Below are 72,089 nucleotides of genomic sequence, written 5' to 3' on the forward strand. Positions count from 1 at the left end.
CAATCAGTAGCTGAAGTTCCATCTCAGAAGCTCAATTACCATCATCAATCAGTAGCTGGAGTTCCATCTCAGAAGCTCTACTGACCATCATCAATCAGTAGCTGGAGTTCCATCTCAGAAGCTCTACTGACCATCATCAATCAGTAGCTGGAGTTCCATCTCAGAAGCTCTACTGACCATCATCAATCAGTAGCTGGAGTTCCATCTCAGAAGCTCTACTGACCATCATCAATCAGTAGCTGGAGTTCCATCTCAGAAGATCTACTGACCATCATCAATCAGTAGCTGGAGTTCCATCTCAGAAGCTCTACTGACCATCATCGATCAGTAGCTGGAGTTCCATCTCAGAAGCTCTACTGACCATCATCGATCAGTAGCTGGAGTTCCATCTCAGAAGCTCTACTGACCATCATCAATCAGTAGCTGAAGTTTCATGTCAGAAGCTCTACTGACCATCATCAATCAGTAGCTTTAGTTCCATCTCAGAAGCTCTACTGACCATCATCAATCAGTAGCTGGAGTTCCATCTCAGAAGCTCTACTGACCATCATCAATCAGTAGCTGGAGTTCCATCTCAGAAGCTCTACTGACCATCATCAATCAGTAGCTGAAGTTCCATCTCAGAAGCTCAATTACCATCATCAATCAGTAGCTGGAGTTCCATCTCAGAAGCTCTACTGACCATCATCAATCAGTAGCTGGAGTTCCATCTCAGAAGCTCTACTGACCATCATCAATCAGTAGCTGGAGTTCCATCTCAGAAGCTCTACTGACCATCATCAATCAGTAGCTGGAGTTCCATCTCAGAAGCTCTACTGACCATCATCAATCAGTAGCTGGAGTTCCATCTCAGAAGCTCTACTAACCATCATCAATCAGTAGCTGGAGTTCCATCTCAGAAGCTCTACTGACCATCATCAATCAGTAGCTGGAGTTCCATCTCAGAAGCTCTACTGACCATCATCAATCAGTAGCTGGAGTTCCATCTCAGAAGCTCTACTGACCATCATCAATCAGTAGCTGGAGTTCCATCTCAGAAGCTCTACTGACCATCATCAATCAGTAGCTGGAGTTCCATCTCAGAAGCTCTACTGACCATCATCAATCAGTAGCTGGAGTTCCATCTCAGAAGCTCTACTGACCATCATCAATCAGTAGCTGGAGTTCCATCTCAGAAGCTCAATTACCATCATCAATCAGTAGCTGGAGTTCCATCTCAGAAGCTCTACTGACCATCATCAATCAGTAGCTGGAGTTCCATCTCAGAAGCTCTACTGACCATCATCAATCAGTAGCTGGAGTTCCATCTCAGAAGCTCTACTGACCATCATCAATCAGTAGCTGGAGTTCCATCTCAGAAGCTCTACTGACCATCATCAATCAGTAGCTGGAGTTCCATCTCAGAAGCTCTACTGACCATCATCAATCAGTAGCTGGAGTTCCATCTCAGAAGCTCTACTGACCATCATCAATCAGTAGCTGGAGTTCCATCTCAGAAGCTCTACTAACCATCATCAATCAGTAGCTGGAGTTCCATCTCAGAAGCTCTACTGACCATCATCAATCAGTAGCTGGAGTTCCATCTCAGAAGCTCTACTGACCATCATCAATCAGTAGCTGGAGTTCCATCTCAGAAGCTCTACTGACCATCATCAATCAGTAGCTGGAGTTCCATCTCAGAAGCTCTACTGACCATCATCAATCAGTAGCTGGAGTTCCATCTCAGAAGCTCTACTGACCATCATCAATCAGTAGCTGGAGTTCCATCTCAGAAGCTCTACTGACCATCATCAATCAGTAGCTGGAGTTCCATCTCAGAAGCTCAATTACCATCATCAATCAGTAGCTGGAGTTCCATCTCAGAAGCTCTACTGACCATCATCAATCAGTAGCTGGAGTTCCATCTCAGAAGCTCTACTGACCATCATCAATCAGTAGCTGGAGTTCCATCTCAGAAGCTCTACTGACCATCATCAATCAGTAGCTGGAGTTCCATCTCAGAAGCTCTACTGACCATCATCAATCAGTAGCTGGAGTTCCATCTCAGAAGCTCTACTGACCATCATCAATCAGTAGCTGGAGTTCCATCTCAGAAGCTCTACTGACCATCATCAATCAGTAGCTGGAGTTCCATCTCAGAAGCTCCTCTCAGTTCAGACACAGTGGAGTTCTAAGAACCTCATTCTGCTGCATTAAACAACCAGTTGATGCAGTATTATGACATCATCTTGTCATTTCACTAAGTGTCTAATGTGAACTGTGTAATCTACTGTAATTTACAGTACTGTAGTATATTACTGTCAGCACTTCTAAGGGTCATTTTGAAACACGTATCTTGCATTGTTTTCTATTGGATCAACTGGTAGTTAAAACGACTACATTGAAAAGATATCTATATGTTGTGTTTTGGTGATTAAACCAATGTTCTCATTACATTTATCAATAAACTTCAGTTCTGAATCAATGGTTGTGTGGTGAGAGATGTTTACAATCCAAATGAATGAATGACAGGTTTAGAATGAAAGACTGTCTGTGTTACAAGGTGACCAGTTAGGAGTTTTGTACTATGAGTTGTGAAAATGTACCACATAAAAGGTAGAATGTTTTAACTCTTCATCGTTGGGGTCTCGTGAGCATTTCACAGTAAAGTCTACACCAGTTGTATTCAACACATGTTATTTCTGTTTCTGTATTTAAGACACTGCATCTCAGTACAAGAGGTGTCACTGAAGTAGCTGGTTTGAATCCAGGCAGCATCACATCCAGCTGTTATTGGGAGTCCCATAGTGTGGTGCACAATGGGCCCAGTGTTGTCCGGGTTTGGCTGGGATAGGCCAGCATTGTAAATAACAATTTGTTCCTAACTGACTGTGTGGGAGGATTGTCCAGTCATCTGGTGATTTTCAGTAACTATACTGTTCTCGTGTAAGTAGAAATATGAATCGATATAAGTTTAAATACTAGACATGTGTAAGCAGAATGAAGGCTGAGCCCATGTGAGTTTACAAAGCTGGATCAACATGGAGTCACTATTAGACGTACAAAACAGAACGTAAGCAGAATCTGCGTAGATGAGGCAAGGTAGACTAACAAGACGTGTCTGGTCTGAGCCATATCTGATCTGGTGAAGGATACTGGACACACATGGGTTAATGATACATAGACAACATCAGTCTGATCTGGTGAAGGTTACTGGACACACATGGGTTAATATACATAGACAACATCAGTCTGATCTTGTATATCTAGCCAATAAGAGAATGGAAACTAGTGACAATGTTATGTAAGGATCAGACTGTATAGACTATATTACATGTATTTAGTGTATTATTGGGGTGGCAGGGTAGTGGTTAGAATGTTATGTAAGGATCAGACTGTATAGACTATATTACATGTATATAGTGTATTATTGGGGCAGCAGGGTAGTGGTTAGAATGTTATGTAAGGATCAGACTGTATAGGCTATATTACATGTATTTAGTGTATTATTGGGGTGGCAGGGTAGTGGTTAGAATGTTATGTAAGGATCAGACTGTATAGACTATATTACATGTATTTAGTGTATTATTGGGGCAGCAGGGTAGTGGTTAGAATGTTATGTAAGGATCAGACTGTATAGGCTATATTACATGTATTTAGTGTATTATTGGGGTGGCAGGGTAGTGGTTAGAATGTTATGTAAGGATCAGACTGTATAGACTATATTACATGTATTTAGTGTATTATTGGGGCAGCAGGGTAGTGGTTAGAATGTTATGTAAGGATCAGACTGTATAGACTATATTACATGTATTTAGTGTATTATTGGGGCGGCAGGGTAGCCTAGTGGTTAGAATGTTATGTAAGGATCAGACTGTATAGACTATATTACATGTATATAGTGTATTATTGGGGCAGCAGGGTAGTGGTTAGAATGTTATGTAAGGATCAGACTGTATAGACTATATTACATGTATATAGTGTATTATTGGGGCAGCAGGGTAGCCTAGTGGTTAGAATGTTATGTAAGGATCAGACTGTATAGACTATATTACATGTATTTAGTGTATTATTGGGGCAGCAGGGTAGTGGTTAGAATGTTATGTAAGGATCAGACTGTATAGACTATATTACATGTATATAGTGTATTATTGGGGCAGCAGGGTAGCCTAGTGGTTAGAATGTTATGTAAGGATCAGACTGTATAGACTATATTACATGTATATAGTGTATTATTGGGGCAGCAGGGTAGCCTAGTGGTTAGAATGTTATGTAAGGATCAGACTGTATAGACTATATTACATGTATATAGTGTGTTATTGGGGCGGCAGGGTAGCCTAGTGGTTAGAATGTTATGTAAGGATCAGACTGTATAAAAGCCAAGTACTAAGAATGAAGAGTCAGTTCTTCCATGGAATTGCTCGGCTTTGTTACTGTTTGTAATAAAGTCTAATTCAATTCACAGGTTCCGGTATTGGTGAAATATTTGATTCAATATTTTCCACAACAGTCAATCTGTATAGACTGCAAGAACTTTGAAATTAAGTTGTTTTCAAGTCATTATTAACAACAACCCAAAAATAAATATTTAAACCTTTCAACTAAAACCAAACGTATATTTGACGTCGGGTATAGTCTTCTTTTCAACGTCTTTTCAATTACATTTAGCTAGGTGGTATAGCCCAATGTCAAAACACAGTTTTAAAGTGTCCAAATCAATAACCAATATGCAGAAACCATTTGTGATATTGAAAAGCTAAATATAAAATATACTATCTGCACAAACATCTGCAACAATAATCATATTACTTGTGTTTTATAAAACAAGCACCTTTTAAAATGCACAAGCACCAGAAACACTGTTGTTTTGACAAGTAGCAATAAATCACTGATATCAATTAGGGGGAAATCAGGTTGTATGTGCTGTTGAAACTAACACAACTAAACAAACACATGGAAATGGGAGATATATTTTACCTCACTGGTTAGAGGACAACCTGCAGAAGACAGTCAGCTACATTTTGGAGTGATGCCTTTCAACTTAGAGGTCGCTAAACAAAGGAACCCAACACTTATTTTCCATCACTCATCTATATCATGTTGAAATCATTTGCGTGAGAGTGGGGAGATGAGGTTGCATGTCATGTTAAAACTAACAGCTCAAAAACCAGATGGAATCTGGGAATAATGTGTACATCACTGGTTAGAGGACAACTTGTAGAAAACAGCTAGCTACATTTTGATTCAAGTGGGTCGCCAATGCTGTAAGTGTAACACAGCTATATTTTTGTTAGTCACTTTTTGTTACATCACATAAATAGTACTGGATTAATAGCCTGGATTTTCCCCCTGAGGTTAATATCCATATCATGCTGAAATCAACTGAACAGGGGGCAAACGTTTAGTGTTCTACATCGTGACATCATTAAAATACTCCTTCTACAATGTGAAAACATTATACATTGTGACATCATTAAAATACTCCTACTACAATGCTAAAACATTCTACATTGTGACATCATTCAAATATTCTACATTGTGACATTTCATTGATATCATGAAACAACTCCTTCATGTATGTATTTTCTGATGTTTGATCAGAGATCTTTTACCAGAGTATCGCTTGTCACATTGATCACAGCTATGAGGTTTCTCTCCTGGGTGTGTTCTCTGGTGTATAGTCAGATAGCTAGATGTAGTAAAGCTCTTCCCACATTGACCACAGCTATAAGGTTTCTCTCCTGGGTGTGTTCTCTGGTGTATAATCCGATGGCTGGATGTAGTAAAACTCTTCCCACATTGTTCACAACTATACGGTTTCTCTCCTGTGTGTGTTCCCTGGTGTGATACCAGGTTGCTTGACTAAGTAAAACTCTTCCCACATTGATCACAGCTGTAAGGTTTCTCTCCTTAGTGTTTTCTCTGGTGCATAAAAGGCTGCTTGACTGAGTAAACCTCTTCCCACATTGATCACAGCTATACGATTTGTCTCCTGTGTGTGTTCTCTGGTGTACAATCCGATGGCTAGATGTAGTAAAACTTTTCCCACATTGATCACAGCTATAAGGTTTCTCTCCAGTGTGAATTCTCATGTGTACTTTTAGTGAATTTGATCTTAAACTTCTTGAGAATACAGGGGGTGCTGTTTTCGCATTAGCATAATTGCCTCTACAGATTAAACTGCCTCTTATTCAATTATTGCTGTTACTATATGCATATAACCATATACCATTGGATAGAAAACAAGCTATGGTTTCTAAATCCGTTTCAATTTTGTCTCTGAGTGAAACACAGGTCATTTGACAGCACTTTCCCTGAGCCAGAAGAAGATTGCAAGATGTGTATGCTCGCTTCAAGGCTCTGCCTATATATGGTCACGCCACCTATGACCCGAAACACACTTCATTCGACTTCCTCTGGGTGTCAGGAAGACGTCAGAGGAGAAATTTTTTGTTTATCTTGTACTGACGTGAAATAAGACCTATTTCTTTAGCGTGACCGACAACTTCCGGTTTTCTGAAACGCGCGTTTTAGAGGTGCAATTGTCTTTTGTTATGCTGACGTTACGGATGAAAACTATCTCCGTCTCGAAGTTTGTTTGATACATGTGACCATATCATCGTAATGTATGTTTTTTCAATATAGTTTAATCAGATTATTTGAATTTTTTCGGGAGTTTTGCTGTGTTCCATTCTGTGAGTTTTTTAACTTTGGACAGGGACCGTGCCAGTCGACCAGTACCCAGGCTAAATGAAGAGGGAAAGTTGCCATTGTGAATGGATTGAACGACTCATCAGGACTAAGGACACCTTGATCAACATTCTGATGAAAGATCAGCAATAGTAAGACCCAATTTACGATGTTATTTCATATATCTGTCGTGCATGTGAACTGGTCGGGCGCGCCCAGCTGGTTCTGGCTGGCCGGGTTATGCTAATTTAGCGCTACATTTTGTTTTCGCTATAAAACATTTAATAAATCTGAAATATTGTTTGGATTCACCAGATGTTGGGCTTTCAATATCTGTACGCTGTGTATTTTTTCTGAAATGTTTTAAGACAAGTAATTAGTTATATAACGTTGGTCTCTGTAATTGTTCTAGCTGCATCAGCACTATATCAGATTGCAGCTGCAATGTAGAACTGTGATTTATACCTGAAAAATGCACATTTAAAAAAAAAAAACTATGCTATACCATAAATATGTTATCAGACTGTCATCTTATGAATTTGTTTGTTGGTTAGTGGCTATCAATATCTTAGTTTAGCCGAATTGGTGATAGCACCTGATGGAGTAAGAAACTGTTGGAGTAAGAAAATGGTGTCTTTTGCTAACGTGTTTAGCTAATAGATTTACATATTGTGTCTTCCCTGTAAAACATTTAAAAAATCTGAAATGGTGGTTTTATTCACAAGATCTGTGTCTTTCATTGGGTGTCTTGGACTTGTGATTTAATGATATTTAGATGCTACTATTTAATTGTGACGCTATGCTAGCGATGCTAATCAGTGTGGGGGGGGTGGGGGGTGCTCCCGGATCCGGGTTAGGTACTCTGTAGAGGTTAAGTAACTCTTCCCACAATCAAAACAGTGATGAGATTTCTCTCCTGTGTGTACTCGCTGGTGTATTTTAAGTTCTGATGAAGATTTGCAACCTTTCCCACAGTCAGAGCAGCAGTGAGATTTCTTCCCTGTTGGTCTCCTCTGGTGTTTCTTGAGGTGTTCTGATCGGGAGGGACTCTTCTCTGCCTCGTCAGCTTCATGATGTTGTTGAGGCTCCCCAAAGGATACACGATAGTCACGTCTCTCTCCTGTGTGAACAACAAGTCAGACAGATGGTTAAAGGCCCACAACAGCAGAAATCCACTGTAAAAGGTGATGCCAACAGCATAGCCATGATATTGTACAACAATTGACGTCTGTAATGAATGTTAAAATTATTTTACAATTGTCTTAAGACAGTCAAGTGAGCAACAATAGTTATATTAAATCAAATGTATTTATATAGCCCTTCTTACATCAGCTGATATCTCAAAGTGCAGTACAGAAACCCAGCCTAAAACCCCAAACAGCAAGCAATGCAGGTGTAGAAGCACGGTGGCTAGGAAAAACTCCCTAGAAAGGCCGAAACCTAGAGAGGAACCAGGCTATGAGGGGTGGCCAGTCCTCTTCTGGCTGTGCCGGGTGGAGATTATAACAGAACATGGCCAAGATGTTCAAATGTTCATAAATGACCAGCATGGTCCAATAATAATAATCACAGTAGTAGTCGAGGGTGCAGCAAATCAGCACCTCAGGAGTAAATGTCAGTTGGCTTTTCGTAGCCGATCATTAAGAGTATCTCTACTGCTCCTGCGGTCTCTAGAGAGTTGAAAACAGCAGGTTTTAGTATTTGATTTTTTCCCGTCCTAGAACATATACAGCAACACCTCCCCCATTGGCATTCCTGTCTTTATGTAGATGTTATATCCCTGTATTGCTCCTGCTGTATCAAAGGAATGATCTAAGTGAGTGTCAGAGGTGGCTAGTATATGAATGTTATCCGATGTTAACAAGTTATTGATTTCATGACCCTTATTTCTAAGGCCACATATATGAATAAGGGCCATTCCTTGCTCTTTCCTGGGCAGCTGACTGAGAAAACAAATACAAATGAAAACATTGTTTGACTACTTGTCGGTCATTTTAAAGAGCTGATTGGGTCTCTACTTGACACCAACAAACACCCCATAATATCTGTCCCTCTGTCCTTCCTCCATGGTGACAAACAGTTCAGCAGACTACTAGTCGGTCATTTTAAAGAGCTGATTGGGTCTCTACTTGACACCAACAAACATCCCATAATACCTGTCCCTCTGTCCTTCCTACATGGTGACAAACAGTTCAGCAGACGTTGAGTCCTCCTGGCTAGGAGACTATTGCAGCTCTGAGGGTGGAACATTTATTGACAGGAGGGAGAGAGATGACTCAAGGACAAAACTATATAAAGTGGCATTATACGCCACCGGAGTTGTTCATCACATTTAACAAACCAAACATTGAAATCCCCTTATAGAAGGTCAAGTAAAAAACCAAACCAGTCCGGGTATCAATACTGGTATATGGTAAAATACGGTATACCGCCCAGCCCCAAGCCTAGGTTAAAACTATCATTTTGACCTTATGGATGGCCAGTCCTCGTATTCATAGTGTAGTGAATTCAGGGGGAAGCCCTGAGCTGAACTCAAACCTGGTCCAGCGACTGTAAATCAAGCAGACAGTAGCATTATAAACGTATTCATAGTGTAGTGAATTCAGGGGGAAGCCCTGAGCTGAACTCAAACCTGGTCCAGCGACTGTCAAGCCAACACTTTAGAACTGTTACGCCAAGATGTCTGAACTTCTTGACGAGGTCGCTAGGTTTTGGGTTAAGGTTGCTACAATAGCTTTCTCTATGAATGTGAGAGTGGTTACATTTCTCCAGCCCCCATCCCTCAGTGGTTTACCAAAACAAGTCTCAGGGCAGCCATTTTGTTGCTGTTTAAATCCTAGGTTGTCCCTTTAAAAAAGCCAAATCAATCAACCAACCAATCTGCAGTTCAAAACAATAACAAAGATGTCATTCCACCACTGTTTTGGTCATAAGATGATGGATGGGGCTGGAGAAATGTAACTACTCTCAAATTCATAGACAGACCTGTGGATGCAAGGACTGACCATCCATGATATCAACATTATAGTTTTAACCATGTTGAAGCTATACAGTGTTGGTTTACTATGTTTCTAAACATTGGCGTAAAAAAAGCTTGTTTGGGGTTCTGATGGGGTACAACAGTTGAACTAAGCTCATGAGGCATGTGTTATATTCTTCAAGAATCAATGGCTATAAATAATATAAATGTAGCAATTGCATATTTCCCCTTTAACACCACACATCAGTTCAACAACTGCAGTTTGTTCCTCTGGTTTTAAGACAGTACTTACTAGTGTTAATCACGGCCCGGTTTCTCAAAACCATCTTACGGATAAGTTCACCGTCAGAACCATAGGAGGCCTTAAGATGCGTTTGGGTAACCGGGCCCAGATGTCCAGTTTCCTCCTCTTCGTCCTCTTCCTCCTTTTTCGATGTGACAGTCATCTCCCCCTCCCCCTTTTTCACTCCAAAAACGGCATCCTCCTCTCTCTCTGCCTCCTCTTATTTTACTGTAACATCCTCCTCCTCTTTCACTCTGAACGAGTCTTCCTTTTCTTCCACAGAAACGTCTTTCTCTTCTTCTTTCACGGTAACAGCCTCACCCTCTACTTCTTTTTGTATTGTAACATCCTTCTCTTCCTCCTCCTCTTTCAGGAGAGCTTCTTTCTCCGTCCAGAAGACCTCTTTTTTAGCAGGAGAAGAGTAGCTTAGTGAACTCATGGTCGGGGATGTTCGCTAGCTAGCATTAGCAACTAGCCTAGTTCTAAGCTAATTTAGCAAACCAGCTAGCTGACAAACAACGTAATTATATAATTAAATGGGCCAACAAGTACATACGACAGAAGTGTGTTTAAAACACAGCGACTAATATACACCATAACAGTGTAAAGACCGTGAATGTTGTAGCTATGTTTGCTAGAAAGCTACTGAGGTGTCTGACTAACTGTTGTTGTTGAAGGAGCGTCCCGTCCACAACATTATACGTCACACTGGCAGCATCGCCTGAACCTAAAAGACGCACATCGCCATCTGCTGCCTGGAGTGGGCAACGCAGCTGAGGAACCAAAAGTTTATTTTTCATGTATTTAATAAAAGTTGATTATTATATTAAGTCGTTCAAAGAGAAGCATGTGTTGATTGATTCGTGTTTAATGAGTGATAATTTAAAACAAACTTTAGACCCACTACATATTTACATTGAACCATAGTTCTGACATGGATCATTTTGACCCCAGAGACATATCTTTTATCAGAGACAAAATGTGGTTTATTCCATTTTTCATGACTTTGTCAATCAACTTGTTCTTAATACATCTAAATCATGGTTTAGTGTTTCTGTATCAATATGGACTTTTAACAAACTCAAATCCTTTGGAGTCATTTTGACACCAGCCAAAAGCTCCTTTGATAAATAGGATGTTTATTTCAAATCAAAATCAAATCACATTTTATTGGTCATATACACGTGTTTAGCAAATGTTATTGCGGGTGTAGCAAAATGCTTGTGGTTCTAGCTCCGACAGTGCAGTAATATCTAACAATTTCACAACATATACTCAATACACACAAATCAAAGTATTTGAATGTAGGTTTCTCTCTAGACATGATCCATCCCACCAGAGGGTGGAGGGGCACCTGTATCAGTGGTTTTGACCAGATAGACACCTGCAGACACACAGTATAGTGCCTCCCATGTACTCTCCTAAGATTGGACTTTTCTATACCACGTATCACGTGACTGTGTACAAAACTGTCAATGGTAGAAAACACTGCCAGTGTAATACAGTGCATTCGTTAAGTATTAAGACCCTTCACTTTTTCCACATTTAGTTACATTACAGCCTCATTCTAAAATTGAAGATTTTTTCCCCCTCATCAATCTACACACAATACCCCATAATGACAAACCAAAAACTGTTTTTTAGACATTTTTGCAAATGTATTTACTTAAGTATTCAGACCCTTTGCTTTGAGACCCGAAATTGAGCTCAGATGCATCCTGATTCCATTGATCATCCTTGAGATGTTTCTACAACTTGATTGGAGTCCACCTGTGGTAAATTCAATTGATTGGACATGATTTGGAAAGGCACACACCTGTCTATATAAGGTCCCACAGTTTACAGTGCATGTCAGAGCAAAAACCAAGCCGAGGCACAGATCTGGGGAAAGGTACCAAAAAATGTCTGCAGCATTGACGGTCCCCAAGAACACAATGGCCGCCATCATTCTTAAATGGAAGAAGTTTGGAACCACCAATACTCTTTCTAGAACTGGCCGCCCAGCCAATTTGATAAATCGGGGGAGAAGGGCCTTGGTCAGGGAGGTGAACAAGAACCCGATGTTCACTCTAACAGAGCTCCAGATTTCCTCTGTGGAGACGGGAGAAACTTCCAGAAGGACAACCATCTCTGCAGCACTCCACCAATCAGGCCTTAATGTAGCAATGATTAAATTGTCAACATTTATTTCAATGGACAATTCTGTGAAGTGTTCTGTGAAAGGTGTCGGCTAGAGATGACTTGCAGGAGCTTGCAGGGATTTGTAGTCTTGCATGTCGTCTACTTTGATGCTAATTAGCATTTTCAAACACGAGAGTAAAGAAGACAAATATATTGATAAAAGTATTTGTATTTAGTATAGATCCCATTTAGTTCCTGCCAAAGCAGCAGCTACTCTTCCTGGGGTTTATTATGGATCCCCGTTAGTTCCTGCCAAGGCAGCAGCTACTCTTCCTGGGGTTTATTATGGATCCTCATTAGTTCCTGCCAAGGCAGCAGCTACTCTTCCTGGGGTTTATTATGGATCCCCATTAGTTCCTGCCAAGGCAGCAGCTACTCTTCCTGGGGTCCAGCAAAAATAAAGGCAGTTATACAATTTTAAAAACATTACAATAAATTCACAAAAAATAGTGCACTAACATTACAAAGTGAACTCAAGTCTGACAGCCCAAACAAAAACACACATTCTCAGTCAAAAACACAAGTCAGAACACAGCCTCTCGATTCTCTCATGTGTTTTCAGGTTCTCTGACTGGGAAAAGGTCTTTCCACAATGAGAGCAGTGGTATGTCTTCTCCTCCTGTGTATTTGTATGTATTCTTTCATGCTCTTTCAGGTACCTTAACCGGGTAAATCTCTCTCCACACTGGGAGCAGCGGTACATCTTCTTACCTGTGTGTGTCCTCTCATGCTTGTTCAGGTTTCCTACCTGGCCAAAACTCTTTCCACAATGGGAACATTGGAAAAGCTTTTCCCCTGTGTGTCCCCTCTCATGCGTTTGCAGGCTCCCTAACTGGGTAAACGTCATTCGACATTGGGAACAGGGGTAAGGCTTCTCTCCAGTGTGTATTCTCTTATGTGTTCTCAGGCTCCCTAACTGAGTAAAACTCTTTCCACACTGGGAGCAGTGATGTCGTCTTGCTGGTTTGGACGTCTCGGGGTCTGGTTTCCCTGAAGGACTCTTCCTGCTGTCAGAAGGAGAGTCTGGTCTCTCTCCTGTCAAAGACAAACAGATGATTTAATTAAACAGAGACCTGAATGAAACCTCCACATGATAAAACTTCCTATGATGTATAATCTAGACTAGATCCCTCAATCACCTGAAGTCAGTTTTCACAAGTATTATTAAAGCGACTCCAAAATGCAGGTCTCTGTGTGGTTCTTAGTCAGAGAGGCCGTCAGTCAGTATGGTCAGGAGGAGTTGAGGGGTCTGGTTGCCTTTTACAAGGAGCTCTTGACTAAGGCATAATTACACCAGAGGAAGTCCTGTCAGAGTACTCCCAGTACAAGAGATTTCCCCAGGGCCCATCAGCTGTCCTGTCAATGTCCTGCAGTCAGGTGTGTACTGGGATAATGTTACCAATGTCATAAACGTGAGCTGTATATTTTGGTAAAATTACACAACACATAATTGAAAGAAACACATTTGCTCAAGGCACATTATACATAATTGAATGAAGCATGAATAAATCATTTGTTAATGTTATGAAAGAACCTCCACTGAGGGAGGTCTCCTTGGTTCTTCCTGTCTCCACTGACAAAGGTCTCCTTGGTGCTTCCTGTCTCCACTGAGGGAGGCCTCCTTGGTGCTTCCTGTCGCCACTGACGGAGGCCTCCTCGGTGCTTCCTGTCTCCACTGACGGAGGTCTCCTTGGTGCTTCCTGTCTCCACTGACGGAGGCCTCCTTGGTGCTTCCTGACTCCACTGACGAAGGCCTCCTTGGTTCTTCCTGTCTCCACTGAGGGAGGTCTCCTTGATGCTTCCTGTCTCTACTGACGAAGGTCTACTTGATCACACACACCCACATGTACAGTTGAAGTCGGAAGTTTACATACACTTAGGTGGGAGTCATTAAAACAAATGTTTCAACCACTCCACAAAATTCTTGTTAACAAACTATAGTTTTGGCAAGTCGGTTAGGACATCTACTTCGTGCATGACACAAGTAATTTTCCTAACAATTGTTTACAGACAGATTATTTCACTTATAATGCACTGTCTCACAATTCCAGTGGGGCAGAAGTTTACATGCACTAAGTTGACTGTGCCTTTAAACAGCTTGGAAAATTCCAGAAAATTATGTCATGGCTTTAGAAGCTTCTGATAGGCTAATTGCCATATTTTAAGTCAATTGGAGGTGTACCTGTGGATGTATTTCAAGGCCTACCTTCAAACTCAGTGCCTCTTCACTTGACATCACAGGAAAATCAAAAGAAATCACTCAAGACCTCAGAAAAAAAATTGTAGACCTCCACAAGTCTGGTTCATCCTTGGGAGCAATTTCCAAACACCTGAAGGTATCACGTTCATCTGTACAAACAATAGTATGCAAGTATAAACATTATGGGACCACGCAGCCGTCATACAACTCAGGAAGGAGACGCGTTCTGTCTCCTAGAGATGAACGTACTTTGGTGCGAAAAGTGCAAATCAATCCCAGAACAACAGCAAAGGACCTTGTGAGGATGCTGGAGGAAACAGGTACAAAAGTATCTATATCCACAGTAAAACGAGTCCTATATCGACATAACCTGAAAGGCCGCTCAGCAAGGAGAAGCCACTGCTCCAAAACCGCCATAAAAAAAGACAGACTACGGTTTGCAACTGCACATGTGGAAAAAGATTGTACTTTTTGGAGAAATGTCCTCTGGTCTGACAAACATAAACAGAACTGTTTGACCATAATGACCATCGTTAACTTTGGAGGAAAAAGGGGGATGCTTGCAAGCCGAAGAACACCATCCCAACCTTGAAGCATGGGGGTGGTAGCATCATGTTGTGGGGGTGCTTTGCTGCAGGAGGGACTGGTGCACATCACAAAATAGATGGCATCATGAGGCAGGAAAATTATGTGGATATATTGAAGCAACATCTCAAGACATCAGTCAGGAAGTTAAAGCTTGGTCGCAAATGGGTCTTCCAAATGGACAAGGACCCCAAGCATACTTCCAAAGTTGTGGTAAAATGGCTTAAGGACAACAAAGTCAAGGTATTGGAGTGGCCATCACAAAGCCCTGACCTCAATCCTCTAGCTCTGTCAGGAGGAATGGGCCAAAATTCACCCAATTTATAAGCTTGTGGAAGCCTACCCGAAACATTTGACCCAAGTTAAACATTTTAAAGGCAATGCTACCAAATACTAATTGAGTGTATGTAAACTTCTGACCCACTGGGAATGTGATGAAAGAAATAAAATATGAAATAAATCATTCTCTCTACTATTATTTTATCATTTCACATTTTTAAAATAAAGTGGTGATCCTAACTGACCTAAGACAGGGCATTTTTACTAGGATTAAATGTCAGGAATTGTGAAAAACTGAGTTTAAACGTATTTGGCTAAGGTGTATGTAAACTTCCGACTTCAACTGTATCTCTGTCCGCCTGCCTGCTAGGATGATATACAGGAAAGTGTCTGTCCGCCTGCCTGCTAGGATGATATACAGGACAGTGTCTGTCCGCCTTCCTGCTAGGATGATATACAGTAAAGTGTCTGTCCGCCTGCCTGCCAGGATGATAAACAGGAAAGTGTCTGTCCGCCTGCCTGCTAGGATGATAAACAGGAAAGTGTCTGTCCGCCTGCCTGCTAGGATGATATACAGGAAAGTGTCTGTCCGCCTGCCTGCTAGGATGATATACAGGAAAGTGTCTGTCCGCCTGCCTGCTAGGATGATATACAGGAAAGTGTCTGTCCGCCTGCCTGCTAGGATGATATACAGGAAAGTGTCTGTCTGCCTGCCTGCCAGGATGATAAACAGGAAAGTGTCTGTCCGCCTGCCTGCTAGGATGATATACAGTAAAGTGTCTGTCCGCCTGCCTGCTAGGATGATATACAGTAAAGTGTCTGTCCGCCTGCCTGCTAGGATGATATACAGTAAAGTGTCTGTCCGCCTGCCTGCTAGGATGATATACAGGAAAGTGTCTGTCTGCCTGCCTGCCGGGATGATAAACAGGACAGTGTCTGTGCCTGCTAGGATGATATACAGGAAAGTGTCTGTGCCTGCTAAGATGATATACAGAACAGTGTCTGTCCGTCTGCCTGCTAGGATTATATACAGGAAAGTGTCTGTCCGCCTGCCTGCTAGGATGATATACAGGACAGTGATCATCATTTACAGCATTAAGTAGGTATACACCATGTCTGACGTCCTTAATAAGTCCTATAGATACTGTTCATAATCTAGTCATACACCATGTCTGACGTCCTTAATAAGTCCTATAGATACTGTTCATAATCTAGTCATACACCATGTCTGACGTCCTTAATAAGTCCTATAGATACTGTTCATAATCTAGTCATACACCATGTCTGACGTCCTTAATAAGTCCTATAGATACTGTTCATAATCTAGTCATACACCATGTCTGACTTCCTTAATAAGTCCTATAGATACTGTTCATTATCTAGTCATACACCATGTCTGACGTCCTTAATAAGTCCTATAGATACTGTTCATAATCTAGTCATACACCATGTCTGACGTCCTTAATAAGTCCTATAGGTACTGTTCATAATCTGGTCATACACCATGTCTGACTTCCTTAATAAGTCCTATAGGTACTGTCCACTGTTTCAGAGTAGGAGTGGCCATGACCCTTCCAAATTCTAAGGATTACGCTAGCTGCTGTAACCACAGCAACATTTATTTGGGTGACAGAATTATAGAGTCATTTTGGAATAGGCTAGAAACACTACATGACCAAAAGTACGTGAACACCTGCTCGTCAAACATCTTACTCCAAAATCATGTGAATTAAAAAGGGGATTGGTCCCCCCTTTGTTGCTATAACAGCCCCCACTCTTCTGGGAAGGCTTTCCACTAGATGTTGGAACATTGCTGTGGGGGACTTGCTTCCATTCAGCCACAACAGCATTAGTGAGGTTGGGCGATTAGGCCTGGCTCGCAGTTGGTGTTCCAATTCATCCCAAAGGTGTTCGATGGGGTTGAGGTCAGGGCTCTGTGCAGGCCAGTCAAGTTCTTCTACACCGATCTCGACAAACCATTTCTGTATGGACCTAGGTCCAGGGGCATTGTCATGCTGAAACAGCAAAGGGCCTTCCCTAAATTGTTGCCACAAAGTTGGAAGCACAGAATCGTCTAGAATGTCATTGTATGCTGTAGCGTTTGCACCACTCCAGCCTACGCTTGGCACTCTAGCAATGATAAAGTACTTTACGATAATGCGAAAATTAAATAATCGATTTGGTATCATTTTTATTATGGAAGATTGAATAAGTGTGCTTCAAACGGTTTGCTTGGAATGATTTGTAGCGTCTCGACTATCTGGACATGAGAGTCCATTCAACTCAGTTTCCCTGCCTGAAAAAAGTGTATTCGCGCACGCAAACTCAGGAAGAAACTGACCGCGTTTTGCGACTGTCGGCTCACTTGACGGCAGTCAACAGTGGGCTAGGAATCGCCTCCAGTTTAGCACAATGGAATTGCAGTATTGAATGAAGGCAAGTCCATTCCGTGAGACATTTAAGTTGTGATTTTGCGTGCAAATCCATTGTTAAAGTTTTGTTGTTGGCCAGCTTGTTGATGGTATTCACATCTTACAGTGTAGCTTTATCAATTCCTACATTAATAAACGGCATTTAAGCTCAGAACTTGAATAGAATGCCGTTTTAAAACCACGCATCAGTTCAAAAAGTATTTTCAAGACAGGACTTACTGGTGTTACTCAGATCTTCTGTCTCCTCTTCTTCCCTCTCCTCCTCCTTCAATATGACAGTTATCTCTCCTTCATTCACTCCAGAAAAAGTATAATCGTTTTCTTCCCCTTCTTTCTCTGTAACAGCCTCACCCTCTACTTCTTCGTTTACTGTGACATCCTCCTCTTCATCCTCCTCTTTCACGACAACGTTCAGCCAAATACCTTCTTTCTCCTTCCAGCAGACCTCTTTTTTAGCAGGAGGGCAGTAGCTTGCTGAGCTCATGGTCGGGGATGTTAGCCAGCTAAACTAGCTAGTTAGCGACTAGCCTAGTGATAGGCTCATTTACCAAGCCAGCTACCGTTCCCTGACTAAACGGAAATATGACATTAAATGGGGAAACTCGTTAAAAGACAGAATTATGTTTCACATACAGAGGCAAATATACACCGAAGCAGTCTGAACAGCTTGAATGTTTCCGCTAGGAAGCTACCGAGGTGGCTGACTAGATGTTGTTGAAGAAGCGTCCGGTCCACTACATTATACGTCACTCTGATAGCGTCGCCTGAAAAACGCATATCGCCATCTGTTGACTGGAGTGGTTAACGCAGATAAATGTAATAGTCAGACAACTACAGATTTGTAATAAGTATGAATTTAAAACCTACTTCTACATTCTACCAACCAACAGATGTTTCTACTAAAGTGAATATTAACCAATGAGGTGGGTCTTTCCACATTCTACCAACCAACAGATGTTTCTACTACAGTGAATATTAACCAATGAGGTGGGTCTTTCCACATTCTACCAACCCAACAGATGTTTCTACTATAGTGAATATTAACCAATGAGGTGGGTCTTTCCACATTCTACCAACCAACAGATGTTATTACTACCCCGCTGTCTGAAACGCTCATCCAGACAGTCCTCTGGGTAACCCCGCTGTCTGAAACGCTCATCCAGACAGTCCTCTGGGTAACCCCACTGTCTGAAACGCTCATCCAGACAGTCCTCTGGGTAACCCCGCTGTCTGAAACGCTCATCCAGACAGTCCTCTGGGTAACCCCGCTGTCTGAAACGCTCATCCAGACAGTCCTCTGTGTAACCCCGCTGTCTGAAACACTCATCCAGACAGTCCTCTGGGTAACCCCGCTGTCTGAAACGCTCATCCAGACAGTCCTCTGGGTAACCCCGCTGTCTGAAACGCTCATCCAGACAGTCCTCTGGGTAACCCCGCTGTCTGAAACGCTCATCCAGACAGTCCTCTGGGTAACCCCGCTGTCTGAAACGCTCATCCAGACAGTCCTCTGGGTAACACTCATCCAGACAGTCCTCTGGGTAACCCCGCTGTCTGAAACGCTCATCCAGACCATCATCCATATCATGCTGCAATCAATTGAACAGGGGGCAAACGTTTAGTGTTCTACATTATGACATCATTAAAATACTCCTTCTACAATGTTAAAACATTCTACATTGTGACATCATTAAAACACTCCTACTACTATGTTAAAACATTCTACATTGTGACATCATTAAAATACTCCTACTACTATGTTAAAACATTCTACATTGTGACATCATTAAAACACTCCTACTACTATGTTAAAACATTCTACATTGTGACATCATTAAAATACTCCTACTACTATGTTAAAACATTCTACATTGTGACATCATTAAAATACTCCTACTACAATGTTAAAACATTCTACATTGTGACATCATTAAAATACTCCTACTACAATGTTAAAACATTCTACATTGTGACATCATTAAAATACTCCTACTACAATGTTAAAACATTCTACATTGTGACATCATTAAAATACTCCTACTACAATGTTAAAACATTCTACATTGTGACATTATTAAAATACTCCTACTACTATGTTAAAACATTCTACATTGTGACATAATTTCATTGATATCATGAAACAACTCCATGTATGTATTTTTTGATGTTTGATCAGAGATCTTTTATCAGAGTATCTCTTCTCACATTGAGCACAGCTGTGAGATTTCTCTCCTGTGTGTGTTCTCTGGTGTTATATCAAGGAGCTTGACCCAGTAAAACTATTTTCACATTGATCACAGCTATACGATTTCTCTCCTGTGTGTGTTCTCTGGTGTGATATTAGGGTGCTTGGGTGATTAAAACTCTTCCCATATTGATCACAGCTATAAGATTTCTCTCCTGTCTGTGTTATCTGGTGTGAAGTCAGCTCTAGATCTGTACAATGTAGACAATAATTAAAATAAAGAAAAAACATTGAATTTGTAGGTGTGTCCAAACAATTGACCGGTACTGTATATGCATTGTGGAGGTGAACTGGTCCTAGATCTGTGCAAAGGCATAACATCTACAGCAGGAACAACTGTCTGTGTTAGAGAACATATAAAACGAACTGATCCTAGATCTGTACAAAGGCATAACATCTACAGCAGGAAAAACTGCCTGTGTTAGAGAGCATATACAACGAACTGGTCCTAGATCTGTACAAAGGAATAACATCTACAGCAGGAACAACTGTCTGTGTTAGAGAACATATAAAATGAACTGATCCTAGATCTGTACAAAGGCATAACATCTACAGCAGGAACAACTGTCTGTGTTAAAAGGCCCAGCTGGATTTAAAATGACATATTTGAATGTCAAATGATTTGTTTGTCAGTACAAGACAGGGTCTGTGGAGGCTTGGCCTATTAGTGATAGATTTTTGGAGGGACCCTTGTCCCTACAGCCAATCAGTGAGCAGCTTCCCTTCCCCTACATCTCAGGCAGTTCTGTTACTCACAACACCCCCCCTGCTTTCCTCAACAATGGAACAGCTTCCCTTCCCCTACATCTCAGGCAGTTCTGTTACTCACAACACTCCCCCTGCTTTCCTCAACAATGGAACAGCTTCCCTTCCCCTACATCTCAGGCAGTTCTGTTACTCACAACACTCCCCCTGCTTTCCTCAACAATGGAACAGCCCACTGAGCTAAAGCCTTGGCATTACAAATATGTTTTAAAGGAGCGGGACATTTTTTACAATGAGGAAATAATATGTCATGTTTTACACGTACCTCAGCCATCATTGTGAATGGTGTCTTATGCAGTGGCAAAATTAGATTTGCTGATGCAGTAAATCTAATACTTAGGTGTTTTTAGGCCTGAGAGGTCTGCGGTGATTCCGTGGTTATAAGTTACTGACCTTGGAATACATTTCTGGCCATGCTGGCAGGGTCTGAATCAAACCCAATGTCCACCTGGCACACTGACAGGGTCTGAATCAAACCCAATGTCTACCTGGCACACTGACAGGGCCTGAATCAAACCCAATGACCACCTGGCACACTGGCAGGGTCTGAATCAAACCCAATGTCCACCTGGCACACTGACAGGGTCTGAATCAAACCCAATGTCCACCTGGCACACTGACAGGGTCTGAATCAAACCCAATGTCCACCTGGCACACTGACAGGGACTGAATCAAACCCAATGACCACCAGGCACACTGACAGGGTCTGAATCAAACCCAATGTCCACCTGGCACACTGACAGGGTCTGAATCAAACCCAATGTCCACCTGGCACACTGACAGGGTCTGAATCAAACCCAATGTCCACCTGGCACACTGACAGGGTCTGAATCAAACCCAATGTCCACCTGGCACACTGACAGGGTCTGAATCAAATCCAATGTTCACCTGGCACACTGACAGGGTCTGAATCAAACCCAATGTCCACCTGGCACACTGACAGGGTCTGAATCAAACCCAATGTCCACCTGGCACACTGACAGGGTCTAAATCAAACCCAATGTCTACCTGGCACACTGACAGGGTCTGAATCAAACACAATGTCCACCTGGCACACTGACCGGGTCTGAATCAAACCCAATGTCCACCTGGCACACTGACAGGGTCTGAATCAAACCCAATGTCCACCTGGCACACTGACAGGGTCTGAATCAAACCCAATGACCACCAGGCACACTGACAGGGTCTGAATCAAACCCAATGTCCACCTGGCACACTGACAGGGTCTGAATCAAACCCAATGTCCACCTGGCACACTGACAGGGTCTGAATCAAACCCAATGTCTACCTGGCACACTGACAGGGTCTGAATCAAACACAATGTCCACCTGGCACACTGACCGGGTCTGAATCAAACCCAATGTCCACCTGGCACACTGACAGGGTCTGAATCAAACCCAATGACCACCTGGCACACTGACAGGGTCTGAATCAAACCCAATGTCCACCTGGCACACTGACAGGGTCTGAATCAAACCCAATGTCCACCTGGCACACTGACAGGGTCTGAATCAAACCCAATGTCCACCTGGCACACTGACAGAGTCTGAATCAAACCCAATGTCCACCTGGCACACTGACAGGGTCTGAATCAAACCCAATGTCCACCTGGCACACTGACAGGGTCTGAATCAAACCCAATGTCCACCTGGCACACTGACAGGGTCTGAATCAAACCCAATGTCCACCTGGAACACTGACAGGGTCTGAATGTTAAGGGGAGGGAAGATTGGTCAAGAGGGTGATGATTATTGTTGTTCTACTGCCTGATTGTTAAAAAAGCTTTGTTAAAGAACAAGAAGACCCACACACTGTTTACAAAAGCTTTGTTAAAGAACAAGAAGACCCGCACACTGTTTACAAAAGCTTTGTTAAAGAACAAGAAGACCCGCACACTGTTTACAAAAGCTTTGTTAAAGAACAAGAAGACCCGCACACTGTTTACAAAAGCTTTGTTAAAGAACAAGAAGACCCGCACACTGTTTACAAAAGATTTGTTAAAGAACAAGAAGACCCACACACTGTTTACAAAAGCTTTGTTAAAGAACAAGAAGACCCTCACACTGTTTACAAAAGCTTTGTTAAAGAACAAGAAGACCCGCACACTGTTTACAAAAGCTTTGTTAAACAACAAGAAGACTCAGAAGATCCATACCAACCAACAAGAAGATCCATACCAAGGTGGCTTAGCAGTTCAGACGTATTTTTCCGTGTTGTCGTGTCGTGTCCTGTATATATATATATTTACACCTTTTCTTCACATATCTTTTATTTATTTTATTATCCAAGAACTCAACTACAAAAGCTTTCCTGCAAAAGCTTTCCTGCAACCCGCTTCACCAATTACAATAAGTACTATTTACCTCAATCTGAAAATCCATCGTGGAAGATAGCCAGGGGCTAATTCAGAAGCTAGCCTGAAAGCTAATCCAGAAGCTACTCCAATAGCTAGCCAGAAGCTAATCTGTAGCTGCCCCGAAATTAGCCGGTTTGCTGGCTAGCGTTGGTGTTTCAGCTGCCCACGTTTTTGCGGTCATCAGCTATTCCTCTAGCTCGATAATCTACCGGCACTTTTGTGCAACGCGACTCGGACCGGAGCATTCCGGGACTTTTTTTCTCTCAGTTTCCCCGGATTCCAACCGCAGCCTCTGGACACTTGCACCTTGATTTCGCAGCTAGCTAGCTGCATACCGTGTGACTATTGGCTTACGTCGACCCCGGAGCTAACTCAAATCATGCTGGAGCTAGCCAGCTGAGGAGTTCCATCACCATCCGGACCCGCTTCTTTGTTGCTGCTGCAGATACGGAACCCCACCGGGCCTTCACGACTGACTGCCGACGTTATCTGCCCGAGGGATTTATCCAACCGGCACCTCCGTCCTGGCGTTACCTGAACGCTCATCTGAGGCCCGCTAATCGTTAGCTGTCTTATCGGCTGCTATCTGAACAAAACCCCACTACACGGAACCTACCGACGGAAACGCACGAGGTATCTACAAACAGACCTCCATCCTATGCTGCTACCGATAGCCATATACCCGGCCAGCTGTCTGGATCGCCACGACCCCAACCAACCTCTACTCACTGGACCCTTATTTATCACTCGATTAAGCTTGCCTCTCCTTAATGTAAATATGCCTTGTCCATTGCTGTTCTGGTTAGTGTTTATTGGCTTATTTCACTGTAGAGATTCTAGCCCTGCTCTCTATACCATATCCAACCCTGCAGTTCCACCACCCACATATGCGATGACATCACCTGGTTTCAATGATGTTTCTAGAGACAAGATCTCTCTCATCATCACTCAATACCTAGGTTTACCTCCACTGTATTCACATCCTACCATACCTTTGTCTGTACATTATTCCTTTAAACTATTTTATCGCCCCCAGAAACTTCCTTTTACTCTCTGCTCTGGTAGCTCTAGGCGACCAATTCTCATAGCTTTTAGCCGTACCATTATCCTACTTCTCCTCTGTTCCTCTGGTGATGTAGAGGTGAATCCAGGCCCTGCAGTACCTGGCTCCACTCCTATTCCCCAGGCGCTCTCTTTTGATGACTTCTGTAACCGTAATAGCCTTGGCTTCATGCATGTTAACATTAGGAGCCTCCTCCCTAAGTTTGTTTTGTTCACTGCTTTAGCACACTCTACCAACCCGGATGTTTTAGCCGTGTCTGAATCCTGGCTTAGAAAGACCACCAAAAATTCAGACATTTTTATCCCCAATTACAATATTTTCAGACAAGATAGAACGGCCAAAGGGGGCGGTGTTGCAATCTACTGCAAAGACTGCCTGCAGAGTTCTGTTATACTATCCAGGTCTGTTCCCAAACAATTTGAACTTCTACTTTTAAAAATCCACCTCTCTAAAAACAAGTCTCTCACCGTTGCCGCCTGCTATAGACCACCCTCTGCCCCCAGCTGTGCTCTGGACACTATATGTGAACTGATTGCCCCCCATCTATCTTCAGAGCTCGTGCTGCTAGGTGACCTAAATTTGAACATGCTCAACACCCCAGCCACCCTACAATCTAAGCTTGATGCCCTCAATCTCACACAAATTATTAATGAACCTACCAGGTACCACCCTAATTCCGTAAACACGGGTACCCTCATAGATATCATCCTAACAAACTTGCCCTCCAAATACACCTCTGCTGTTTTTAACCAAGATCTCAGCGATCACTGCCTCATTGCCTGCATCCGTAATGGGTCAGCGGTCAAACGACCTCCACTCATCACTGTCAAACGCTCCCTGAAACACTTCAGCGAGCAGGCCTTCCTAATTGACCTGGCCGGGGTATCCTGGAAGGATATTGATCTCATCCCGTCAGTAGTGGATGCCTGGTCATTTTTTAAAAATGCCTTCCTCACCATCTTGAATAAGCATGCCCCATTCAAGAAATTTAGAACCAGGAACAGATATAGCCCTTGGTTCTCTCCTGACCTTACTGCCCTTAACCAACAGAAAAACATCCTATGGCGTACTGCATTAGCATCGAACAGCCCCCGTGATATGCAACTTTTCAGGGAAGCCAGAAACCAATATACACAGGCAGTTAGAACAGCCAAGGCTAGCTTTTTCAAGCAGAAATTTGCTTCCTGCAACACAAATTCAAAAAAGTTCTGGGACACCGTAAAGTCCATGGAGAATAAGAACACCTCCTCCCAGCTTCCAACCGCCCTGAAGATAGGAAACACTGTCACCACCGACAAATCCACTATAATTGAGAATTTCAATAAGCATTTTTCTACGGCTGGCCATGCTTTCCACCTGGCTACCCCTACCCGGGACAACAGCACTGCCCTCCCCTCTGCTACTCGCCCAAGCCTTCCCCATTTCTCTTTCTCCCAAATACAGTCAGCTGATGTTCTTAATGAGCTGCAAAATCTGGACCCTTACAAATCAGCCGGGCTAGATAATCTGGACCCTTTCTTTCTAAAACTATCTGCTGAAATTGTTGCCACCCCTATTACTAGCCTCTTCAACCTCTCTTTCGTGTCGTCTGAGATACCCAAAGATTGGAAAGCAGCTGCGGTTATCCCCCTCTTCAAAGGGGGGGACACCCTTGACCCTAACTGCTACAGACCTATATCTATCCTACCCTGCCTTTCTAAGGTCTTCGAAAGCCAAGTCAACAAACAGATTACCGACCATTTCGAATCACACCACACCTTCTCCGCTATGCAATCTGGTTTCAGAGCTGGTCATGGGTGCACCTCAGCCACGCTCAAGGTCATAAACGATATCGTAACCGCCATCGATAGGAAACAATACTGTGCAGCCGTATTCATTGACCTGGCCAAGGCTTTTGACTCTGTCAATCACCACATCCTCATTGGCAGACTCGACAGCCTTGGTTTCTCTAATGATTGCCTCGCCTGGTTCACCAACTACTTCTCTGATAGAGTTCAGTGTGTCAAATCGGAGGGTCTGTTGTCCGGGCCTCTGGCAGTCTCTATGGGGGTGCCACAGGGTTCAATTCTTGGACCGACTCTCTTCTCTGTTTACATCAATGATGTCGCTCTTGCTGCTGGTGATTCTCTGATCCACCTCTACGCAGACGACACTATTCTGTATACTTCTGGCCCTTCTTTTGACACTGTGTTAACAACCCTCCAGGCGAGCTTCAATGCCATACAACTCTCCTTCCGTGGCCTCCAACTGCTCTTAAATACAAGTAAAACCAAATGCATGCTCTTCAACCGATCGCTGCCTGCTCCGGCCCGCCTGTCCAACATCACTACTTTGGACGGCTCTGACTTAGAATATGTGGACAACTACAAATACCTAGGTGTCTGGTTAGACTGTAAACTCTCCTTCCAGACCCACATCAAACATCTCCAATCCAAAGTCAAATCTAGAATTGGCTTCCTATTCCGCAACAAAGCATCCTTTACTCATGCTGCCAAACATACCCTTGTAAAACTGACCATCCTACCAATCCTCGACTTCGGTGATGTCATTTACAAAATAGCCTCCAAAACCCTACTCAATAAATTGGATGCAGTCTATCACAGTGCCATCCGTTTTGTCACCAAAGCCCCATATACTACCCACCACTGCGACCTGTACACTCTCGTTGGCTGGCCCTCGCTTCATACTCGTCGCCAAACCCATTGGTTCCAGGTCATCTACAAGACCCTGCTAGGTAAAGTCCCCCCTTATCTCAGCTCGCTGGTCACCATAGCAGCACCTACCCGTAGCACGCGCTCCAGCAGGTATATCTCTCTAGTCACCCCCAAAACCAATTCTTCCTTTGGACGCCTCTCCTTCCAGTTCTCTGCTGCCAATGACTGGAACGAACTACAAAAATCTCTGAAACTGGAAACACCTATCTCCCTCACTAGCTTTAAGCACCAGCTGTCAGAGCAGCTCATAGATTACTGCACCTGTACATAACCCATCTACAATTTAGCCCAAACAACTACCTCTTTACCTACTGTATTTATTTATTAATTTATTTTGCTCCTTTGCACCCCATTATTTCTGTCTCTACTTTGCACTTTCTTCCAATGCAAACCAACCATTCCAGTGTTTTTTTTAGTTTTTATTTTACTTGCTGTGTTGTACTCACTTCGCCTCCATGGCCTTTTTATATTTTTATTTATTTATACATATATCTGTTTGCCTTCACCCCCCTTATCTCACCTCACTTGCTCACATTGTATATAGACTTATTTTTTTATCTTTTTCACTGTATTATTGACTATATGTTTGTTTTTACTCCATGTGTAACTATGTGTTGTTGTATGTGTCGAACTGCTTTGCTTTATCTTGGCCAGGTCGCAATTGTAAATGAGAACGTGTTCTCAATTTGCCTACCTGGTTAAATAAAGGTTAAATAAAAAATAAATAAAAAAAAAGACCTGCACACTGTTTACAAAAGCTTTGTTAAAGAACAAGAAGGCCTGCACACTGTTTACAAAAGCTTTGTTAAAGAACAAGAAGACCCTCACACTGTTTACAAAAGCTTTGTTTAATCAGCACAACAGTTTTCAGCTGTGCTATCATTATTGCAAAAGGGTTTTCTAATGATCAATTAGCATTTTAAAATTATAAACTTGGATTAGCTAACACAACATGCCATTGTAACACAGGAGTGATGGTTGCTGATAATGGGCCTCTGTACGCCTATGTAGATATTCCATAAGAAATCAACCGTTTCCAGCTACAATAGTCATTTACAACATTAACAATGTCTACACTGTATTTCTGATCAATTTGATGTTATTTTATTGGACAAAAAATGTGATTTTCTTTCAAAAACAAGGACATTTCTAAGTGACCACAAACTTTTGAATGGTAGTGTACATCTACATGATGTATTGTTACACCATGTAGGAGCAGTATAGACCTAGTCTGTTCATTATATACATCTACATGATGTATTGTTACACCATGTAGGAGCAGTATAGACCTAGTCTGTTCATTATATACATCTACATGATGTATTGTTACACCATGTAGGAGCAGTATAGACCTAGTCTGTTCATTATATACATCTACATGATGTATTGTTACACCATGTAGGAGCAGTATAGACCTAGTCTATTCATTATATACATCTACATGATGTATTGTTACACCCTGTAGGAGCAGTATAGACCTAGTCTATTCATTATATACATGTACATGATGTATTGTTACACCCTGTAGGAGCAGTATAGACCTAGTCTGTTCATTATATACATCTACATGATGTATTGTTACACCACGTAGGAGCAGTATAGACCTAGTCTGTTCATTATATACATCTACATGATGTATTGTTACACCATGTAGGGGCAGTATAGACCTAGTCTGTTCATTATATACATCTACATGATGTATTGTTACACCATGTAGGAGCAGTATAGACCTAGTCTGTTCATTATATACATCTACATTATGTATTGTTACACCATGTAGGAGCAGTATAGACCAACAGTAGCTGGCTACTTATTTAGATTTAGTTTGACTTAATGAACTGCCTTAAATTTGCTGTAGTAAAAGAAAATGTATTCGCACTAATCATTCAAAATATTCCTGTCTTTGTATGTCTCAATATAATAGTCTTATTTAATGAAATCCATTTAAAATAATATTTTCCTCAACTGCGTTCCCCACTCCAGTCAGCAGACGGCGATTTGCGTCGTTCAGGCGATGCTGCTATCGTGACGTATAATGTAGTGGACGGTTCTTCAAAAACAACAAGTCAACCACCTCGGTAGCTTGCTAGCCAACGTAGCCGAAAGATTCAAGCTGTTTTTACGCTTTCGGTGTATATTAGCTGCTGTGTTTTAGACACACTTCTATCGTATATACTTGTTAGCCTATTTAATTTAATATGACGTTATTTTTTACTAGTCAGATATAGTAGCTGGCTGGTTAAATTAGCACTAGCTTAGTCGCTAATGATAGCTAGCTAGCTAATATCCCCGAACATGAGGTCAGTAAGCTTCTCCCCTCCTGGTAAAGAAGAAGAGGTCTGCTGGACGGAGAAAGAAGCTCTGGGACTGAACATTGTCGTGAAAGAGGAGAAGGAAGAGGAGGATGTCACAGTTAAAAAATAAATTGAGGGTGAGGCTGTTACAGTGAAAGAGGAAGACGTTACAGTGAAAGAGGAGGATGAGAAAGAGGATGCCGTTTTTGACGTGAAGAAGGAAGGGGAGATTTCTGTCACATTGAAAGATGAAGAGGTGGAGGTAGGAGATCTGATTTACATCAGTAAGTACCGCCTTAAATTGGGTTTTCACTTTGGATATTCGGAGTTGGCTCGTCAATACCTCATCAAGGGAGGGCCCTAGGATGATGACTGATATGTCTAGAATCAGACGACGTAGAGAGCAAGCTACCCCTTGTTTTCTCCGTTCCGTTTCCAAAAAGTGACTTAACATATATATTTGAGAAGGGTCTATCTGGGGTCCACGGCATGTAGTGATTTTAATGTAGTTATGATTTACTACACACAGTGCCCCCCAATAGTGCCATGCGAGAGTTGGGTTGGCTACACCAACGATTATGGATATACTGACAATAAGTCTCTGCCCTAACAAGGGGAGTCGTTGTCCACAAAGCGGCACTGTGGGTTGTCTAGCTCCCGCCTATCCTTTCTTTGGATTGGTGGATCTTATTATTATTGTTATCTATTGTTTATATTCTATGAGGGTTGTTGTCGTCAACCGCCTGTATTCAATGGAGAGAGATGCTAAGCTACTAGCATGAATATGCATAGCGATCTGGAGACAACTCCTATAGTGTTTTTTATCAAAGTTGTCGGTATGTCACGTGTCCACATAACAATTTAAGAATTACGACACTTCTGTTAGATCAAGTAAACCTCACGTAGCAAATAAGCCATTCATTTTGTTGTTGACCAAATTTGACACTTTCCACATTGGGTAAATAATTGTTTCCACTTGGATACAACCTACTGTAACCTACTGGCATGACCAAGAGAGATACAACTAACAGTAACCTACTGGCATGACCAAGAGAGATACAACTTACAGTAACCTACTGGCATGACCTAGAGAGATAAAACCAATTGGATACAGCCTACTGTATTTGCATGAGAAAATAATGGTACCAGTCAAAAGTTAGGACACCTTCTCATTCAAGGGTTTTTCTTTATTTTTACTATTTTCTACAATGTAGAATAATAGCGAAGACATCAATTCTCTGAAATGACACATATGGAATTATGTAGTAACCAAAAAAGTGTTAAACAAATCAAAATATTTTTCATTTTATATACTATACAAATGACAACATCCTACAAATATTTACTACATCACACCTGCCCAGACCCACTAGAACACACCCCCATCTCCATTAACTACATCACACCTGCCCAGACCCACTAGAACACACCCCCATCTCCATTAACTACATCACACCTGCCCAGACCCACTAGAACACACCCCCATCTCCATTAACTACATCACACCTGCCCAGACCCACTAGAACACACCCCCATCTCCATTAACTACATCACACCTGCCCAGACCCACTAGAACACACCCCCATCTCCATTAACTACATCACACCTGCCCAGACCCACTAGAACACACCCCCATCTCCATTAACTACATCACACCTGCCCAGACCCACTAGAACACACCTCCATCTCCATTAACTACATCACACCTGCCCAGACCCACTAGAACACACCCCCATCTCCAGCGCCCGCATCACTCTCCACCACATGGCCTCAAACTGCACTTTTTTATTTCTCTCCATCGCCCAGCACTTTACATATTTAGATAATAAAGCATTTGACCTTTTCTATTGCGTTGATTACAGAGGATTGGTTCACTTCCACTTTTTAGTATAGAAGAGGATTGATGAGAAAAGTATTGTCCAACTCTGGGGTGTCTCACTGCACCCTCAAATGCCATCATGTCTTTAAATATGCAGACAGACAGATTAAAACTACCTTTACATTGTAATACTTCTGACAGCCAACTTTCTAACTCCGCCCATAACTTTATGACGTCATAACATTCCCAGAAGGATTATTGAGTCATTGTTAGTTTTACACTGAAGACATGACTCTGCCGTTGTGCTGTAGAATCTGTGGATTATGTCTCTTGTATAATAAGGGACTATCATTTGACCCAACATCACAGGACACAGACTTTGATAAAGACTTCCAATTTTTTTTCGCAGTTTGAGATCGACTGAGTTTTTGTAATGGGGTTTCTCCCTGTGCACCTGCCAATGTAAATCCATTGAACGAGACAAGTTACCAGACAGGACATATTGCTGATGCTCTTCCTATTGATAACCTGAATGACAATTAACTTGTTAGTGGTCGTGATGACGACCTATTCGATGACGTCCATCGGGATTCCCCCCCAAAAAGAAGACGCTCTGGATTGATCACTGGAGTCAGATGTGAAGGAGGAGGTTGATCACCAGGAGTCAGATGTGAAGGAGGAGGTTGATCATCAGGAGTCAGATGTGAAGGAGGAGGTTGATCATCAGGAGTCAGATGTGAAGGAGGAGGTTGATCATCAGGAGTCAGATGTGAAGGAGGAGGTTGATCATCAGGAGTCAGATGTGAAGGAGGAGGTTGATCATCAGGAGTCAGATGTGAAGGAGGAGGTTGATCATCAGGAGTCAGATGTGAAGGAGGAGGTTGATCATCAGGAGTCAGATGTGAAGGAGGAGGTTGATCATCAGGAGTCAGATGTGAAGGAGGAGGTTGATCATCAGGAGTCAGACGTGAAGGAGGAGGTTGATCATCAGGAGTCAGATGTGAAGGAGGAGGTTGATCATCAGGAGTCAGATGTGAAGGATGAGGTTGATCATCAGGAGTCAGATGTGAAGGAGGAGGTTGATCATCAGGAGTCAGATGTGAAGGAGGAGGTTGATGGCCACATCAGTGAATCGTACTTTTTGGAGAAATGTCCTCTGGTCTGATGAAACAAATATAGAACTGTTTGGCAATAATGACCATCGTTATGTTTGGAAGAAAAAGGGAGAGGCTTGCAAGCCAAAGCTCACCATCCCAAATGTGAAGCATGGCGGTGGCAGCATCATGTTGTGGGGGTGCTTTGCTGCAGGAGAGACTAGTGCACTTCACAAAATAGATGGCATCATGAGGTGGGGAAATGATGTGGATATATTGAAGCAAAATCTCAAGACATCAGTCAGGAAGTTAAAGCTTGGTCGCAAATGGGTCTTCCAAATGGACAATGACCCCAAGCATACTTCCAAAGTTGTGGCAAAATGGCTTAAGGACAAGAAAGTCAAGGTATTGGAGTGGCCCTCACAAAGCCCTGACCTCAATCGTATAGAAAAGTTGTGGGCAGAACTGAAAAAGTGAGTGCGAGCAAGGAGGCCTACAAACCTGACACAGTTACACCAGCTCTGTCAGGAGGAATGGGCCAAAATGCACCCAACTTATTGTGGGAAGCTTGTGGAAGGCTACCCGACACGTTTGACCCAAGTTAAACAATTGAAAGGCAATGCTACCAAATACTAATTGAGTGTATGTAAACTTCTGACCCACTGGGAATTTGATGACATAAAAGCTGAAATAAATCATTCTCTCTACCATTATTTTGACATTTCACATTCTTAAAATAAAGTGGTGATCCTAACAGACCTAAGACAGGGAATTTTTACTAGGATTAAATGTCAGGAATTGTGATGAGATTAAATGTATTTGGCTGAGGTGTATGTAAACTTTCGACTTCAACTTTAGGTACCGTTACTGTGTTAAAAACAGAGGCAGTTGTGGGACTGATGTGTGTGGTGTTAAAGGGGAAATCTGACATTTGTTTCTAATCATTGGAGTAAAAAAAATAATGACAGCTTTGTTATTGTTTCAACTGCAGATTGGTTGTTTGTTGTGTGGCTTTTTTAAAGGGGCAACCTAGGTTTTAAACAGAAACAAAATGGCAGCCCAGAGACCTGAGCTGTGTTGGAATACTCATACTAACTGTACTATTTGTGACGTACATTGAGTTTGTAGTATGCTTATTGGTCGTAGTATGATATAGTTGGTTTAGCCAAAAGTTCCCTGGTAAGCAAGCATTCTAAACTTTATTCACTGTTATGGGGTACTATTTTGGTGTGATGTCATTATGGGCTATTGTGATGTCATTATGGGGTATTGTCTGAAGATAGATCATTTAAAAAAAAATGTCATCCATTTTAGAATAATAGCCAAAGAACATTTTACTGGTTGAAGTCGTTTTTAAATACAAAGTAGTACATTTTTGACAAAAACATAAACATTATATTAATCAGGACATTCAAATGAACCTTACAATTATAATCCAAAGTAGTGTGAAATGCACTCATAAGCAACCTGTAAATGGAGGCTATATCTGCTGTCAGCCTATGAGAACTCCCCTGAGTTTTCCCCCACGGTGGTGAATTAGTGAATAGACACAGAGCTTAATGTGAGTTTCCTTGAGTAGCACTCCTGATCTTGCACTGATAGTGTGTTGTCATATTCAGAATACATTGTGGAAAAACGAAAATCTTTGCTCACATTTTTTGCTCCAGGCAGATATACAACATCCATAACTAGTGGTTTCTGCATTAGCAGGGAGGTGTTTCTGCAACCAAATTGCATGTGTATCGCCCTTGTCGCAATTTTAGAAAACACAGAAAGGGGCCTATATTGGAGACCAAAAGTCATCTGGCACACTGCTTAGGATTTCAACAACTTTTACTTTTTTCTAGCCTAAAATAATCGATGTTACTACTAATGTGAAAAAAAGACTAAATATGACTATTGTTGCTCACTTGACTGTCTTAAGACAATTGTCAAGTAATTTTAACATTCATTACAGACGTCAATTGTTGTACAACCTCAAGGCTACGCTGTTGGCATCACCTTTTACAGTGGATTTCTGCTGTTGTGGGCCTTTAACCATCTGTCTGACTTGTTGTTCACACAGGAGAGAGACGTGACTATCGTGTATCCTCTGGGGAGCCTCAACAACATCATGAAGCTGACGAGGCAGAGAAGAGTCCCTCCAGGTCATATCACCTCAAGAAACACCAGTGGAGACCAACAGGGAAGAAATCTCACTGCTACTCTGACTGTGGGAAAGGTTGCAAATCTTCATCAGAACTTAAAATACACCAGCGAGTACACACAGGAGAGAAATCTCACCACTGTTTTGATTGTGGGAAGAGTTACTTAAGATCAGAATCACTAAAAGTACACATGAGAATTCACACTGGAGAGAAACCTTATAGCTGTGATCAATGTGGGGAAAATTTTACTCACTCAAGCTGCCTGATAGTACATCTGAGAGCACACACAGGCGAGAAATCGTATAGCTGTGATCAATGTGGGAAGAGGTTTACTCACTCAAGCTGCCTGATAGTACATCTGAGAGCACACACCAGAGAGAAACCTTACCACTGCTCTGACTGCGGAAAGAGTTTTGTTAGTTCAACAGATTTAAAATCACACCAGAAAATACACATAGTAGAGAAACCTTTTAACTGTACTCAATGTGGGAAGAGGTTTAATCACTCAAGCTGGCTGAAAGTACATCTGAGAGCACACACAGGAGTGAAACCTTATAGCTGTGATCAATGTGGGAAGAGATTTGTTACATCTAGCCATCTGACTATACACCAGAGAACACACACAGGAGAGAAATCTCATAGCTGTGATCAATGTCACAAGAGATACTCTGATAAAAGATCTCTTATCAAACATCAGAAAATATATACATGAAGTAGTTGTTTCATGATATCAATGAAATGTCACAATGTAGATTATTTGAATGATGTCACAATGTAGAATGTTTTAACATTGTAGTAGGAATACAAAGGATTTTAATTTGTTAAAAGTCCATATTGATACAGAAACACTAAACCATGATTTAGATGTATTAAGAACAAGTTGATTGACAAAGTCATGAAAAATGGAATAAACCACATTTTGGCTCTGATAAAAGATATGGCTCTGGGGTCAAAATGATCCATGTCAGAACTATGGTTCAATGTAAATATGTAGTGGGTCTAAAGTTTGTTTTAAATTATCACTCATAAAACACGAATCAATCAACACATGCTTCTCTTTGAACGACTTAATATAATATTACACTTTTATGAAATAAATTAAAATACACTTTTGGTTCCTCAACTGCGTTGCCCACTCCAGTCAGCAGAAAGAGACGCAGCAGAAGTGCGTCTTTTTATATTTGATTTGATTTATATATTTTTTTATTCAAAATGCAGATCTTCAATTTACATTGTTACATCATACAAAACAGAACACAGGTATTAACAAGAAAATACTAAAACAGACAAAAAATATAAATAATGAACTATTCTAGTGTAGTTGTAATCTCTGAAAAAATCTATAATGATTCAGGAGGATGTTATTGTTGTTATTCACTAGGATTAATGTTTTAATAAAATAGTTACATTCAATCAGAATAATGTAGAATTTTGGTATAGAATTTTGGAATTTTTGTTTGTGTATAAAGTATTTGGCAACAAGAATAAAAAAAAATGAACAATCATTTCAATGGTCTTGTTATCATTGCAATAGTAACATATTATATCTTTCATGTCAAAAACATGGGTCGTGTTCATAATGGTAAATAAGTATTTTTCAAGGTTTTCCCAAAATTCTGACACAAATTTACATTAAAGAACATTTACATTAAAGTGGGACAGATTCACACCTTTTTTTCACGGAAAACGCAGATATCATCAACAGCCACAAATGTGGATATCATAGAATTCCATGGATATACAGTATCTTATGTAAAATTTTAAAGTGCACTTCCTTAACTTTGTTTGGTATACAATATTTGTAAGGCCTTAACCAGGCATTTATCCAGACAATGTCAGGAATAATAAGCATGTTCCAGAAACATTTTCCTCTCGGTGGAAGTTGGTTTTGTGAATGAAGAATTTGTCTTATATATGTATTACAACAAGATTTCTCAAGTAAGCCCACGCCTTCCAATCTGAGTTCTGGATAAACTTTGTGATCATTACCAAAGCTAAGATGAGTTTTCATGAGTGTAGTTAGACCACTGGGAACGGCTTTGATCACAGAAATAAACACTGAAAGGAATTGGAAACTCTTTCAATGTTATAAATTGTTCATATGTGAGAATATTACCCCTGTTGTCAAAAACATCAAGAACAAAGTCAATATTCCTCTCGTGCCAGTTGGGGTAGAACAATGACTTATTCCTTACAGTTATGTCTGAATTATTCCACAAAAGAGCTTTATGTGGGGAAACATTGTGTAGGAAACATATTTTCCAGGCCTTAAAGCTTGTTGGGGAAACCTAGCCAATTTAGCGGGTAATCTTTCAGGAATATAATGACATTTCAGTAAAAATTGAAGACCTCCCAATTTATGGAACACATTATTTGGAATGAAATACCATATTGAATCAGTATTGATCAAACATCTTGTCAACCAGTTGATCTTGAAAGTGTTATTTACGTCACAAAGTCCAACACTTCCAGACCTCCTTCAGCTCTTTTATTACAGAGGACTGACTTCTTCAGTTTGTGAGACTTATTTTTCCAGATGAAGTCAAGAAAGGTCTTATTGATCTCTTTACAAGTAGCAGGATTTACAAACAAAGATGAGGGGTACACAAAACCAGACACTCCCTCTGCCTTGGACAGAAGTACTCTCCCAAGTATAGAAAGATCTCTTTGTAGACAATTATTAAATATATTTTTGGTTTTCTTAATTTTAGGAGAGAAATTCATATGTTGTCTGACTGTGGTTTTTTGACAGATGTATTCCTAAATATTTAACACAGTCCTTTACAGGAATATTTTCTATTTATTTATCATCAGAGTCAAATAAACATAAGATTTCTGTACTATATTAACACTGCTAATCCAACAATATTGCTAGGTGGCTGCACACATGAATTAAAGGGGAACTACTCTCAAAAATTTAAATTTCTTAGATTTTCCCCAAACCTCAAAAGTGGTCTCCTGATGTGGTTTAAGTATTGTTATGGACTTAGAACAATTGCATTGTTTTTCTGTTAAAAACAAGTCTGACTTTGAGATCAAAAACCTGAAAAAATGAGAACAATTCTGAATTTGTGAATTTCTGACTCAGTTTCTCTGTTTCAATAAAAGGCCTACTATTATCCTACTGAACAGTACAGCTTGGGTTGGTCTACTATTTTCCTACTAACCAGTACACCTTGGGTTGGTCTGCTATTATCCTACTGAATAGTACAGCTTGGGTTGGTCTACTATTATCCTACTGAACAGTACAGCTTGGGTTGGTCTACTATTATCCTACTGAACAGTACAGCTTGGGTTGGTCTACTATTATCCTACTGAACAGTACAGCTTGGGTTGGTCTACTATTTTCCTACTGAACAGTACAGCTTGGGTTGGCCTGACTGTGAAAGACCAATATGGGATTCATCATTTTAGGTCATTCAGAGTGTATATCACTGTTTCTCATGCTTTTCACACAGGGTGCCTTTCCTTCTCTGGGCCGTTTGGAAAATGTTTTACTAAATTAGAGTACTGTGTACCCACTTCTCCAGGCACCACTACACCACTGACCTACACAACAGCTTTCAACATACCAGTATTTAGTTTGGAAACTTTCAAAATAAATGCTGGTATAAATAATACAATATTAAAATACGTCAAATTATCCATTAATTTGTTTCTAAAGTGGTTGAAATGCTGTGAAAACAGTTGTACTGAACTACAGTGATAAATTAATAGATATTCTCAAAGTTGATCTTGTCTTTGCAGGGGGACTCTTATTTAGAAGAAAATAATCTGATGTTGTGCTGCTAGCAGAACAGTAATATAGCCTTCTAACCTCAACTATTTGTACGGTGTGCTGCGAGGTACAAACTGCAGAGAAATCTATAGAGTGAGATCAATAAGAGGTTCATTCCACATGGGGGCGACAAACGCCAGTTAATATTCCAGAATAGAGCACCATAGAATTTATAGGCTCCCTTTGACAACGGTCAATTTGGAGATCCTTAGGCCTGGGCCAGGGGTGCTTCCCAAAAGTATTTACTGCTTCCTAAAGTGTGCACTCGTTCACTACTCCCCATAACGTGTAAAAGCATTGGATTGGTGAAGGCGTAGTTTATAGCATGAGTTTCCATACTAATCAATTCCTGTCAAATCCTGTCCATGAAGGGAGGTGAGCAAGTGCACACTTTGGGAGGAAGAAGAGATTATTGGGGTACAGACGAGGTATGCAGACGTTTCCCCAGTCCAGGTTTGCAGATGTTTCCCCAGTCCAGGTATGCAGACGTTTCCCCAGTCCAGGTTTGCAGACGTTTCCCCAGTCCAGGTATGCAGACGTTTCCCCAGCCCAGGTATGCAGACGTTTCCCCAGCCCAGGTATGCAGACGTTTCCCCAGCCCAGGTATGCAGACGTTTCCCCTGCCCAGCACCACTTTAACAAATACCAATCAATCAATATATCATCAAACACTTTATGATTAGACAATTTTACTTCAGGCGTTTCAGTGGTGGTCTGGAACAAAACCCTGCAAAGCCTGTATCTCTCCAGGGTTGGTGGGTGACTGTATCTATCCAGGGTTGGTGGGTGACTGTATCCCTCCAGGGTTGGTGGGTGACTGTATCTCTCCAGGGTTGGTGGGTGACTGTATCTCTCCAGGGTTGGTGGGTGACTGTATCTCTCCAGGGTTGGTGGGTGACTGTATCTCTCCAGGGTTGGTGGGTGACTGCTGGACCCTGACCAGACATGGAGTAGTTGGATCTGCATTTACACTCACAGCACACCCACCCATCACCATCAATCACCACACACACACCAGGACAACAATACATCATAGTCTATGTGGAGGATAAGTAACTACACACCAGGACAACAATACATCATAGTCTATGTGGAGGATAAATAACTACACACCAGGACAACAATACATCATAGTCTATGGAGGATAAATAACTACACACCAGAACAACAATACATCATAGTCTATGTGGAGGATAAATAACTACACACCAGGACAACAATACATCATAGTCTATGTGGAGGATAAATAACTACACACCAGGACAACAATACATCATAGTCTATGTGGAGGATAAATAACTACACACCAGGACAACAATACATCATAGTCTATGGAGGATAAATAACTACACACCAGGACAACAATACATCATAGTCTATGGAGGATAAATAACTACACACCAGGACAACAATACATCATAGTCTATGTGGAGGATAAATAACTACACACCAGGACAACAATACATCATAGTCTATGTGGAGGATAAATAACTACACACCAGGACAACAATACATCATAGTCTAGGGAGGATAAATAACTACACACCAGGACAACAATACATCATAGTCTATGGAGGATAAATAACTACACACCAGGACAACAATACATCATAGTCTATGGAGGATAAATAACTACACACCAGGACAACAATACATCATAGTCTATGTGGAGGATAAATAACTACACACCAGGACAACAATACATCATAGTCTATGTGGAGGATAAATAACTACATTGATGTCTTATCTTCTCTCTTTCTGTTTGTTTGTAGAACCTCACTGTTTGAATTAGCATGTGTTATTATTAGCCCCTCATCTGTGAGAGAGAGAGAGACACACAGAGAGAGAGAGAGAGAGAGAGAAAGAGAGAGAGACAGAAGAGTCCCCTAAGCAAGCTGGACCTGGTGCTCTGTTCACAAACAGACCCCACAGAGCCCTATGACAGCAATCATAGACCCAACCAAATCATGAGAAAACAAAAAGATAATTACTTGACACATTTGAAAGAATTAACAAAAAAAGAGCAAACTAGAATGCTATTTAGCCCAAAACAGAGAGTACACAGAATACCTGACCACTGTGACTGACCCAAACTTAAGGAAGCTTTGACCATGTACAGACTCAGTCATAGCCTTGCTATTGAGAATGGCCGCCGTAGGCAGACCTCGAATCAAATCAAATTGTATTAGTTACGAGCCCCTAACCAACAATGCAGTTAAAAAAATATGAATAAGAATAAGAAATGAAAGTAACAAGTAATTAAAGAGCAGCACTAAAATAACAATAGCAAGACTATATACAAGGGGGTACCTGGCTCTCAAGAGAAGACAGGCTATGTGCACACAGCCCACAAAATGAGGTGGAAACCGAGATGCACTTCCTAACCTCCTGCCAAATGTATGACCAGTTAATTCATACTGTATGTTGTAGTCTGTCCAAGAGGGGAATCACACAGACTGATCTCAGTTAATTCATACTGTATGTTGTAGTCTGTCCAAGAGGGGAATCACACAAGACTGATCTCAGTTAATTCATACTGTATGTTGTAGTCTGTCCAAGAGGGGAATCACACATGACTGATCTCAGTTAACTTTTTTGGGATAGGGGGCAGCATTTTCACTTTTGGATGAATAGCTTGCCCAGAGTGAACTGCCTCCTACTCTGTCCCAGATGCTAATATATGCATATTATTATTAATATTGGATAGAAATCACTCTGAAGTTTCTAAAACTGTTTGAATGATGTCTGCAAGTATAACAGAACTCATATGGCAGGCGAAATCCTGAGAAAAAATCCAAACAGAAAGTGGGATATCTGAGGCTGGTCGATTTTCAACTCATCGCCTATTGAAAACACAGCAGGATATGGATATGTTTGCACTTCCTACGGCTTCCACTAGATGTCAACCGTCTATAGAAACTTGAATGAGGCATCTACTGTGTTGTGGGGCTGAATAAGAGCTGAATTAGTCAGTGGTCTGGCAGAGAGCCAAGTCCTGGTCATGTACATTTCACATGGTAGCGACTTGCGTTCCATTACTTCTACAGACACAAAGGAATTCTCCGGTTGGAACGTTATTGAAGATTTATGATAACAACCTCCTAAAGATCTATACTTAGTTTGAAATGTTTCTTCGACCTGTAATATAACTTTTTGAAGTTTTTGTCTGAAGTTATGCAGGGACCTGCACGAGCGTTTGGATATGTGAACTAAACACGCTAACAAAAGTAGCTACTTGGACATTATCGAACAAAACAACAATTTATTGTGGAGCTAGGATTTCTTTTTCTGAGCACCGTCTCAGATTATTGCATGGTTTGCTTTTCCGTAAAGTTTTTTTTAAATCTGACATAGCGGTTGCATTAACTTCTTTGGGCTGCAGGGGCAGTATTGAGTAACTTGGATGAAAGGTGCCCATTTCAAACGGCCTCGTACTCAATTCTTGCTCGTACAATATGCATATTATTATTACTATTGGATAGAAAACACTCTCAAGTTTCTAAAACCGTTTGAATTATATCTGTGAGTAAAACAGAACTCATTTTGCAGCAAACTTCCTGTCAGAAAGTGAAAAATCTCAAATCGAGGCTCTGTTCCAGGGCCTACCTAATCTTTTGCTTGAAATCTATTAGTATACATGCACTTCATACGCCTTCCACTAGATGTCAATAAGCAGTGAGAGAAGAAATGGAGTGTATAGCTTGATCTGAGGTCGAATAAGAGCTCTTGGCATGACGTGACACCAATTTCCTGTTTTCAGGAAGGCGCGAGAAGGAACCGGGGATTGCCTTCTGAAAAGCTGTCGTTATAGACGGCTACTATCTCCGGCTTTGATTTTATTTAATAAATGTGATAATATCATCATAAAGTATGTTTTTTCAATATAGTTTAAGAACAAGTGTATCTTTAATTCTATGTAAAACATGTATCTTTCATCAAAGTTTATGAGTATTTCTGTTATTTGATGTGGCTCTCTGCAATTTCTCCCGATATTTTGGAGGCATTTCTTAACATGGCGCCAATGTATACTGAGATTTTTGGTTATAAATATGCAGATTATCGAACAAAAACATACATGTATTGTGTAACATGATGTCCTATGAGTGTCATCTGATGAAGATCATCAAAGGTTAGTGATTAATTTGATCTCTTTCTGCTTTTTGTTACTCCACTCTTTGGCTGGAAAAATGGCTGTGTTTTTCTGTGACTTGGCTCTGACCTAACATAATCGTTTGGTGTGCTTTCGTCGTAAAGCCTATTTGAATTCTGACATGTTGGCTGGATTCACAACAAGTGTAGCTTTAATTTGGTATCTTTCATGTGTGATTTAATGAAAGTTAGATTTTTATAGTAATTTATTTGAATTTGGCGCTCTGCATTTTCACTGGCATTTGGCCAAGTGGGACGCTAGTGTCCCGCCTATCCCAGAGAAGTTAATTCATACTGTATGTTGTAGTCTGTCCAAGAGGGGAATCACACAAGACTGACAGCCTGTAATTTTATTAAAAGCATTCAGTTGATTACATGGCAGTTTAGAGAGCAACATCATAACAGTAATCTACTTTATAATCAATAATTATATCATGACATTTATAATCAATCCAATTATTATCTCTAGACTACTCACAACATTCAAACAATAATCTACATCATAATCAATATCATAACATTTATAATCAATAAAATCATGAGAGGTAAACAACAACAATAAACCCCTTTATCAAAAAATGTTTCAAAATACAAAGAACGAACAGATGATTATAATAATACATGGATTAACAATGGGAACACTTCAAGATAAAGAATCTAAGAGACACTAAATAAGATAAAGAATCTAAGAGACACTAAATAAGACAAAGAATCTAAGAGACACTAAATAAGATAAAGAATCTAAGAGACACTAAATAAGACAAAGAATCTAAGAGACACAATATAAGATAAAGACAAAAGTAAAAGCAATACATTCTGGAACACTAAACAGACGTAATTGAGCTACTCACTTAAAATAATCATAACCCCATGTTACCCAAAACCCCATGTTACCCCAAACCCCATGTTACCCCAAACCCCATGTTACCCCAAACCCCATGTTACCCCAAACCCCATGTTACCCAAAACCCCATGTTACCCAAATCCCATGTTACCCCAAACCCCATGTTACTCCAAACCCCATGTTACCCCAAACCCCATGTTACCCCAAACCCCATGTTACCCCAAACCCCATGTTACCCCAAATCCCATGTTACCCCCAAAACCCCATGTTACCCAAATCCCATGTTACCCCAAACCCCATGTTACTCCAAACCCCATGTTACCCCAAACCCCATGTTACCCCAAACCCCATGTTACCCCAAAAACCCCATGTTACCCAAATCCCATGTTACCCAAAACACCATGTTACCCCCAAAACACCATGTTACCCCCAAAACCCCATGTTACCCCCAAAACCCATGTTACCCCAAACCCCATGTTACCCCAAACCCCATGTTACCCCAAATCCCATGTTACCCCCAAAACCCCATGTTACCCAAATCCCATGTTACCCCAAATCCCATGTTACCCCAAATCCCATGTTACCCCAAATCCCATGTTACCCCGAATCCCATGTTACCCAGAACCCCATGTTACCCCAAATCCCATGTTACCCCAAATCCAATGTTACCCCAAATCCCACGTTACCCAAATCCCACGTTACCCAAAACCCCACGTTACCCCAAACCCCACGTTACCCCGAACCCCACGTTACCCAGAACCCCACGTTACCCAGAACCCCACGTTACCCAGAACCCCACGTTACCCAGAACCCCATGTTACCAAAACCCCATGTTACCCCAAACCCCACGTTACCCAAACCCCACGTTACCCAGAACCTTACGTTACCCAGAACCTCACGTTACCCAGAACCCAATGTTACCCAAAACCCCATGTTACCCAAAACCCCATGTTATCCAAAACCCCATGTTACCCAAAACCCCATGTTATCCATAACCCCATGTTACCAAAACTCCATGTTACCCAAAACCCCATGTTACCCCAAACCCCACGTTACCCAAACCCCACGTTACCCAGAACCTTACGTTACCCAGAACCTCACGTTACCCAGAACCTCACGTTACCCAAAACCCCATGTTACCCAAAACCCCATGTTACCCAAAACCCCATGTTATCCATAACCCCATGTTACCAAAACTCCATGTTACCCAAAACCCATGTTACCCTGGTGGTAAAAACAAACTAAAAGGAATAATGGTGGTTGCAGTCACTCCTTTTAGATTTCTTCCAAGGTTCTAGAAAGATAAACTAATTCTGAACTTGTTATTAAAATTAGAACCACTTCAGGTTTGTCACCACATTTTAAACACCAGTCCACTGCTGACCATCGATTTAAAACACAAAACTGACCTAAGATCAGCATGTAGGATCAGCTTCATTCTACTCCTACTCCGTCCCCTGGGCTGCTCTCTCCTCTCCTGGTCCAGCTTCAGCTCTGGAGCTCAGAGAGACCATCTCCATGGCATTGACGTAAAGATCCATGCTGCTCACCCTGTTCACTCTCTTCTGCCTCCTGGTGGGCTAGGGAGACACAGCACCAACAGTCAGACATTTCCTCTCTAGTATCTCCATTCTCTCTCCCTCCCTCCCTCTCCTCCTCACCCTCTCCCTCTAGTTTAAATGACTTGTAACGTCTGAGTAAATGTCTTTACCTTGTAGTACAGGTAGGAGGTGGTGATGGCTGTCAGTAGGAGCAGCAGCACTACAACGTGTCTGATGATGAAGGCTGGCAGAGGAGAGGCTGCAAACAGAAACACCTTTGATGAGGGGACTGATCATCATCACATAGATCTGTGGGAAATCTGTCAATGACAAAGTTATAAGTCTGGTTCATGTTCAGTTACCTGTGATGGTGAGGGAGAGGAGATCACTCTCAGAGGAGAAGTTATGAGAGAAAACATAATTGTCATAAACACAGCTGTAGTTCCCTTGGTGGGAGTCATCTGCAGCAGGGAAGAGGAAGGCAGCAGAGTGATTGACAGCTGGCTGGGTCTGGGTTCTGTTGGAGCCGGTGAACGTGAGGAGGAAGGAGCCTCCTGGGTACTGTGGCTGAATGGAGCAGGTGATGGTGAAGTTGTAGCCCCTGAACATCTCGGGCCCCTGGTGGCCCCTGAAGACCCCTCCCATTGAGTCAGTCAGGAAGATATCAGGCTGGACCAGGAGATCTGTAACAATAAAAGAGAAGAAGAAAAACCTCTTCAACTAGTTTCCTATAGATATGACAATAACATCAGCATGTAACAGTGCCAGCCACCCTCCCTCACAGGGCAACATGAGTAGTGGGCCTACAGTCACTGAGACAACATATGTTGATATCAGGCTTAAGCAGGACATCTGGAAGAAGAGGAGAGAAAAAGAAAACGTAGCTCCTCAACTACTTTCCTCATTTAGATATGACAATAACATGACATGTGACAGTGGTAGTGAGTAGAGACGTTCACTGAGATAACACTCAAATACAAAAGCATTCTGGGATTTTTAACTTGTATTTGATTCCTACTTGACTGAGTGATCTATTTAGTAAAGCAGACTGACAAGCTAAACAGTCATCATGAGAGGTGCAGAGGAAGTTGTATGAATGAAGGAAATCAGTTGAATATAATTATAATATGTTGATATTTCCTGAGCAGATCACTGTGAGTCCAGGAAGGAGATATAATACATGGACAAAAGTATGTGGAACTCAGCAGTGAGTTTTACAACAGAGGATTATAGATCTTCAGTAAGTCCAATCTACTGGCAATGTTTGTCTATGGAGATTGCATGGCTGTGTGCTCATTTCAGCTACACATTGCTGTGTGGCTGAAATATCAGAATCCACAAATGTCCACATACTTTTGGCCACATAGTGTGTCTTGTTATTACCTGAGCAGATCACTGTGAGTCCAGGACGGTGAACATACATTCTCCCACACTCCCTCAGTACAGACTCAGACCCAGAACAGGAAACTTCAAACCCTCCAGTGGTGTTTCCAGTTAGTACTGAAACAGTGGAGCCACATCCCAGCTGTCTACACACTACTGCAGCCATCTCCTTCTTCTTCCAGTCAGCTCCCACAATCCTCCACTCTCCCTGGTCGTACCGCTCCACTCCACCAGCACAGCGACTGCCTCCTCCCACCAGCCTCACATCATCAGGCTCTGAGAAAAGAAAAGAGAGAGACAGTAATCTTACTATTTTCTCACTAAAACACACCTATATTGTCTCTCATATTCTTCACTCCAGGTGAGAAACAATGTTGATTGAGTGACAAACTGTTTCTTACCTGAGCAGGTGAGTCCAACAGCATTACCAGGTAGGCAAGTGTTGTGTTTTCTGTCTGAGGTGTCACAGTCCAGGAGAAGGGATTCTTTGCCTTTACACTGGAACTCTTTATCCCAGGTCTGACCCTCACCTCCTCCATAGAGCCCCCCCTGTAGAGCTGCAGGAGCCCCACAGCCAAGCTCCCCACAGACTACCTCTGCATCCTGCCGGTCAAAGTCAGCTTCACACACTGAGGCCCAGGACTGATTGGACTTCACCTCCACTCTCCCAGAGCAGAGACCAGCTCCATCCACAAGCCGCACAGACTCTGGAGAAAAAGAGTTGGTTGAACATTCAATCAGTTTTGTTGATGACACTGTCAAGGACTAAACACAAATATGTTGGATAAAAGATTGTAGTTTGCTATGTTTGATACTGTAAGAGGTAGAAATGGGTTCTTAGTCACTCAGGATCGGGTTGGGAATAATGCAGGCAGGAGACAGGAATAAGTTCACTTCACTTTATAGAAAATAAACAGCTGGACATCCATCAGGCAGCTTCACTTCAGTACCATCTGAACTACAATGATCTGCCCATGAACATCTCCCATAAACCAATATGACAAACACAAATATAATGTTTAAATACATCTGACATCTCTCCCTCTATTTAAATGAAATAAAAACACATAAAACATGATACATGGTAATATTGTATAATGAACAAATAAATCTCTCAATATGACCAGTCTCTTACCTGAACAGATCACATGACGATAATATTCACCATAACAGAAACCAGGTCCCCCTCTGATGTCACAATGTCTAAAAGAAGACTCATGTCCACTACAACTCAATAGTCTGACTCCTCTTCTTCCATCTTCAATCAGACGTCCTCTAGATTCAGCTACAGGATTCCCACAGTCCAGCTGTCTACACACAACCTTAACCTCTCTCATGCTCCACCACCACATAGAACATAGACCCAACCACTCTCCTTCATAGAAGGCTTCCACTGTCCCAGAACAGGAAGTGGTCCCATTCACTAGTCTGACTGAGAGTTCAGCTGTAAACAGCAGAGAGGAAAACACAGTGGTGAGGACAGATGATGACAGTGATTCTGTTATTCTAACAGCAGTAATGCTTTGTGGTTGACAAGTATTAGTAGTTCCATAAAACACTACTTGTTATTGGGTTTTAGAATGGTTTGTATGGACACATGAATTTCTCCATGTGGGATAATAAAGTTGACTAATATTGAACTGCTATAATCACTAGATTTATACTCTACCTACCTGGTGAACTGACGCTTAGAGCCTGGAGATCTGAGGAGAAAGAGAGAGACAGAGGAGAAAGAGAGAGAGAGAGACAGAGAGATAGAGAGACAGAGGAGAAAGGGAGGAGTCAGAGGAAGAGAGAAACAGAGGAGAAAGGGAGGAGTCAGAGGAAGAGAGAGACAGAGGAGAAAGGGAGGAGTCAGAGGAAGAGAGAGACAGAGGAGAAAGGGAGGAGTCAGAGGAAGAGAGAGACAGAGGAGAAAGAGAGGAGTCAGAGGAAGAGAGAGACAGAGGAGAAAGGGAGGAGTCAGAGGAAGAGAGAGACAGAGGAGAAAGGGAGGAGTCAGAGGAAGAGAGAGACAGAGGAGAAAGGGAGGAGTCAGAGGAAGAGAGAGACAGAGGAGAAAGAGAGGAGTCAGAGGAAGAGAGAGACAGAGGAGAAAGGGAGGAGTCAGAGGAAGAGAGAGACAGAGGTTAAATGAACATCAACATGACCTTTCATGATGTGATGTGAAGACAGGCTTATCGTTGGTATGGTGCAACAACACCCATGTGTACCTACACTATATATACAAAAGAATGTGGACACCCTTCAAATGAGTGGATTCTATTTCAGGCACTCCCCATCCTGACAAATGTATAAAATCAAGCACTCAGCCATGCAATCTCCATAGACAAACATTGTCCGTAGAATGGCCTTAATGAAGAGCTCAGTGACTTTCAACATGACAACATCATAGGATGCCACCTTTCCAAGTCAGACGATCAAATTTCATAATCCCCCAACTCCTCGTATCCCTTCTTCTCTCCTCTCCTCTCCATTCCTCTCCTCTTCTCCCTCTCCTCTCCTCTTCTCCCCCCTCTCCTATTCCTCTCCCCCTCTCTCCCTCACTTCTCCTCTTATTGTCCTCTCTTCTCCTCTTCTCCCCATCTCTACTCCACTTCTCCCTCTCTCTTCTACTAATCTTCCCCTCTCTTCTCCCCCCTCTTCTCCTTTTCTCCCACTCTCTTCCACCCCCCTTCTCCCCCTCTCTTCTCTTCTCCCCTACTCTTCTCCTCTTCTCACCCTCTCTTCTCCTCTGTTCCCCCACTCTTCTCCTCTACACTCCTCCCCCTCTCCTCTTCTCACCCTTTCCTCTCCTCACCTCTCCCTCTCCTCTTCTGCCCCTCTCTTCTCCCCCTGTCCTCTCCTCTCACTTTTCTTCTCCCCTCTCCACTTCTCCCCCTCTCTTCTCCTCTTCTGCCCCTCCCTTCTCCACCCCGCTCTGCTCTCATCTACACTCCTCCCCTCTCCCAGCTCCCCCTCCCTTCTCCTCTTCTCCCTCTCCTCCCCATCTCTTCTCCTCTTCTCCCCCTCTCTTGTACAGCCTCCTCTCTTCCCCTCCCCCCTCCTCTCCTCTTCTCCACCTCTATCCTTCTCCCCCTCTCTTCTCCTCTTTCCCCCCTCTCTTCTCCCCATCTCATCTCCTCTTTCCCCATCTCTTCTCCTCTTCTCCACCTCTACTCTTCTCTTCTATCCCTCTCTTCTCCTCTTTCCCCCATCTCTTCTCCTCTTTCCCCATCTCTTCTCCTCTTTCCCCCATCTCTTCTCCTCTCCTCTCTTCAATTCTCTGCTTCTCACCCTCTCCTCTTCTCCCCCCCTTCTCCCCCATCTTCTCTTCTCCTCTTCTCCCCTTCCCCACTTCTGCCCCTTTATTCTTCTCTTTTGACACTCTATTCTCCTCTTCTCCCCCTCTCATTCTCCCTCCTCTCCTCTTCTCCCCCTGTCCTCTCCTCTCCCCTTCTCCTCTCACTTTTCTTCTCCCCTCTCCACTTCTCCCCCTCTCTTCTCCTCTTCTGCCCCTCCCATTTCCACCCCGCTCTCCTCTACACTCCTCCCCCTCTCCCCTTCTCTTCTCTCCTCTTATCCCCATCTCTTCTCCTCTTTCCCCCCTCTCATTCTCCCTCCTCTCCTCTTCTCCCCCTGTCCTCTCCTCTCCCCTTCTCCTCTCACTTTTCTTCTCCCCTCTCCACTTCTCCCCCTCTCTTCTCCTCTTCTGCCCCTCCCTTCTCCACCCCGCTCTCCTCTACACTCCTCCCCCTCTCCCCTTCTCTTCTCTCCTCTTATCCCCATCTCTTCTCCTCTTTCCCCCCTCTCTTCTCCCCATCTCTTCTCCTCCCCTCTTCTCTTCTCCCCTCTCCCTTCTCTTCCTCTCTCTTCTCCACCTCTTTTCTAATCTTCTCCCCCCCTTCTCCCCTCTCCTCTTCTGCACCTCTCCTCTTCTCCCCCATCTCATCTACTCTCTTCTCCCCCTCTTCTCTTCTCCCCCCTCTTCTCCCCTCCCCCTCTTCTCTTCTCTCCCTCTCATCTTCTCCAACCCTCTCCTCTCATCTTCTCCCCTTCCGCCCCTCTCTTCTCCTCTTTTGACACTCTGTTCACCTCTTATCCCCCTCTCATTCTCCCTCCACTCCTCTCATCTCTTCCCCTCCCCCCTCTACTCTTCTCCCCCTCTCTTCTCCTCTTTCCCCCTCTCTTCTCCCCCTTTTCTCTTCTCCCTCTCTTATCCCCCCCCTTCTCACCTCCCCTCTTCTCCCCCATCTTCTCTTCTCCTCTCCCCTCCTCACCTCTCTTCTAATTTTCTCCCCCCTTCTCTTCTCCCCCATCTCATCTACTCTTTCTTCTCCCCCTCCCCGCTCTCCTATTCTCCCCCCTTTCCACCCCCCCTCTCTTCTCCTCTTTAGCCCCTCTTCTCCCCTCTCATCTTTTCCAACCCTCTCCTATCCTCCCCTTCCCCACTTCTGCCCCTCTCATTCTCCCTCCACTCCTCTCCTCCTCTCACTTTTTCTCCCCTCTCTTCTCCTTTTCTCCCTCTTCTACCCCTATCTTCTCTTCTCCTCTCCTCCAACTCGAGCCTTCGCTCCCTCTCTTCTCCTCTTCTCCCCCTCTCTTCTCCTCCCCCTCTTCTCCCCCTCTCTTCTCCTCTTTCCCCATCTCTTCTCCTCTTTCCCCACCTCTTCTCCTCTTTCCCCCATCTCTTCTCCTCTTTCCCCCACCTCTTCTCCTCTTTCCCCCATCTCTTCTCCTCTCCTCTCCTCCCCCTGTCCTCTCCTATCCTCCCCCTGTCCTCTCCTCTTCTCTCCCTTTCTTCTCCTCTTCTCAACCTCTTGTCTTACCCCCTCCCCTCTCAACATGGATCTAGTCCAATCAGACGTGTCTCACCTGAATATGGATCTAGTCCAATCAGACGTGTCTCACCTCAACATGGATCTAGTCCAATCAGACGTGTCTCACCTCAACATGGATCTAGTCCAATCAGAGGTGTCTCACCTCAACATGGATCTAGTCCAATCAGAGGTGTCTCACCTCAACATGGATCTAGTCCAATCAGAGGTGTCTCACCTCAACATGGATCTAGTCCAATCAGAGGTGTCTCACCTCAACATGGATCTAGTCCAATCAGAGGTGTCTCACCTCAACATGGATCTAGTCCAATCAGAGGTGTCTCACCTCAACATGGATCTAGTCCAATCAGAGGTGTCTCACCTCAACATGGATCTAGTCCAATCAGAGGTGTCTCACCTCAACATGGATCTAGTCCAATCAGAGGTGTCTCACCTCAACGTGGATCTAGTCCAATCAGAGGTGTCTCACCTCAACGTGGATCTAGTCCAATCAGAGGTGTCTCACCTCAACATGGATCTAGTCCAATCAGAGGTGTCTCACCTCAACATGGATCTAGTCCAATCAGAGGTGTCTCACCTCAACATGGATCTAGTCCAATCAGAGGTGTCTCACCTCAACATGGATCTAGTCCAATCAGAGGTGTCTCACCTCAACATGGATCTAGTCCAATCAGAGGTGTCTCACCTCAACATGGATCTAGTCCAATCAGAGGTGTCTCACCTCCACATGGATCTAGTCCAATCAAACGTGTCTCACCTCAACATGGATCTAGTCCAATCAGACGTGTTTCACCTCAACATGGATCTAGTGCAATCAGACGTGTCTCACCTCAACATGGATCTAGTCCATTCAGACTTGTCTCACCTCAACACGGATCTAGTCCATTCAGACTTGTCTCACCTCAACACGGATCTAGTCCAATCAGACTTGTCTCACCTCAACACGGATCTTGTCCAATCAGACGTGTCTCACCGCAACACGGATCTAGTCCAATCAGACGTGTCTCACCTCAACACGGATCTAGTCCAATCAGACGTGTCTCACCTCAACACGGATCTAGTCCAATCAGACGTGTCTCACCTCAACACGGATCTAGTCCAATCAGACGTGTCTCACCTCAACACGGATCTAGTCCAATCAGACGTGTCTCACCTCAACACGGATCTAGTCCAATCAGACGTGTCTCACCTCAGAACGGATCGAGTCCAATCAGACGTGTCTCACCTCAACACGGATCGAGTCCAATCAGACGTGTCTCACCTCAACACGGATCTAGTCCAATCAGACGTGTCTCACCTCAACACGGATCTAGTCCAATCAGACGTGTCTCACCTCAACACGGATCTAGTCCAATCAGACGTGTCTCACCTCAACACGGATATAGTCCAATCAGACGTGTCTCACCTCAACACGGATCTAGTCCAATCAGACGTGTCTCACCTCAACACGGATCTAGTCCAATCAGACGTGTCTCACCTCAACACGGATCTAGTCCAATCAGACGTGTCTCACCTCAACATGGATCTAGTCCAATCGGACGTCTCACCTCAACATGGCTCTAGTCCAATCAGACATGTCTCACCTCAACATGGCTCTAGTCCAATCAGACATCTCACCTCAACATAGATCTAGTCCAATCAGACGTGTCTCACCTCAACTTAGATCTAGTCCAATCAGACGTGTCTCACCTCAACATGGATCTAGTCCAATCAGACGTGTCTCACCTCAACATGGATATAGTCCAATCAGACGTGTCTCACCTCAACATGGATCTAGTCCAATCGGACGTGTCTCACCTCAACGTGGATCTAGTCCAATCAGACGTGTCTCACCTCAACGTGGATCTAGTCCAATCAGACATGTCTCACCTCAACATGGATCTAGTCCAATCAGACGTGTCTCACCTCAACATGGATCTAGTCCAATCAGACGTGTCTCACCTCAACATGAATCTAGTCCAATCAGACGTGTTCACACTGATATTGATCTAAAAGGCAACAGTGACTTTTTTAATGCAACAGAATAAACACTAAAAAACACATTACATTTCAATACAACTTTCATTACAACAGAATATCTTGGAAAGACAGACCTCAACTACAGTATAAATGAAGGGATTATTGTCATTGTTACATTATATAGGCTACAGTAAGTTCTATTCTTCCATTTTAAATAACAGGCTCTCCCACCATCTAGAATCATCAGGTCTGCTTGCAGATGAACAGAATGTCTTGGAAAGACAGACCTTTAGACCTCATAGGCCTGTCCAATACATTGTGGATTTTTATTATTTATACTTTCATTACAAGTTGGGATTTAAATTGATGTACACACCATGATGTCTCAGTGAAAATGTATAATATATATTTATTATAAAACAATTTAGAAAACGTCACTCAAATCCTGTTAAATGTATATAGAGGTATTAGTCTCATGCTACAGTATATAAATGATATTGTTCCATTTTAAACAGCCTAACAGGCTCTCCCACCATCTCTAATGATCTGGTCTGCTTGATGATGAACTAAATGTAGACCACAGCATGATTATTATATGACTACCACATCTCTGTACCCCCCCACACACAATCCATGTTTGGTAGATGCTCTTTACATTTACAATTTAACTCTTAGCCTACCATTTCTGCGGCCGTGTGGAAATCTGTAACGTCCGATCAGTTTGGCCTGTAAACTGTGGAAAGATGAGACTCAGGAACACGATGATGTTCTCCGTTCTGCTCTACGACCCCATAAGCATCGTCTGAAGTCATACAGTCCATCTGCCAACTTCTGTCTGTAGTGTCAGAACCGTTTGGACTACACACTAACATGACCCCACTATGGAAAGGTGAGTCTCTCAGGAACACATACAGGTTGTATTGATCTAGGACACACTAACATGACCCCACTATGGAAAGGTGAGTCTCTCAGGAACACATACAGGTTGTATTGATCTAGGACACACTAACATGACCCCACTATGGAAAGGTGAGTCTCTCAGGAACACATACAGGTTGTATTGATCTAGGACACACTAACATGACCCCACTATGGAAAGGTGAGTATCTCAGGAACACGTACAGGTTGGTTTGATCTAGGACGCCCACAAGCTTTACAAGACTCGTCTGAAGGTCTCCTGGTACCAGTTTAACACATTTATGGAAGTAGATATGGAGATAGTTTAGTTCCAAACAATAAGGGGTGAAATAATGTAAAATTTTAATATTAGTTTCCTGATCTTTTTCCCCCAAAATATAAAAATCCCAAAACTATTTGGCCCTAAACAGACATTACATGGTGACAGACTATCTGATAGAAAACTGAGGAATGTACAATATACAAATGAAGTGAGCCTTGCTATTGAGAAAGGATTGAAACAGGCAGAGAGAAGACTGGCTATGTGCCCACTGCCACAAAATGAGGTGGAAACTGAGCTGTACTTTCTAACCTCCTGCCAAACGTACAACGATATAAGAGACACATATTTCCCTCAGATTACAAGGACCCCAATTTTTTTTGAAGACAAATATAATATTGACAAGCTCCTGTATCTGTCAGGTGAAATACCACAGTGTGCGATCATGTCAGCAGAATGTGTGACCTGTTGTGATGAGAACAGGGTAACCAGTGGAGAACAAACACCACAGTAAATAAAACCTAGGACTAGATTTATCACTTTAGTTCATTTCCCTTGACATTTGTACTTCTACGTTTTGTACACACAGCTCACACTCTCCTACACACACGAGCTGACTGAGAGGGCCTAGTGGAGCCGGCTGGCTGAGAGGGCCCTAGTGGAGCCAGCTGGTTGAGAGGTCCCTAGTGGAACCAGCTGGTTGAGAGGACACTAGTGTAGCCAGCTGGTTGAGAGGGCACTAGTGTAGCCAGCTGGTTGAGAGGACACTAGTGTAGCCAGCTGGTTGAGAGGGCACTAGTGTAGCCAGCTGGTTGAGAGTGCACTAGTGTAGCCAGCTGGTTGAGAGGGCACTAGTGTAGCCAGCTGGTTGAGAGGGCACTAGTGTAGCCAGCTGGTTGAGAGTGCACTAGTGTAGCCAGCTGGTTGAGAGTGCACTAGTGTAGCCAGCTGGTTGAGAGGGCACTAGTGTAGCCAGCTGGTTGAGAGGGCACTAGTGGTACCGGGGTACCGGTGCAGAGTCAATGTGCGGGTCACCGGTGTCAAGGTTATTGAGGTAATATGTACATGTAGGTTGAGTTATTAAAGTGACTATACATAGATAATAACAGAGAGTAGCAGCAGCGTAGGCGAAGGGGGGGACAATGCAAATAGTCTGGGTAGCCATTTGATTAGATGTTCAGGAGTCTTATGGCTTGGGTGTAGAAGATGTTTAGAAGCCTCTTGGACCTAGACTTGGTGCTCTGGTATCACTTGCCGTGCGGTAGCAGAGAGAACAGTCTATGACTAGGGTGACTGGAGTCTTTGACCATTTTTATGGCCTTCCTCTGACACCGCCTGGCATAGATGTCCTGGATGGCAGGAAGCTTGACCCAGTGATGTACTGGGCCGTACGCACTACCCTCTATAGTGTCATGCGGTCAGAGATCGATCAGTTGCCATACCAGGCAGTGATGCAACCCGTCAGGATGCTCTCGATGGTGCAGCTGTAGAACCTTTTGAGGATCTGAGGACCCATGCCAAATCTTTTCAGTCTCCTTTTGTCGTGCCTTCTTCACGACTGTCTTAGTGTGTTTGGACCATGTTAGGATGTTGGTGATGTGGACACCAAGGAACTTGAAGCTCTCAACCTGCTCCACTACAGCCCCGTTGATGAGAATGGGGGCGTGCTCGGTCCTCCTTTTCCTGTCTTTCACAATCATCTCCTTTGTCTTGATCACGTTGAGGGAGAAATTGTTGTCCTGGCACCACACGGCCAGGTCTCTGACCTCCTCCCTATAGGCTGTCACACTGTTGTCAGTGATCAGACCTACCACTGTTGTGTCATCGGCAAACTTAATGGTGTTGGAGTCATGCCTCGGCGTGCAGTCATGAGTGAACAGGGAGTACAGGAGGGGACTGAGCACACAGGCCCGTGTTGAGGATCAGCGTGGCGGATGTGTTGTTACCTAACCTTACCACCTGGTGGCGGCCCATCAGGAAGTCCAGGATCCAGTTGCAGAGGGAGGTGTTTAGTCACAGGGTCCTTAGCTTAGTGATGAGCTTTGAGGGCACTATGGTGTTGAACGCTGAGCTGTAGTCAATGAATAGCATTCTCACATAGGTGTTCCTTTTGTCCAGGTGGGAAAGGACAGTGTGGAGTTCAATAGAGATTGCATCATCTGTGGATCTGTTGGGACAGGAATGGAAATTGGAGTGGGTCTAGGGTTTCTGGGATGATGGTGTTGATGTGAGCCATGACCAGCCTTTCAAAGCCCTTCATGGCTACAGACGTGAGTACTACGGGTCGCTAGTCATTTAGGCAGGTTACCTTGGTGTTCTTGGACACAGGGACTATGGTGGTCTGATTGAAACATGTGGTGGATCTAATTTAATACATTTGCTTCTGTCTGTTTTTTAAATAATGAAATTCAAAGGTCAGGGTCAAGCTGAGCTGGACCAAGAGTGGAAGAGTGGAAAAGGTTACTGGTTGTGATGACATCACTGGTGAGAAGTCAGTTATGAAAAGATATTGAGTTGACTGCATGTTAGTCTGTCAGCCCCATCTCTGTTGACATCTCCCTCTCTCTCCTCCTCTGTCCCATAGCCGCGCATTAAGTAGTTTGGGTGAGTAGAAATACAGCTAAACCTAGGGTATGGCTAAATGGGATGTGTATAAATACAGCTAAACCTAGGGTATGGCTAAATGGGGTGTGTAGAAATACAGCTAAACCTAGGGTATGGCTAAATGGGATGTGTATAAATACAGCTAAACCTAGGGCATGGCTAAATGGGGTGTGTAGAAATACAGCTAAACCTAGGGTATGGCTAAATGGGGTGTGTAGAAATACAGCTAAACCTAGGGTATGGCTAAATGGGGTGTGTATAAATACAGCTAAACCTAGGGAATGGCTAAATGGGGTGTGTATAAATACAGCTAATCCTAGGGTATGGCTAAATGGGGTTTGTAGAAACACAGCTAAACCTAGGGTATGGCTAAATGGGATGTGTATAAATACAAATACACCATGGGTATGGCTAAATGGGATATGTAGAAATACAGCTAAACCTAGCGTATGGCTAAATGGGGTGTGTAGAAATACAGCTAAACCTAGGGTATGGCTAAATGGGATGTGTATAAATACAGATACACCTAGGGTATGGCTAAATGGGATATGTAGAAATACAGCTAAACCTAGGGTATGGCTAAATGGGGTGTGTAGAAATACAGCTAAACCTAGGGTATGGCTAAATGGGATGTGTATAAATACAGCTAAACCTAGGGTATGGCTAAATGGGGTGTGTATAAATACAGCTAAACCTAGGGAATGGCTAAATGGGGTGTGTATAAATACAGCTAATCCTAGGGTATTGCTAAATGGGATGTGTATAAATACAGCTACACCATGGGTATGTCTAAATGGGGTGTGTAGAAATACAGCTAAACCATGGGTATGGCTAAATGGGATGTGTATAAATACAGCTAAACCTAGGGTATGGCTAAATGGGATGTGTATAAATACAGATACACCATGGGTATGGCTAAATGGGATATGTAGAAATACAGCTAAACCTAGCGTATGGCTAAATGGGGTGTGTAGAAATACAGCTAAACCTAGGGTATGGCTAAATGGGGTGTGTAGAAATACAGCTAAACCTAGGGTATGGCTAAATGGGGTATGTAGAAATACAGCTAAACCTAGGGTATGGCTAAATGGGATGTGTATAAATACAGATACACCTAGGGTATGGCTAAATGAGATATGTAGAAATACAGCTAAACCTAGGGTATGGCTAAATGGGATGTGTATAAATACAGCTAAACCTAGGGTATGGCTAAATGGGATGTGTATAAATACAGCTAAACCTAGGGTATGGCTAAATGGGGTGTGTAGAAATACAGCTAAACCTAGGGTATGGCTAAATGGGATGTGTATAAATACAGCTAAACCTAGGGTATGGCTAAATGGGGTGTGTATAAATACAGCTAAACCTAGGGAATGGCTAAATGGGGTGTGTATAAATACAGCTAATCCTAGGGAATGGCTAAATGGGATGTGTAGAAATACAGCTAAACCTAGGGTATTGCTAAATGGGATGTGTATAAATACAGCTACACCATGGGTATGGCTAAATGGGGTGTGTAGAAATACAGCTAAACCTAGGGTATGGCTAAATGGGATGTGTATAAATACAGCTAAACCTAGGGTATGGCTAAATGGGATGTGTATAAATACAGATACACCATGGGTATGGCTAAATGGGATATGTAGAAATACAGCTAAACCTAGCGTATGGCTAAATGGGGTGTGTAGAAATACAGCTAAACCTAGGGTATGGCTAAATGGGATGTGTATAAATACAGCTAATCCTCGGGTATGGCTAAATGGGGTGTGTAGAAATACAGCTAAACCTAGGGTATGGCTAAATGGGGTGTGTAGAAATACAGCTAAACCTAGGGTATGGCTAAATGGGATGTGTATAAATACAGATACACCTAGGGTATGGCTAAATGGGATATGTAGAAATACAGCTAAACCTAGGGTATGGCTAAATGGGGTGTGTAGAAATACAGCTAACCCTAGGGTATGGCTAAATGGGATGTGTATAAATACAGATACACCTAGGGTATGGCTAAATGGGGTGTGTATAAATACAGCTAAACCTAGGGTATGGCTAAATGGGATGTGTAGAAATACAGCTAAACCTAGGGTATGGCTAAATGGGGTGTGTATAAATACAGATACACCTAGGGTATGGCTAAATGGGATGTGTAGAAATACAGATACACCTAGGGTATGGCTAAATGGGGTGTGTAGAAATACAGCTACACCTAGGGTATGGCTAAATGGGGTGTGTATAAATACAGCTAAACCTAGGGTATGGCTAAATGGGATGTGTATAAATACAGCTAAACCTAGGGTATGGCTAAATGGGGTGTGTAGAAATACAGCTAAACCTAGGGTATGGCTAAATGGGGTGTGTAGAAATACAGCTAAACCAGTTGAAGCTAATTTACTGTCCTATAAACTCTTAAATAGTATTTGGAGAACAGCAAAAACTAACAAAAATGCCCCCAGACATGAACTATTTAACTGTACTAGAATGCTTTAACGACCGCAAAATGTTTTATATCAGTTATCGGTATCGTTTCTTTTTGGCAAGGAAAATATTGGATATCTGTATCGGCCAAAAATGTAATATCGGTGCATCCCTAATAATAAGGTTGGTAACAAGATGGAACATCGTTGTGGAAATCTGTTGCAGCTCAAGTCGACTACAAAATCCACAATGCAATGCTCTCTGTATGGGCTGGCTGGTAGCTAAACGTATCTACACACAATAATAGTGTAACGACCCTGGGTTTATAAGCGCGGAAATCGACTCTGCCTCTTGAGCATGCTTTTGCGGCACAGTCGATAGCGCGCCGGACCTCGGGCTAGGAGGTCGAGGGTTCGAGACCTGCTCCCTGCTGTTTCATTACAATACCAAAGACAATGTCATCATGTGAAGTAGCTAACTAGCTGTTAAATCACCTAAACAAACTGCACTACCAATTTAGGAGTCTACAATCTCACCATCTTCAACCTGCAGATCGATGTGTCTCACAGAGTGGAATCTAACATTCACAACTTCAGAAATCATTTTGCGGAGATGGGAAACGTTGCCCTTGCTACTTCAATAGGCGGCGCGGTGCATTCTGGGCGATTCTGGGACAAGTAGAGGCTCTTTCAAGGATTGAATGGGAGTCTATTGGGCTCTAGATCAAAAACACAACATTAGCATGAATTTTGTCAAAAAGAAGTACAACATTACAGATATTTTCGGAGATGTGAGATAATTAACTTGCTATCTGTAGTATCGTATAGCTTTGGGATCGTGACAGTACGTACTTTTGATGAACATAGGCAGTTTCTCGACATGAAGTACACTGACTTTGAGAGGATATTACGTTACGATTGGTTTAGCAACCGCGTGACGCAACATGACAACGTGAACGTGATTGGTCAACAGTCTGCTGGGTGGGGCGTTATACAGGCACGCAGATCTTTAGAAATGGGAGGATCATTTCTACATTGAAAAGCGTTGCCGACCCCCTGCTATAATGTATATGAAGTCACCCTTGTGGAGCAGTTCGTATTGTGTACTATTGTAACGGATGTGAAATGGCTAGCTAGTCGGTGGTGCGCGCTAATAGCGTGTCAATCGATTACGTCACTCGCTTTGAGACCTTGAAGTAGTGGTTCCCCTTGCTCTGCAAGGGCCGCGGCTTTTGTGGAGCGATGGGTAACGATGCTTCGTGGGTGTCAGTTGTTGATGTGTGCAGAGGGTCCCTGGTTCGCGCCCGTGTCGGGGCGAGGGGACGGTCTAAAGTTATACTGTTACACTATGACAGTGCCATTGTGTCAGTGTTCCTTATGATGTGTGCACCCAGCTCATTTTGTATTTGCCTGTCTGCATTATTCACCAGGGAAAGGAAACATTCTGTGAATACTGAAGCATTGCATCAACAAGGTGGCTCTGATAATATTGAAACATTGTATAAATGAAGAGGTGTCTAGGAGAAACTGAAACATTTAGTATCAACAAGACAACTCTGAGAATATTCATATTGCAACATAGTAGTCAACACGGAGGCAGCAGGGCCAGTTTGTCTGTCTGATATTATTGTGTTGCCTACGCAGCATCTGGGTGCTCATTATATACTAAAAACAGCCCTACATCCACACTATAGATAAATAACTTAGCAATATTTAATGACGTTATGCAGCAATATTGATCTGTTCATCTTTTAATTCAGGAAGATGGACAAGCAACACTGATGGAGTGAGAGGTGGAAATGCATTATACCAGAGGTAGGTAGACTACAGGTAGGGATTAGGATGCAGACAGAGCAACACTGATGGAGTGAGAGGTGGAAATGCATTATACCAGAGGTAGGTAGACTACAGGTAGGGATTAGGATGCAGACAGAGCAACACTGATGGAGTGAGAGGTGGAAATGCATTATACCAGAGGTAGGTAGACTACAGGTAGGGATTAGGATGCAGACAGAGCAACACTGATGGAGTGAGAGGTGGAAATGCATTATACCAGAGGTAGGTAGACTACAGTTAGGGATTAGGATGTAGACAGAGCAACACTGATGGAGTGAGAGGTGGAAATGCATTATACCAGAGGTAGGTAGACTACAGGTAGGGATTAGGATGTAGACAGAGCAACACTGATGGAGTGAGAGGTGGAAATGCATTATACCAGAGGTAGGTAGACTACAGGTAGGGATTAGGATGCAGACAGAGGATGATGATGTAGACCTATAGGTAAGAAGTTAATGTTGGGCTCGCTACAGAAGGCTATATCACACCACTGATACAGTACTGGACTACGAGTGGGTGTGGCGTACAGCAGGTCAGCCACCAGGGGGAGACTCGTCGAGGCCTGGTGACAGACAGAGTATACATCACGAGCCGATGGCTCCATCTGCTGGACGTGCCAGGTCTCTACGGGCTCTCCGGCCAGGACTAATTGTGGCTGACTGGGAGTTGGTGAGTAATCAGGGGCTGATTGCTCACCAGCTGTGCAAGGCCCAAAAAGCTGCCAGAAGGGAAGCACACAGAGAGAGTGGGGGAGGAAAGGACTCCCGTATAGATGGGGACGGTTGCAGAGGTATGAGGCGGGAGTTTTTGTGCTGGACAGGATACAGCAAGACCCGGAGCGTAGAAGACGGTATCCCGGAGAGGGTCTCATGGGGGAGACCTATCTTTATCTTTTTGATTTATTATTTAAATAAACACCCTTGAAACCGAGTTAATCCTACTCTGTTCGTGTCTGATCTGGGTAAACGTCTTGACCAAAGTCCCTGGTCTACCACAGGGGGGAAATGGTTTTCCAAAAAGTAAAAAAATCTAATTACATTCATGTATTTTTTGGGGGGCGCCGCAGCACCCTCATAATGCCTACTTCCCTCAGCTATGCTCTGTCCCCTCCCCTACTTCCCTCGGCTATGCTCTGTCCCCTCCCCTCCTCTCTCTCTCCTCTGCCCTCCCCACACCCCTACTTCCCTCGGCTATGCTCTGTACTCTCCCATCCTATCTCTCTCCTCTACCCTCTCCACCCCCTACTCCCCTCAGCTATGCTCTGTCCTCTCCCCTCCTATCTCTCTGCTCTGTCCCCTCCCCTCCTATCTCTCTGCTCTGCCCTCCCCACCCCCTACTTCCCTCAGCTATGCTCTGTCCCCTCCCCTCCTCTCTCTCTGCTCTGCCCTCCCTTCCCCTACTTCCCTCAGCTATGCTCTGTCCCCTCCCCTCCCCTACTTCCCTCGGCTATGCTCTGTCCCCTCCCCTCCTATCTCTCTCCTCTGCCCTCCCCACACCCCTACTTCCCTCGGCTATGCTCTGTACTCTCCCATCCTATCTCTCTCCTCTACCCTCTCCACCCCCTACTCCCCTCAGCTATGCTCTGTCCTCTCCCCTCCTATCTCTCTGCTCTGTCCCCTCCCCTCCTCTCTCTCTCCTCTGCCCTCCCCACACCCCTACTTCCCTCGGCTATGCTCTGTCCCCTCCCCTCCTATCTCTCTCCTCTGCCCTCCCCTCCCCTACTTCCCTCGGCTATGCTCTGTCCCCTCCCCTCCTATCTCTCTCCTCTGCCCTCCCCTCCCCCTACTCCCCTCAGCTATGCTCTGTCCCCTCCCCTCCTATCTCTCTGCTCTGCCCTCCCCACCCCCATACTTCCCTCAGCTATGCTCTGTACCCTCCCCTCCTATCTCTCTGCTCTGTCCCCTCCCCTCCTCTCTCTCTCCTCTGCCCTCCCCACACCCCTACTTCCCTCAGCTATGCTCTGTCCCTTCCCCTCCTATCTCTCTCCTCTGCCCTCCCCACACCCCTACTTCCCTCGGCTATGCTCTGTCCCCTCCCCTCCTATCTCTCGTTCTCTCTCTCTTCCTGACATGTAGCATCAGGCCTGTTGAGCTTGACTCAGGTCACAGACCTCTGGCATCGACACTCCCCCCTTCTCCTGCTCTAACATAAGACCAATATTAAACAGATACATAAAATATACTCTCATTCATTTACATAGAGTCAGATACAATCAATCATTGACACACTGAATATACAACAGTCAGATGCATGACACCATCACAACTTAACTGACATTAGTGCCTGTCCCCAGATGGACAGTTAGGCTACAGTAAAGTACATTTACAGGTGATCACATCATTGTCCTGCTTTGAGACACATTTTTACTGTCTGCTTCCAGTTGCATGTTATTTTACTAGCCCTGCAAATGGTAATATATCTTACAATATCAAAACATATCTCAGTAACTGTCACAAGTGTATATCAATATAACAGCCTCCTACCTGTGCTCCACAACAGGGTCATCAGTATCACTGCAGGTATCATATCTGTCTCTAACTGGGGCTCCGCTGAGCAAAACAAGTCTACTGTCATGAAGAGAGGACTGAAGTGTGGAAAATACTGCTAGGCTTTATGACTTCTCTCTCATTACGTCCTAACTTCAATGATGTGAGATAAACTTCTTAGCAACTTATCTTGGATCAGTGGTTGAACACACTACAGCAAACTGAAAAACTCCACAGGAAACTGCTGACAGAGCAGCAAAGTTACACATAGTGTGTCCTATAATATCACCTCTAACTTTCTACTGCTTGAGTTCACCTCTTATAGAATATTGGCTTAATGTTCCAGCACCTCAATATAAACAGTACCAGCACCCAAAATGAGTACTGATGAGGTCTCATGTTAGAGCAGGAGAGTGGATAATGGATCGTGTTAATGGATCGTGTTTGGCCACTTAGTTTCATTGAAGGGAAATCTAATCGCTACAGCAGACAATGACATTCTAGACTATTCTGTGCTTCCAACTTTGTGGCAACAGTTTGGGGAAGGCCCTTTCCTGTTTCAGCATGACAATGCCCCTGTACACAAAGCGAGGTCCATACAGAAATAGTTTGTTGAGATCGATGTGGAAGAACTTTACTGGCCTGCACAGAGCCCTGACCTAAACCCTATTGAATACCTTTAGGGATGAATTGAAACACCGACTGTGAGCCAGGCCTAATCGCCTAACCTCACTAATGCTCTTGTGGCTGAATGGAAGCAAGTTCCCACAGCAATGTTCCAACATCTAGTGGAAACCTTCCCAGAAGACTGGAGGCTGTTATAGCAGCAAAGGGGGGACCAACTCCATATTAATACCCATGATTTTGGAATGAGATGTTAGATGAGCAGGTGTCCACATACTTTTGGTCATGTAGTGTACATTCTCCTTCCATGCAAATGTGTAACTCTCTTTGCAGATGAGATTAAATCTAATTTATTTTTTTTAAATCATTTTTTAAATCATTAATTTCAGAGGTCAGGGTCAAGCTGAGCCGGACCAAGAGTGGAAAAGGTTACTGGTTATGATGACATCACTGGTGAGAAGTCAGTAATGACAAGATATTCAGTTGGCTGCATGTTATTCTGTCAGCCCCATCTCTGTTGACATCTCCCTCTCTCTCTACGCCTTCTCTCTCTCTCTCCTTCCTCTCTCTCTGTTCCTCTCTCTCTCTTCCTGACAGATAGCATCAGACCTGTTGACTTGGGTAACAGACCTCTAGCATCTACACCCCCCTTCTCCAACTCTAACATCAGACCAATATAATATATAATATGTCAAGTATTAGTAGTTCCATAAAACAGTACTTGTTATTGGGGTTTAGAATGGTTTGTATGGACACATTACTTTCTTCATGTGGGATAATAAAGTTGACTAATATTGAACTGCTATAATCACTGTAGATTTATAGAGAGTGAGACAGAGGAGAAAGAGAGAGAGAGAGAGAGAACGAAATATAGATAGAGAGAAAGGGAGGAGTCAGAGGAAGAGAGAGACAGAGGTTAAATGAACATAAACATGACCTTTCATGATGTGATGGGGAAGACAGGCTTATCGTTGCTATGGTGCAACAACACCCATGTGTAAACACATTCCCAATCTCTCCTCCACCCTCCTCTCTCCTCCACCCTCCTCTCTCCCCTACCCTCCTCTCACTTCCACACATCTCTCTCTCCCCTCCCCTCTCCCCTACCCTCCTCTCTCCTCTGCAAATCTCTCTATCCCCTCCCCTCCCCTCCATCCTCTCTACTCTACCCTTCTCTCTCCTAACCCTCCACTCTCCCCTTCCCTCCTTTCTCCCATCCCCTTCTCTCTACCTTATCCTCTATTCCCTACCCTTATCTCTCCTCTACCCTTCCCTCTCTCCGACCCTCCTCTCCCCTACCCTCTTTTCTCCTTATCAAATCTCTCTCCCCTACCTTCCTTTCTCCCCTCCCCTCCTCTCTCCTCAAACATTTTCTCTCCCCTCCCCTTCTCTCTCACCTATCTTGCTCTATGCCCTCCTTTCCCATCTCCCCTCCCTCTCTCTCTCTCCTCCTCCTCAAATCTCTCTCCCCACCCCTTCTCTCTCTTCTCATCTCTCTCTCTCTCTCTCTCTTCTTGACGTATAGTGTTGGACCTGTTGATCTTGACTCAGCTCATAGACCTCTATCATCTACACCCCTCCCTTCTCCTACTCTAACATAACACCAATATAATATATACTCTCATTCATTTACATAGAGACAGATACAATCAATCATTGACACACTGAATATACAACAGTCAGATGCATGACACCATCACAACTTAACTGACATTAGTGCCTGTCCCCAGATGGACAGTTAGGCTACAGTAAAGTACATTTACAGGTGATCACATCATTGTCCTGCTTTGAGACACATTTTTACTGTCTGCTTCCAGTTGCATGTTATTTTATTAGCCCTGCAAATGGTAATATATCTTACAATATCAAAACATATCTCAGTAACTGTCACAAGTGTATATCAATATAACAGCCTCCTACCTGTGCTCCACAACAGGGTCATCAGTACCACTGCAGGTATCATATCTGTCTCTAACTGGGGCTCCACTGAGCGAAACAAGACTACTGTCATGAAGAGAATTCTGAAGAGTGAGAAATACTGCTAGGCTATATGACTTCTCTCTCATTACGTCCTAACTTCAATGATGTGAGATAAACTTCTTAGCAACTTATCTTGGATCAGTGGTTGAACACACTACAGCAAACTGAAAAACTCCACAGGAAACTGCTGACAGGGCAGCAACGTTTCACATAGTGTGTCCTATAATATCAGCTCTAACTTTCTACTGCTTGAGTTCACCTCTTATAGAATATTGGCTTAATGTTCCAGCACCTCAATATAAACAGTACCAGCACCCAAAATGAGTACTGATGAGGTCTCATGTTAGAGCAGGAGAAGGGGGGATGTGGTGTAGAAGCTAGAGGTCTGTTACCCAAGTCAACTCAACAGGCCTGATACTATATGTCAGGGTCAGGCTGGGCTGGGACAAGAGAGGAACAGGTTACTGGTTATGATGACATCACTGGTGAGAAGTCAGTGAATAAAAGATGAAGAGGAGAGGAGGAGAGGGAGAGGGGGGAGAAGAGGAGAGAGAGAAAAGGAGGAAAGGAGAATGGGAGAGGAGGAGAAGGAGAGGGGGGAGGAGAGGGGGGAGAAGAGGAGAGAGAGAGAGGAAGAGGATGGGAGAAAGGGAGTGGAGGTACTGTTTGTCTCCCACCGTTCCACTCAGAGGACTCTACCTTCTGTTATCAAGTGGGCGTTTCCACTATATTTAGTTTACCAGTCATTTCAGTGAAGGGAACAAGTGCACACTTTAGGAGAAAGGAGAGATAATTGGGGCAATACTTCTCTTTAGTCTTCAGTCCTGCGTCTGTGACACCAGATTACCACCTAGTGGCCATAAGAGGAACTGTCCTGTCAGTGTGTTTTTACTGCTGGCTCAAAACAACACATGACCTGCATACAGGATATGATTCATGTGTGAGTACTAAAAGCATATGAATATAGTATATTATAGTATATTTATTATATATGTGGGTCTGATAAGTAAACACTCTTAATGTTTGCTGTTTTATCACTCAGAAGAACATTGGACACTATGTAACCAAACACATGTGAAACCTCATGATATGAGTGATAAGAAGTGTTTAAAAAGGTGAGTTCTGAACCCTGTAGACTACTGCACTACTTCTGAAGAAGACCAGAGTCATTTCAGAATGAAGACTGCTATAGTTCTGACGGTGTTGCTGTTCTGTCTGTCTGGGGCCTGGACTCAGGGAGAGAGTGGAGGGGTGACTAGTAGTTCTGTCTGTCTGTCTGTCTGTCTGTCTGTCTGTCTGTCTGTCTGTCTGGGGCCTGGACTCAGGGAGAGAGTAGAGGGGTGACTAGTAGTTCTGTCTGTCTGTCTGTCTGGGGCCTGGACTCAGGGAGAGAGTGGAGGGGTGACTAGTAGTTCTGTCTGTCTGGGGCCTGGACTCAGGGAGAGAGTGGAGGGGTGACTAGTAGTTCTGTCTGTCTGTCTGTCTGGGGCCTGGACTCAGGGAGAGAGTGGAGGGGTGACTAGTAGTTCTGTCTGTCTGTCTGTCTGTCTGTCTGTCTGTCTGTCTGTCTGTCTGGCATGGACTCCGGGAGAGAGTGGAAGGGTGACTAGTCTGTCTGTCTGTCTGTCTGTCTGTCTGTCTGTCTGTCTGTCTGTCTGTCTGTCTGTCTGTCATCCCAAAGGCGTTCGACGTTGTTGAGGTCAGGGCTTTGTGAAGTTCTTCCACACCAATCTCGACTAACCATTCATGTATGGAACTCGATTTGCGTACGGGGCATTGTCATGCTGAAACAGGAAAGGGCCTTCCCCAAACTGTTGCCACAAAGTTGGAAGCACAGAATCTTCTAGAATGTCATTGAATGCTGTAGGGTTAAGATTTCCCTTCTTAGGCTTGTATGCAGCTGCTCGGCCCTGGAAACCCATTTAATGAAGCTCCTGACAAACAGTTTCTTGTGCTGATGTTGCTTCCAGAGGCAGTTTGGAACTTGTTAGTGCGTGTTGCAACCAAGTACAGATGATTTTTACACGTTACACGCTTCAGCGGCCCTCCAGGAGAATATCACCTGTGATGCTGTCTGGTCCAGGAGAATATCACCTGTGATGCTGTCTGGTCCTGATGAATATCACCTGTGATGTTGTCTGGTCCAGGAGAATATCACCTGTGATGCTGTCTGGTCCAGGAGAATATCACCTGTGATGCTGTCTGGTCCAGGAGAATATCACCTGTGATGCTGTCTGGTCCAGGAGAATATCACCTGTGATGCTGTCTGGTCCAGGAGAATATCACCTGTGATGCTGTCTGGTCCAGGAGAATATCACCTGTGATGCTGTCTGGTCCAGGAGAATATCACCTGTGATGCTGTCTGGTCCAGGAGAATATCATCTGTGATGCTGTCTGGTCCAGGATAATATCACCTGTGATGCTGTCTGGTCCAGGAGATTATCACCTGTGATGCTGTCTGGTCCAGGATAATATCACCTGTGATGCTGTCTGGTCCAGGAGAATATCACCTGTAATGCTGTCTGGTCCAGGAGAATATCACCTGTGATGCTGTCTGGTCCAGGAGAATATCACCTGTGATGCTGTCTGGTCCAGGAGAATATCACCTGTGATGCTGTCTGGTCCAGGAGAATATCACCTGTGATGCTGTCTGGAGTATTTGTTTCTTGTCTTGTGATTTAGATGTGACTGTATTTTGACAGTTTCTTTATCTATTCCATACAATTGATGTAACATACAGTACAGTAGTTTAAATAGGACTATTTTTCCTCCTTTGCGTATGCTAAATATATTTACTGTATGTTTGCATTTTTACTGTTTGTGTGCTTACAGTATGCTGTTTGAAATGTATTGAGTCATGTTGAAATAGTAAACTTTAATTTTTCTATTTGTATTCCTTTCTTGTTTGAGTACACAAACAATATACAGTATAACAGCAGCATCTTAGTCTTTACACTGAAATAGGTTGTGATAGTAGTGTTTTGAATATGTCACATTAGAGTGAAGGGGTCACAAGGTGAGACGTGGTATGAAATAAAGTAATAATTTACAGCACACAGTATCTACTGTAAAGACTGTTGTCATTGTGTGGAAACCAGGGTCTGGCCCCCAAAACAAAGTTCCTCTCATAATTATCCATAACGAGCCATCTCCACCCTGGTACCTCCCTCCACACAAACACCAAGTCATTCTATGGAACGCGGCTCCGAGAGAGAGGACAAGACCATCATCAATCAGTAGCTGGAGTTCCATCTCAGAAGCTCTACTGCCCATCATCAATCAGTAGCTGGAGTTCCATCTCAGATCTCTACTGACCATCATCAATCAGTAGCTGGAGTTCCATCTCAGAAACTCTACTGCCCATCATCAATCAGTAGCTGGAGTTCCATCTCAGAAGCTCTACTGACCATCATCAATCAGTAGCTGGAGTTCCATCTCAGAAGCTCTACTGACCATCATCAATCAGTAGCTGGAGTTCCATCTCAGAAGCTCTACTGACCATCATCAATCAGTAGCTGGAGTTCCATCTCAGAAGCTCTACTGACCATCATCAATCAGTAGCTGGAGTTCCATCTCAGAAGCTCTACTGACCATCATCAATCAGTAGCTGGAGTTCCATCTCAGAAGCTCTACTGACCATCATCAATCAGTAGCTGGAGTTCCATCTCAGAAGCTCTACTGACCATCATCAATCGATATAAGTTTAAATACTAGACATGTGTAAGCAGGATGAAGGCTGAGCCCATGTGAGTGAACAAAGCTGGATCAACATGGAGTCACTATTAGACATGTTAAAAACAGAACGTAAGTAGAATCTGTGTAGATGAGGCAAGGAGACTAACAAGACGTGTCTGGTCTGAGCCATATCTGATCTGGTGAAGGATACTGGACACACATGTGTTATTAATACATAGACAACATCAGTCTGATCTTGTGAAGGATACTGGACACACATGGGTTAATAATACATAGACAACATCGGTCTGATCTGGTGAAGGATACTGGACACACATGTGTTATTAATACATAGACAACATCAGTCTGATCTGGTGATGTCACGTTCCTGACCTATTTATGTTAGTTGTTATGTGTAGATGACGATGTTATGTAAGGATCAGACTGTATAGACTATATTACATGTATTTAGTGTATTATTGGGGCAGCAGGGTAGACTAGTGGTTAGAATGTTATGTAAGGATCAGACTGTATAGACTATATTACATGTATTTAGTGTATTATTGGGGCAGCAGGGTAGCCTAGTGGTTAGAATGTTATGTAAGGATCAGACTGTATAGACTATATTACATGCATTTAGTGTATTATTGGGGCGGCAGGGTAGCCTAGTGGTTAGAATGTTATGTAAGGATCAGACTGTATAGACTATATTACATGTATTTAGTGTATTATTGGGGCGGCAGGGTAGCCTAGTGGTTAGAATGTTATGTAAGGATCAGACTGTATAGACTATATTACATGTATTTAGTGTATTATTGGGGCGGCAGGGTAGTGGTTAGAATGATATGTAAGGATCAGACTGTATAGACTATATTACATGTATTTTGTGTATTATTGGGGTGGCAGGGTAGTGGTTAGAATGTTATGTAAGGATCAGACTGTATAGACTATATTACATGTATTTAGTGTATTATTGGGGTGGCAGGGTAGCCTAGTGGTTAGAATGTTATGTAAGGATCAGACTGTATAGACTATATTACATGTATTTAGTGTATTATTGGGGCAGCAGGGTAGCCTAGTGGTTAGAATGTTATGTAAGGATCAGACTGTATAGACTATATTACATGCATTTAGTGTATTATTGGGGCGGCAGGGTAGCCTAGTGGTTAGAATGTTATGTAAGGATCAGACTGTATAGACTATATTACATGTATTTAGTGTATTATTGGGGCGGCAGGGTAGCCTAGTGGTTAGAATGTTATGTAAGGATCAGACTGTATAGACTATATTACATGTATTTAGTGTATTATTGGGGCGGCAGGGTAATGGTTAGAATGATATGTAAGGATCAGACTGTATAGACTATATTACATGTATTTTGTGTATTATTGGGGCAGCAGGGTAGACTAGTGGTTAGAATGTTATGTAAGGATCAGACTGTATAGACTATATTACATGTATTTAGTGTATTATTGGGGTGGCAGGGTAGCCTAGTGGTTAGAATGTTATGTAAGGATCAGACTGTATAGACTATATTACATGTATTTAGTGTATTATTGGGGCGGCAGGGTAATGGTTAGAATGATATGTAAGGATCAGACTGTATAGACCATATTACATGTATTTTGTGTATTATTGGGGTGGCAGGGTAGTGGTTAGAATGTTATGTAAGGATCAGACTATATAGGCTATATTACATGTATTTAGTGTATTATTGGGGCAGCAGGGTAGTGGTTAGAATGTTATGTAAGGATCAGACTGTATAGGCTATATTACTGTCACGATCGTGTGGCGGATTGACGGACCAAAACGCAGCATTTGGAAAATAAGCCATCTTCTTTTATTTTAAAGACGACGAAAAATAAACACGAAACACTTAATACAAACTAACAAAAACAACAAACGATCGTGAAGCTAATAAACGATGTGCACACACTGGCTACAAACGTTCTGACATAGACAACTACTCACAACCAATGAGAGCCTATGGCTACCCTAAATAAGGCTCCCAATCAGAGACAACCGAAATCAGCTGTCTCTAATTGGGAACTCATTCAGGTAACCATAGACTCTCCTAGACAACTAAACATACATAGACAACGCTAGACACCTGTACTCAACACAAACCCATATACTACACCCAACAACCCCTTTACCATAGAATCACCCAAAAACAACAACACACAAACATTCCCCATGTCACACCCTGACCTAACAAAAATAATAAAGAAAACAAAGAATACTAAGGCCAGGGCGTGACATAACCCCCCCCTTTAAGGTGCGAACTCCGGGCGCACCATTAACCAGTCTAGGGGAGGGTCTGGGTGGGCTTCCATCCACGGTGGCGGCTCCGGCTCTGGTCGTGGTCCCCACGTCACCACAGTCCCTAACCACCTCCTTAGCTTCCTCCAAATGACCCCCCTCCACATTAACCCCATTGCATTAAGGGGCAGTTCTGGACTAAGGGGCAGCTCCGGACTAAGGGGCAGTACCAGGGTAAGGGGCAGTACCAGGGTAAGGGGCAGTACCAGGGTCAGTACCAGGGTCAGGGGCAGCACCAGGGTAAGGGGCAGCACCAGGGTAAGGGGCAGCACCAGGATAAGGGGCAGCACCAGGATAAGGGGCAGCACCAGGATAAGGGGCAGCTCCGGACTGAGGAATGGCAGCTCCGGACTGAGGGACTGCAGCTCCGGACTGAGGGACTGCAGCTCCGGACTGA

At 43.1% G+C, this 72,089-nt stretch overlaps 1 protein-coding gene and 2 long non-coding RNA genes across 3 annotated transcripts; 1 reads left to right on the forward strand and 2 right to left on the reverse strand.

Moving 5' to 3' along the window:
• Positions 1 to 12,581: 12,581 nt before the first annotated feature.
• Positions 12,582 to 18,338, reverse strand: LOC129856059 (gastrula zinc finger protein XlCGF49.1-like). The gene is made up of 2 exons (XM_055924195.1): positions 17,829 to 18,338; positions 12,582 to 13,148 (listed from the first exon to the last, which is right to left on the reverse strand). The coding sequence occupies exons 1-2, from the start codon at positions 18,091 to 18,093 to the stop codon at positions 12,625 to 12,627; spliced, it is 789 nt and encodes a 262-aa protein (XP_055780170.1). The 5' UTR covers positions 18,094 to 18,338; the 3' UTR covers positions 12,582 to 12,624.
• A 10,408-nt stretch (positions 18,339 to 28,746) lies between these two features.
• On the forward strand, positions 28,747 to 35,756 carry LOC129856067 (uncharacterized). The gene is made up of 2 exons (XR_008759608.1): positions 28,747 to 29,327; positions 34,022 to 35,756. It is a non-coding gene; the product is annotated as an uncharacterized LOC129856067 (long non-coding RNA).
• Positions 35,757 to 46,554: 10,798 nt separating this feature from the next.
• On the reverse strand, positions 46,555 to 59,665 carry LOC129856070 (uncharacterized). Its single transcript, XR_008759611.1, has 3 exons — positions 59,307 to 59,665; positions 47,472 to 47,501; positions 46,555 to 47,242 (listed from the first exon to the last, which is right to left on the reverse strand). It is a non-coding gene; the product is annotated as an uncharacterized LOC129856070 (long non-coding RNA).
• Between the last annotated feature and the right edge of the window lie 12,424 nt (positions 59,666 to 72,089).

The sequence above is a fragment of the Salvelinus fontinalis genome, chromosome 5 (assembly GCF_029448725.1).
Source record: "Salvelinus fontinalis isolate EN_2023a chromosome 5, ASM2944872v1, whole genome shotgun sequence".
Taxonomy (NCBI): Eukaryota; Metazoa; Chordata; class Actinopteri; order Salmoniformes; family Salmonidae; genus Salvelinus; species Salvelinus fontinalis.

Coding starts and splice junctions, on each gene's coding strand:
- LOC129856059 (XM_055924195.1), bottom strand. CDS start 18,093: ATGAGCTCAGCAAGCTACTGCCCTCCTGCTAAAAAAGAGGTCTGCTGG. Junction 13,149..17,828: donor AGAAGATCTGAGTAACACCA/GTAAGTCCTGTC, acceptor TGTCTTTGACAG/GAGAGAGACCAGACTCTCCT.